The sequence below is a fragment of the Glycine max genome, chromosome 11 (genome assembly GCF_000004515.6).
Source record: "Glycine max cultivar Williams 82 chromosome 11, Glycine_max_v4.0, whole genome shotgun sequence".
In the NCBI taxonomy this organism is placed as follows: Eukaryota; Viridiplantae; Streptophyta; class Magnoliopsida; order Fabales; family Fabaceae; genus Glycine; species Glycine max.
In genome coordinates, this window is record NC_038247.2 from 2,480,484 (window position 1) to 2,550,169 (window position 69,686).

Below are 69,686 nucleotides of genomic sequence, written 5' to 3' on the forward strand. Positions count from 1 at the left end.
CATTTGGGTTGGTTTACACTGTGTATGCAACTGCAGCAGACCCAAAGAAGGGGTCATTGGGTATCATTGCACCCATTGCTATTGGGTTCGTTGTGGGTGCCAACATCTTAGCAGCAGGCCCATTCAGTGGCGGTTCAATGAACCCAGCTCGCTCATTCGGCCCAGCTGTGGTCAGTGGAGACTTCGCTGCTAACTGGATCTATTGGGTTGGCCCATTGATTGGAGGAGGTTTGGCTGGCTTGATTTATGGAGACGTCTTCATTGGTTCATATGCGGCTGTCCCAGCCTCTGAAACCTACCCTTGAGCTTCAACTTGAAAAATATGACTTCTTGTTCTATTCACTTGTGTGTCCTGTCCCTTCAAGTTTCATCTTTGTTCCCCGTTTGATGTCTCGAGCTTCATGGCTTTTTGCATTTTTAACTGTACCTTTATCTATTATTCACCGCTTGTAATAATTATGTAAATTATAATTCGAACTTGATGCATGGATTGTTGGAAGGTCCCCTTGTTTTTCGGTTTTCGTCCTACCAATAATGACATCGAGCTAGTGGTTTTTACGGATCAGTTATGCAGTTCATTTTTTAACTGTAATGAATCTCAGCCACTATTTAACAGAATAATATAATTAAAGAATGTATGTTAAAAGATGAAACTGTACTAAAAAAAAAATGAAACTGCATCTCGTGCAGTTATTTTCCTAACTGCCTTGCTTGGTATATCGCATCACATGAAGTGCTCACATCGCATCAGTTTGCAATTGCACTTAGTATGTACTAGTTACAACATTTGATCTATCTAAAATTTTCAAAATTCAATTTTAGTTCCTTTATAAAATTGTCCATTTTTCATCCCTCTAAATGCATCACTGTTGTTCTTCCTCAAGATACTTTAGATAGTACTTGATAAAAAGTTAAAAAATGTTTCAGATAGTGCTTGGGACTGAAAATAAACATTTCAAAGGAACTAAAAACATACAATATTTTGAAAAGGCTGAATTCAAACTTTAAAGATTTTAAAGGACCAAAAAGATATTTTATCCTAACATTTTTTTTAAAAAAATCTTTCGCTATTAATCCAAGTCCATGGACTGCAATTAAGTTGCATGTCAAAGTTAGGAAAGAAAGACTGAAATCCACATTTAAGTATGATTTAATATCATTCTAAAATAAAATAACTCATCATAAGAACATTAAGCTACAAAATGTAATTTTCCCAATTGTCAGAAAACTGACAGCTTGGCCAAGAAGACGTAGAGCAAACAATGAAGGAAACTTAAAGGAGTAATGAAATTAAAAGCTAAGAAGAGATCTCTTTCGGGGCACAAGAAAGTAGAATATCAGCAAACCAGAAATCTACATCAGCAATTTCCGACAAAATCTTCTGCTATCCACAAAAAATTTCAAGCTCCCCAACCACCTACAAAGCATGATTCAGATCAGGATAATCATACTACACGTTCCTCAGCGGAATGAAGTACTATTGCAACCTATAAATGACAATCACATGAATGAGCAATTTTACACCCAGTCACCCAGTTAATAATATTATTAAGAAGGCACTTTCCTTAAAATTTCTCAAACAGGAAACTAATGCAATATCAGTGAAGCAATTATATTTTCAGCTATAACGAGAATGCCGACTTTCTAAATTGCTGACAAATCGTCTCTAGCAGCTACATACTAAAGAGGGACTCTTGTGTGCATACATCATGAATAGATGTTTCCAAGTTAATTTACTCAACCGGATGAGGGTATGACCCATGAAACAAACAAGAGGGACAACAACAACAACAACAACAACGCCTTATCCCACTAGGTGGGGTCGGCTACATGGATCAACTTCCGTCATAAGAGGGACAATATAGAAAAAATATTTAAACCTCAAATCAAGCCAAAAAAAAATTTAACAACACTAAGGTTCAGTAACTCATCCATGTCTACATATATAACAAATAAAAATTTATCAAATAAAAATAAATTACATTCGTGTTTAGATAACCAAAAAATTAAGTAGGAATTGTGAACTAGGTTAAGAAGAAAAGTTTCCAGAAACTCACCCAGTAGCTACAGAGTTACAAAGATAGCAGTTGGCTTTCCAGGAGATGGAGGATTTTGATTTAGTAAAGAAGCTAGTGGTCCAGCTCTAGCCAAGGAATCAGCATCTGCTGCAGATAAAATTTCCACATCTTCTAGACCTATCTGTCTCTTGATCAATTCCAAGTTTTCCTTAAGAACCTCAATTTCACCAAATGGCAATCTCAAATCCAGGGCTTGAGCCCCAAGTGCAATTGCTTCCTCTTTCTTAAACCTCAAGAAAGGCATACAACGTTTTTGGACTTGTTTAAAATTAGAAGATTGACCTACAGAACTCTGTTGTAAAGCCTGCAATATCTCAGACTCTGGAGCAAAAGTTCGAGTATCTCTGCTAAATTTTTTCTGAAGAATACTCAGGCACTCGGCTTCCCAACTATCAAACTGTTCATTTACATATATCAAGCCTGTCACCTTGCTATCTGTCAGTGATGCAGCTGGAGGACCTTTCTTATTACCTTTCTTTGAGCCTGAAAGTTGCTTCTGAAGCAACTTCCTCATCAAAACAATTGAGTCCTGCAAATATTTATTGGCACTCTTCAGTGTGAGATCAGGAGCATCAGCTGTCGGCCAGCCTGCATTTACCACAAAACCATCCTTCTTCAAAAGCTCTCTCCAAATAAATTCTGCATAATGTGGGCAGATGGGTGCTATAAGACGTGTCTGCACATCCATAAAACGCCACACCAAGTCACGATTGCAACCTCCAGCCCCACATGAGAATCTATACTCATCCCTAGCAGCCTGAAGATCATAAAAGCCAGTCTTGAGAGCTTCTCGAAACATGTAGTTGGTGTAATTTTGCTCAGTTGTCTGGACAGCAATGTTAATCTCATTGGCAAACACGCGATCTGCATATGTAGATGGTGGGCCAGTTCTCATGGAAGATTCTGCTGCCAGATTATCTTCATACCATGCAATCTCTTTGGTGAGCCGGAGAATTGCAGCATTTGCAGTCTCAAAGACAAAATTTGCATCATCAACACCATCACCAGCATCAGCCAAAGAGAACCGAGTAGCATCAGCTGAAAACTCCTCAATTGCCTGACGCAACGTCCTGAAATTTCCAGTGGACTTGGACATTTTCTCAGAATTGAGCATAATGTGTCCGTTGCATCTAAACCCGCGAGGCCAGTGATGCTTGGCCATAATTGCAGTATGGTTGTAAATGCAGAAGGTAAGATGATTCTGGATGAGATCCTTACCAGAAACTCGAAGATCAAAGGGATACCAATATTCAAACTCCTGCTTCATTCTTTCTAAAAGGGATGATGATATATCGGTTGACTTCGGATATGGTCCACCACAGAAAATATAATCCCAGACATCATCAGTCAGTTGATGAGGTTTGATGGCAGACTCGCCGGATCCATACATGTCACCACTCTGCAAATGGTGTGCAACAGTGTAATACGCCATGTAAATGGTGGAATCCGATAAAGACTCAACTAGGAACTGTTCATCCCACGGTATGCGAGTCCCAAGACCAAATGATCGTGAGCAAGCCCACTGGTTCAACCAGCTTAAAGTGTGCTCAAATCCATGTCGTGTCTCATCAGAATACAGGTTCATGTTAGAAAGGCACTCGTCAGCTAGCTTCTTCCATTCTGATTCTCCATATGTAATGTACCACTGATCTGTGAGGGCTACCACACACTCATCGCCAGATCTTGACATCACCCGTTTCTCTGGTTCACTGTAGATAATAGCCTGGCCTGAAAGTGTGGAACCAAAAAATTTAGTAATAGTGGCAAGATGATTAAGGTCAATACAGGCACACAAAAAGTGTAAAAAATTTACAATTAGATATAAAAAAAATAAAAAATACAATAAAATAATGAGTTTAACTTTGATTCATTATTATTTCAAATTATTTCTACTATCATCTAATTACATGTTAATATATAGGGGAAATTGCTATAGCGATATAACCTCCTTTGAGGTCTTTCAAAATGCCAGTCACACTTACCTCCCTCATTTTATTCTGTAACTTAAACATACTACCCCTTTCATAACATCATTTAAATTACACATTAAAACTCATACTTCCTGAAAATTTCATGAGGCTATTATGCCATTTTGAGAGAAAAACAGGCTGTGCATGGGGGGGAGCCATAAATCTGTGAAACTTCATATTATTTTATTATCATGTTATATTACACACTTGGCAACAATACCACAATCTTATGATTTTCCAAAATCTATAAGGTGGATATTCAAGTTAAAAAAAATGAAAAAAATTAGTAAGGAAAAAATATTATCTGATTTTGAGGCAAACACCATTCCAAAGACATGCATTTCATTAGTCTCAGCAATGATTTCTAGATGATACAATGTTTGTAAATAATGTTTCAATACATGTTTTTCCAATACAGAACAAAGTAAAATATTTTTTCAACACCATCCAAATTTAATTATACTTTCAAATTTCATATACTACAAATTTAAGATATAAATCTATTAGTCATAAAACTCACTGTATTCAGTACTCTAAAAAAATGTAAAATACAACTCACTGTATTCAGCAAGTCAAAAGAATCTAGAGGACTGGATTGTATCATTTAGGAAAATCTCAGGGGATGCTAGTGCAATTTCCTCTAATATATAATACAGAAAGAGTTTAACCTCTTAACATTGTTGTATTAAACAGGAAAGAAGCAAGAGCCAATCTTTATAAATTTTGAGATATACAAGAACAATAATATTGCACATAATATTTTAAAAAGAAATAGAGAGAGTGAATGCTGACCTGTTTCTAAAAGCTTGTTCCTAATCAAGGGCTTAGCTTCCTGAACTCTTCTCCCAGCAAATTCCCCAACAATCATCGTCCCTTCAGTGAAACCCTTCAAGTACGTTTGCTTTTTGGCTTCTACAAGTTTTTCCTTATCATTCTGGCTTACGATTTTCATCTGCAAGCAAACTGTCTCGGCACATTTATTCCCAAACTGGGGAACCTCAATGATGGGCACAATCTCAAAAGGCAGCACCCACTCATCCTTAACCCCATACTTCTCCCTGAGCGCGGGTTTTGCCTTCAAATCATGCAATGCCATGTAGTCATCAGGAGCATCACTGGGCACACTGGTGACAACCCCAGTACCCTTATCCATCAGAATAGACAACATGGGTAGAGCATAAATGACCTCGTTGAATGAAAGTGGAGACTTCAATGGAAGACCAATCAAGTCACGGCCAGTGAGCTCAAGCAAGCAAGAGGGTTTCTCCGGAACCCGCGAGTGGTTCTGGTAGGCAAGGTTAAGCGCAGCTCGGTGAGCAAGAACAAACACCTCACTGTCATTGATTTCAAAAGCCCCATACTTCCCATCCGGCAACACCCAAGCATTGGTTTGACCATACATTGTCTCAGGTCTCAAAGTTGCAGCAGCAAGAAACACCTTCTTTCCCTCCAATGCCTTAAATTTTTCGGGAAAAGGAGCAACCAACTCCATCTTGATGATAGTGTATTCTTGAGGCTGAACTCCCTCACCACTAGCTCTATCATGATCAGCACAAGGTTGACCATCCAATGGAGAAAAAACAGTATACCTCACATCCTTCACAACCTTCCCCATGGACTTCAACTTCCTCATCTGCCACCTCACAAACGAATCAAAATAAGGGTTCATATCGGTTGTAACGAAAGACCTTCTCCAATCACAACCTAATCCAAAAGCCTTAAGGTCCTCAACAGCCAGAGGTGGAAAATACGAAAGCCACTTATAAGGATCCTGAAATTTGGATATCTCAGCATCGGAAATCCCTACACTACGCATAATCTCCCACTGGTAAACCTGCCCCGTTGACTTGGAAGCAGCCTTTGACTTTTTACCTTTGAATTTATCAGGAGGAGCACCGTCGCCAGAAGGTGGTTCTTCTTGTTCTTGCTGCTGCTGCTGTTGTTGTTGTTGTTGTTCTTCGACTTCGGAGGGGAAGACGGGCGGGTCGCCGAATCGCTGGATCTCGCGGGTGAGTTTGTCGGCGGAGGCCTTGATGGGCATGCCGGTGCAGTGGAAGGCGAAGGGGAGGAGGACGTTGGCGCCGCAGAGGCGGTGGTAGGCGGCGGCGAACTCGAGTTTGGAGAGGGAGAAGGCGTGGCCGAGGTGGAGGTAGCCGTTCATGTAAGGGAAAGGGAAGTTACCGAAGAATTTCTCGCCAGGCGAAGAAGGGGGCTTCTCGCCCGGTTCGGCTCTGAAGACATCTTTCTCTTCCCACCATTTCTGGACCTTCGATTCGATCTCGCGGAGACGATCACGCCGCGCGAAGCTCTTGTTGCCGCCCTCGCTCGCCATGTCCGAGTGGTGGCGGAAGCTGCAGTGTAATTAACACCGGTTTCAGATTGGAAAACCAATAAAAATGGAAAGAATCGCCTTTAATAGTAGAGGAACATGAATGGGTGATACCTGTGTCTGTGTGCTAATGAAGTTTGAAAACGGAGAAGAGACTGCGCGAGGCGAGACTGCGTGCGACAAAGCAACATGCAGAGGAAGAAACCAGGCGCGGGATAGAGATGAAGAGCAAGGGTTTTGCTTGCGTCCTCCCTTTTGGGTCGGGTTCATCAGCCCATTTCTTTGGGCTTACAGGCTTGTTTGGTTTCTATTCTTGGAAGTTGCTAGCTTATTCTCCTACCCCAACAAATTTTTTTAATATATATTTAATACATATATAATTCTTCATAATAAATTTTATAACAATTAATATATTTATATATATATATATATATTTATTAAATCTATATGTAAAATTATATTTAAAAATTATTATTAGATCAAAATTAATTATTACAAAATTTATTATGAAAAATTATATATGTATTAAATATACATTAAAAATTTTAGTAGTATATATATTGACGTTAATTATTTTTTAATATAATTGATTTATTATTTCAATTAGTTAGAATACTTAAGGAAGGTGAAAAAGAAAAATACATAATAGAAATACATTTCCCTTGTATAAATATTAAATACAACAACGTATTTCTATTTTATTAATTTTTTACCAAAGAAATATAATTAATTGTGGATATAAGTTATCTTTTTTAAACTAATCAAATTTATTGTGACATAAATTATATTTTGTACCTTCAAAAAAAATATTTTGTAAATTCAGATTAATTAATTAATATATTATTAATCCTTCTTTAATGATAGTCAGTATCATGTACATTATTTTTTTTATTGAAATTCAATTAATTTTAATCGAATTTACCATTTATAAAACCAATTGTTATATAAATTATCTTTATTAATAGTAATCATATTAATTTGCATCATATTGATTTGATTGATTTTAATTAAAAAATTAACTTGTACTATCGACATTAATTCAAATTTTAATTTCATTAAAAAATAATTTATTTATATTACTACTAAAAACAGTAACGTGTCACCATTAATTTGGTTGGTTTTTTAAAAAAAGTAACTAATACCTATAATTAATTACAATTTTTTCCATTAAAAAGGTGTTTTGGGATGGTAAAAAATTAAAAGCATATGGGATGAGAATAACAATTCCCTCTACTGTTTGCGTATAATATATGAGAGTACTAAGGATATGTGCATTCCCTCTACTTAGTATTTCGGTATTTCCTCTTTAATTAAGATAAGATTGTAATCCTTTTTGAGTTTTTGTTTAAATTTCTTACTGATTAAAAATAAATAAAAAATGTTTGACACGATATTTGAATTAGCTTCTAGGTTTTATTTTGTTGAGAGCTTCTACCCTAAAGAAGTTCAAGTCGACACACACAAGGAATAGAAAATAAATAAATAAACTGGGGTGTGTATATATACTCCCATTGTTTTAGACCGCACATGTATAGCTTTAGGTAAATAAGATTTCAATTGTTTTAGACCAATATATAGCCCCTATTGAAGTCCTTCTCCTTAGTTTCAGACCACGTATATCTTTTCCCATATTCTTTGATACAAAAACATGAGGAGTGTGAAGACAAGGAGAAATCCACCAAACCAAATAGATTAGCCAAATGAAAATGGGCATCGTCCGAAGACTGTGTTCTAGTTGGAATAACGTTGTCGGATTGGGCAACAGGAACAGTTACAGTTCCTTTAATAAATCTGTTGATCCCACAAACCCATCATGTTCCAGTTCCTTCCTCACGCATGGAATCCACGTGTTTCAATGCCCCGTAGGCCACATGTTTCTAATATTTCTACGTTATTTTTTATACTATTATATCCCCATACAATGCCAATTGAATTGGTTTTATCTTACGATAGGATGCGGTTGGAATTGTAACCAAGCTATCGGATCGCATTGCCTCTCGGGGTGGCAACATTCTCTCTGCTGATGTTTTTGTTCCTCAAAATAAATGAGTCTTCTACTCTAGAAAGTACTCTAAATATACTATTTTATATATGCATCTAGTGCATTATTGTACACACAATCCAATTTATTTATCTTGTTCAACATTTGCAGTGTTTTTGTTTTTGATCATGTTACGTGGCCTCGAATGCAAATGGAGGAGGATTTCCTAAGGATCTCTATTCAATGCCATGAGATCTGTTATAAGGGTGCCAGCTCTGGATCCTAAATATAAGATTGCTGTTCTCGCAGCAAAGCAGGTATACAATACATTAATTAATGTTCTTCTCTTGTTCTCTTTTTATATATATTTTATGTAATGTAATGTTTGAGTTTAAGTAAAGGTTTCTTTATGTCGTTGCAGGACCACTGTCTGATTGATTTGTTACATGGATGGCAGGATCGAAGACTCTCAGTAGATATTATCACTAGTGTAATTAGGTGGAATTTCTGAAACTATGTTGCTAAACTAACTTGTGTCTCTTTATATTTTTATTGATTTTTAATCTATTTCAATGTTTAGCAATTATTGGCTTATGCGATATATTTAACAGTAACCATTATCAAAGTCCAGAAAACGAGGTGATTCGTTTTCTTGAAATGCACGGTGTTCCTTATCATTACTTGAAAACAACAGCAGAGAATAAACGGGAAGAGGAGATCTTGGAGCTGGTTCAGAATACTGATTTTTTAGTACTTGCGAGGTATATGCGGGTATATAACTTGATGGCATTGTGTTTATTACTGTTCCAATATGTAACAGATTGTGGTAATTGGTTTTAACTCTTGAAGTTAGGAGGCTTTTTCTCAGAGCTCTTCTCTGCTCCTATAAGTTGGGAAAATATGAGTCTTACCTGTGATTATCTTCTATAGTATATGTTATGTTACTGTTTGATTGTATTGGTGCTGAGTATTATATTGAATAGGAACATCAGTTGTTTATGTTTCCTTGTCCTTGTTATTGATTTATTTGTGCAGATACTATCCAGCTTCTTTTTAAGGAGTTACGGGGAGGATATAATTAACATCCACCATGGCCTGTTACCATCATTTAGCAGTAGCAATCCATCTAAACAGGTGGCCTTTTATTGCTGATTCTATGTGCTCGTCATGCTTCCATCCTAATCGCGTTAAGTGTTTAATATGATTTGGTTTTCTTGGCAGGCCGTTGATGCGGGTGTGAAATTAATTGGCGCAACAAGTCACTTTGTAACTGAGAGACTTGCTGCTGGACCTATTATTGAACAAATGGTGAACATAAATGTTAACTACTTCTTTATCTTCTGCCTACATTTTAATCTATTATTTGCTTCCTCTATTGAATATTCAATGATTATGCTGAAGGTTGATCTCATTTGTTTACAAGGTGTTTTATTTACCTTTTAAGATCTGTTTGCCAAGTCTGTCTTAGCATAGATACAGTCGATCATGGTTAATTTAGTTTGATCATCATGTGACTAGAGTTAGTTTAGTTAGTTATAAGTTAGTTACTCTTGTAACCGACTATATAACCAGCTGTAATAACTAACTCTTGCAAGCTAATTCTCATTCTATGCTAATCAGTTTTTCCTCCATTTTCTTTTCTCTTTAGCTTCCTCTGCAAGTTTTCTTTTCATCCATGGCAGACATGGATTCTGTGAGTCTGCCTTCTGAATTCTGATACATGCCATTACCTAGAAATTACGACAGCCAATATGATGGAATGAGCAAATTATTTTCCGCCACTGGTGTGACATATGATGTGTGCCAGTTGAGTTTGATTCATGCACATTATGAGTCTCCTTTTGCAATTTTTTTTCTGTTGTGCGTTAACATTTTTCATGATCTTATTAGGTTGTGTTGTACTAGCTAAATCTCATGCAAATTTTAACTTATGCTCTTTGGGGATAAATTTCCTTACAGATGTTCATAGAATTTGGTGTTTTCTTATCCTAAAAATAGAAGACATTCACATTTACTATGCGTTAAGATTCTTAGGTATGCATTGACAACATAAATAAATACTGATGTACATGAATCTGTATACCATTAACTTTTTTGGCCTAAGTCACTGGCAAGATTTTACTTTAGTAAAATCTACCTATATCATTAGAGGCAGTAAAATAAACATTCATAAATTATGCCTTAGGTTTGACTTGGCCTCTTATTTTTTTATTTTTTTTTAAGTGACCTGGTTGAATCTGAATTGCAGGTTGAAAGAGTTTCCCATAGAGATAAGTTGCAGAGCTTTGTGCAGAAATCAGAGAACCTTGAGAAACAATGCCTCACAAGCGTTATCAGATCTTATTGTGAGCTTCGAGTGTTGCCAATTGAAGAAAAGAACACTGTCGTATTCTGAGGACAACCAACAACCAAATGGGGCATATCTCTATAAGTGCATATGATTATTTACTTTAAAAGCCCACATTATGGTTATGTTTGGATTAACTTATCAATAATTACATATAAGAAAATAAGAAGTTAAAATAAATTAACCTTTTCTCATGAGTTAAAATTAAATACGTTCCAGTTCCAGCTTAACCATTGGTTACACTCGGTCGTGGTTAATTTTTATAAAGATATTATTTTTTTCTTGTTTATTAGGTTTTCTTTTCTTTTGCTGAGATTTTTTTTAGTACAGAAACATGAAAGGAAAACTACAATACAGACAAGTGACTTGAATTCCATTTAATCGTGAAAGGATTGTCAACAAATCTGTGAAACTAATTCCGCAACTTCCGAAGTTCGTGACTCCGATTATTGGTCGTTGTGATGTACATCCGAACATGTTATCATTATCATTAAATAAAAAGAAGGTTTTAAAATAATAATAATAATAGAAATAGATAGACACTACTATTAGTATAGATTATTTTTTTGTTTTAAGTATAAAAACAATAAAAAAAAGTTTTTATATGATTTTTAAGGTGTTACGTAGTATTATAAAAAATAATAAATTTAAGGAAATTTAAACAATTTTCTTAAACTCTCTGAAATAAGAAATAAATGCTCTCTAAAATAAGAAATGAATGCAGAAGACACTGCTCCATAGGTTCCTCTCTCCCGATCGAAGCTATTTGGGAAGGGATTTGAGTAATGGTGATATGGAATTATATTTCTTTACTTTAATTTGCAACTTGTATTTTCTATTAACTGAATAGTTCTTGAGCTGTCACTTACTCATCTAATAAAATCTTTGACTTATAAAGAAAAAAGAAGAAAAAAACTCAATAGAGGCTACTCTTCCCTTTGGCACTTAATATGTGGTACTGGAAAACATTTGTCATTCTAGACATAATAAATCTGTATTTACATAAACTATGACCATATAATAATGATGATTGATTGATTTTACTTTCAGAGTTATACGGTGTGGTTTTGGACATAGTTTCTATTTTATCTTTTTAAAAAAATTATAATAAAAAAAGCTATTCTACTTGAATAGTTTTTATATCTTAAACGGGTTTTAACACTTATCAATTTGTATTACTATTAACAAGCATGGTCACAAGCAACCCCTGCGGTGAACAGTAATGTTTCTTTGCTTATAATGTAGAGGGTAGCATTTGTTTGACAAAATTTTTTATGTTTCACTCTTCTAAATCCTATAGGCATATACAATCCAAACAAATCATGTACTAGTACTAATACTTAAAAATTCTAGAGAATGCTCTGTTGCTTCAACAGAGTTAACCCTACGAAGCAAAAACTCTACTCCATCAACCCATTTTTGCTTGTGGAGTTTGTTCTGGCACTTAAATTCTAGAAGACCTTGTGCAGTTTTGAGGCCAAAATAAAGCTCTTCTGATGCTTCCCTTTCTTTTCTATATGGCCATGCATTATCTTTATCACAGACTCCATACACCACACCTGTTACAACATATGTTACCCGGAATTAGAGAATGACTATCAACAATTTAGAGCCAAGAGAAAAGTACGGAATAGAAGCTACTATAATAAAAATTCTTCCACTATCAACTAATTAAATAGCATCTTTTTTTATGGAAATTAAATAACATCTCAACTAGCACTTTTAAGGTAATTATCAAAATAATCAATAATTTTTCATAATTGAACAAATAATTAGATGATATTCCATCACATTGTTCTTATAATTGAAATAGATAACTGCAAAAGGATAGGTGCATGGGTTGCTAAGAGTTTTTAACGTTTAAAACGCCTACATTTGTTCTTTTTGGAGAAGGCTCCTCCAACGTGCTTGCTTTTGATCTTAACTTTAACCTGAAAAATAAAATAAATGAGATTGTTATCTAAAAGAAAGAACTCGCGACCCCATGAAAAAATACTACTGCCAGTCTACTAGTTTGTATTGTAGGTCAGGTTTTAATATGGCACCTGACATTTCTTGATATAAACATGGACATGTCTCCATCGTAAAGCACCTGAAGAAAAAAAAGTATTAATGACAACCAACTAAGTAATACACTGAATTACTCCTTAAAATTAGTATTAATTGACTATTCGAGGGATGGAAATCCTGTCACTCTGTCAGTTATCTGGAATGATCGTCTCTTGGTATTAAAAGCTAAGTTAACCAATGCTCATAATTTAAGAGACAAATTTAAAATACAGTCAAATCCAATGTTATGAACTAATGATATTAATTGAACTAAGCATGATGATCTTAAAAATCTACCTTTTTCTGTGAGCTGCAACAAATCCCCCAGGCACGGAGGATAACGTTCCAACACCTGACCGTCAAACGCACGAAGCCACTGCGTTTCCGCTATCACTTTATCATACGGACTTATTGACGCATTCTTCTTTGCTTCTTTTGGCATTCTCGCTGTCAAGGCTGCTTCTCCTCGCAAAGCTGGTATAATATTATAATATAGCAATGAATCATCAATATTCAATACATTAATTGTTCCATATTCCACAGCACACATATCTTTCAAATTCACAAACATTTTTTAAGCAAGAGAGAGTCATTACTATTTGATTGAGCAAAGTACCTGTTGCAGCCGCAGCGGTGAGAGTCATTAGATCCCCTGGCGTTTGAATATCAACCGCAGACCTGACGGTGGAAGCCACGCGCTCGCGATCCGCGCCAGCTACCTCCGCCATTTCAACGCAATAAGAGGCCAAGAGTTGCGTGGCCGAAGCGAGAGCAACGTCCAATTTAGAACGAGAGCCACCGCGAGGGTCCTCTGTTGCCGCCACAGCAGCCACCGCAGAGGCTAACCCCGCAATGGACAGCGCAGAATGTACACGCGCGTTTTCCACGCGCGCCCGGTCTTTCTTCTTAACGGAGACGTTCGTATTGCCGTACTGCTTCTGATGTAACCATTTCCCAATCGCACCCATCCTTCTACAATTTCCAGATACTATCATCTTCCCTCCCTGCAAAACACAACTTGTACAAATTATGCATCAAACATAACATTATCATTCATATAGGAAATAATTTTACTCGAGTCAGGTCAAATATCTATGGATGTAAATTAGTGGAACCATACTCATTACTTCATCTTAAAATCATTAGTCATGATTATAAATTACGGTTGTGGTGAGCCAAAATATCTTGACATCATGCCAATTGCGATCGTGATACAATTGCAAAAAAATTCCGGCTCACAATTTAAAACCATATCGATTACCACCGCAATTTAAAATCACGCCACTAGTGAAACTAAAACAAACCTTATATGAGTTGATTCCCGCATTCAATCATATATTGTTATAAAAGTTTATTTGGCTAATTAAAAAAGAAAATGTGAGACACAATAATACAGTGGTATCTTTGAATTTAAATTTGATTGGTGTTTTGTTGATAGTGTGTACTTACTGCTAATTGAGGTGCGGAAATAGGTTCTGGCAATGTGTCTGAGGTCTTATTATCGAGGAAAGTTTGTTTTTGTTTCTCTGAGAGAGCCTTTGAGATTTCGGAGGCAGAGAGACTCCATGACCTAGATAAGAACTCCATAGGTTCACGGGGTGTCGGTGGCTCAGCCAACGGTGGAAAAGATTTGAATTGCTCACTTTCCTGCACATCCTCTGAACCTAACTCCTGCCAAGACCCGTTTTTCCAAGGTGGAAAAAAACCACCTTCCATTTTTTGATTTTGATAATCTAAAACAATAAATGAGGCAATTAACTCGATTACAACCTCAACAGCGTACGTCAAAACTAGATAGATAATTTGATAAACCATTTTCTATTTTCTAGTCCCAAGAGAGAGAGAAGAAAGTAAGAAATTAACCTGTTTTGCCACTAGCTTGAGTCTCAAATATAAACGAGAAAGGACTTGGAAGCGATGAAGCAAAAAATAGATTATAATCGAAGTGTTGTGCTCTGAACCATGCCACCACAAATTCAGGTTGAAGTTAATTGAACAATTTCCAATATTTACTAAGCTCGAAAAAACACGTTTGCTGTAAATATTAAGAAAACAGAATCCTGGAGAAGCGGGTATTGGTAGGTGCACACTGCACAGCTAGCACTGTTGTCGATAACAGAAATATTATTGATAATTTAGGAAAAAGTACGGAGATAGAGGTAGTAGTAGTAATGGTGAAGAAAAATAGAATACATATAGATGTGTCATTTTACAACGTGGATTTAAATCATTTAATATAATTGACGCGCTAGCTACGTGTACGTACTTTAGGTTGTTAGAGATTGGAATATAAATGAGTGTTGTGAAAGACTAGCAGTAGTAGTGGCTAGTCAATGACGGTGCAGGTCGGTGATGCCTATCTCACTTGCTATCTTTGGCTACCAAGTGATCACTGTATTTGAGAATTTAAGATTAAGTTGCAATAATAAGGGAGGGGCAAAAATCACAACGCAATCTTCTTTAATTTCTTGTACGTCTTTATTATAATGGTACTAATTAATGCGCCAAAAAAAAAAGTCTAGTTTCAGCTTTCTACATTACAACACATGTTTTGTTTGGCATATGCATTGGTTAGGACTTAGGAGGCCATGCAAAACGAGCGTAGTATGACCCAACAATTTCATTTTCAAAGGAATGACCATATGTTTGAAGTTTTGAACTATTGATATGCGATAGGGATAACACTACTCCAATCAAATGGAGTTTTGGAAGTACTGATAAGGTTCGAATGCAAAAATAAGTGTGTCTCCAGAGTGTACGATCCAATACTAACAACATTTATACGTTTGCACACCAGTCCAATTTTGTGATAATTTGAATGAAAATAACAGCAATTTTTTTTAAGCACAATAGCAACACTTGGTTTTTGCTTCGACCTGTAGCTATCATTCAACTGGGTAATACTATTTAAAACCTAGGACTCCACACACGGATCTAATTAACGTGCGCAGAAACAAAAGAGACCACATAGAAGAAGTGTATTTGTATTTTGCAGGTCTCGAGAAAAGCACAGTTCAACTATATGATTATACTATCCAATATCCACGTGATGTCTATGTGTTATGTATAAACTTGGATTTCTGCGACAATCAAATGCTGTGTGCTAATTAGTCAGCCTCCCAATTGTAATATTAATATCATGAGTTGAAAAATCATTACTTAATTTCGAGTTACGCCAGTGTCGTATCGTATTATGAGTCAGAGAAATAAAGAGATGCTTAAATAATAGTTATATATATATATATATATATATATATATATATATATATATATATATATATATATATATATATATAAAATATTTTTTTTATAAACCCGTGTATCTTTGGTAGAGTCAAATCATTTCACATTTGTAAGTCATATTTTGGACAATAAAGCTCTTCTCTGCCCGAGTATTTAATAATGCATAGTACTTGAATTTGAGATTAATGGTAAAATTAATAATTTTACGTTAATTGATTAACATAGTAATAAATAATAGTTAATTATATATAATATACAACATTAATTGTGTGAAATATTTTTAACTCTTCCTTTGATGTAATTTAAAGTCTCAAGAAGTGTATGCAAATAATACTATATTGTTTAAACCTTGTTTAATAAGATAACCTATCAATATAAATATGGATTTTAGAGTTTAGATTTATAGTTCTTACATATTTTAAAAAAATAAGAACTATGTTAAATATATATGTCTCCTGTTTATACCAGTATATATGAATGAAAGGTTATATAAACTTGAATTTAATTTGTATACTATTTATATAAATATTTGTATATTTTTAATTAATTAAAAATATCCTTTCTGCATGTAATTTTTTTAAAAAATATCTTAAATATAAGTTTGAAAATAATTGTTATAAAAATTTATCAATTTTATTATACACAACTAAAGAGAAAAATATTATACAGTGTAAAAATTTTACATTATTATTTAGTTACAATTCATTATGTATAATAAATTTATTGATTTTTATGAAAATTATTTTAAAAATTATATTAATTAACGGTAAATTATTATTAGACGATAATATAAGAGTATTTTATAGCACAATCTTTAAACTCTTAATTAAATTCCAAAAACTTTTACTTTTATCTTAACATGAGAATGGGAGAATAGTCTGGTTTAGCGAGAATTAGCTCAAGTGTCTTTTACTTATTTTCAGTTCCTGAATTATTACTCGGAATAGGCAAGTTGATTGGTTATCTTTCATGATCCTGATATTTCATGTTCACCTGATTATTTTTTAAATTCCTACAATAAAGCATACTATTTTATTTTTATTTGGTAACTGTGAAGGAATCTTAGTAAATGTTACCTAAAATTTTGTATTAATTTTTTAGTGTATAGTATTATCCTCCATCGATCTTATCCAAACATTACTTGTACCGTACCGTAATACTAAATATCAATATTCTCAGGTAAGGTAAAGAGTTTCTTCAAACATTTTTTTTTTCCTGAAATAAGGTATTACTTCAAATTAGGCGTCTTTTCATTTTTTTTCCTTTAATAAAGCAAAGGGTGACTTTGAAGGAAGTGTTTTGGTGGCAACAGCAGGCACTCGCTTTCAATGGGCCATTGTGAAAGGTAGTGATCACAAGGTGGTGTTGAAGCATTGGTAGAACAAGAATGTGTCATGTTATTAGAGAGGCACACAAATACATAATTCACGTGACAATGTCTTAAAGCACAACTGGATGCACGACTTACATCTTCAACCCAAATATCTGAAAATTACATCTCTCCTACTACATATATATATATTCACGTTCGTCAACAAATTTCAACTGCATAATACAACATATAAGGCATCTCACTTACTATAAAGGGGTGAAGATGGATTAATTAGATTAATATTGTGGCAAGTCTTATCTCATCTAATTCTCAAATTAAAAGAATTGAGTTTGATCTATTTATTTGTTGATATACAAACCACTATTTCAAATTTGTTTGTCTATCCTGAAAACTTATTTAAAATTCTAATTTATAAAAAAAATTACCAAATAAAGTTTCAAACAATTTTAAACATAGATTAATGAATCTGTACTTGTATATAGACTAATAAATTTAAGTCTTTAAATAGACTAGCAAATATATAATATCAAAATATTGTAATAAAAATTAATATAGTCATAATAATATTACTATGTTATTTATATTTATTCAAATGAGTTGATTTGTTAGGTCTAAAAGTTTTTTTTATAAATTGACCAAAATCTAACTTTTAATTAAATATATAACTTTTAAAAAAAATTGATTTAATTCATTTAACAAATAACTCTAACTTATCTGAGTCTTATTAATGTAAGTTAACTTATAGGATTTTCACAAGCGGTCCAAAATATCCCCATCCTATTTTCTATTCCAGATAGAATTAAATAGTTTTAGGTGGCCATATATTCTTCAGGAAAGTTCTATTTCAACAACTTTATTTTCTGTAACTATTTTTATAATGAAGAGAAATAAAGGATAAAATATGTAAAATAAAATGAGCAATGTGATAAAAAAAAAGAGATTAAAAAATTATACAAATAGTTTAAAAAATATGAAAATAATATAATTGTAATTTTTATGGTAGGATTATATGATACATTCCATTACAATAAAACGAATTGGCCACACAGTTTGGCGAATTATATAAAAAAATTAAAACTAAAAACCTTGTCAGATTAATTCTGCAAAAAAAAAATGAAATCATGCGAATCAAAAATAGGTAAAATCGTGAAATCGATTCGTTTTTATACGAGTATAATCTCATTTATCTATTTGTTTATACGAGTATAAATAAAAAATTTAAATGTATTAAAATAGTAATAAAGTTGGAATATTTGCAAAAAAATTACTTTCAAGCTTTTAATTGATTATATTTAATTATATGCTCTATGGTCACTTTTGAATTATTCGATCTTATGAAATGAGTGATGGAATCTTTTGAATCTTAAAATTCTTTTTGGATAAGACAGGTCAAGTTAAATGGATAAGGATACAACTTTTATTGTGTAGAGATCAATCATAATTAAGTGAAGGGTTAATTCTTATGTTGTAAAAACATCTTTTTATTAACTAAAACACCAAATTTCATTACTGAAAACATGAAAAGGATTCAAATTCATAAATAAATATCAATGAGTTGCTATATGTTCGAAAGTAGAATTTTATTACCAATAATCTTATTTGAAGGAAATAGATTTGGTTCATACATGTTGGTCTGTATCCAAAAAACCATGTCAATTATTTTAAACTATACATATTTAATTTTTTTAAAAGCGAAATCTCGTTTTAGATAAAGAATTAGTACTATCATATTTTGGATATTGTCAATTTAAATAGGGTTATTTCTGATATAAAAACATTATTCCCTATGAAAAATGCTTGTAATCCTGAATAAAGATTATAAATAAATTATCATTAAAAAATATTTTATAAACTTCAATTTTTTTTTGTCAAACTTACGTTTTTAGATGTAGCTTTTGTAAGTTTATTTTTTTTATTAATTTTTCAAATTTATGTAAATTTTATTTTTAATATCTACATTAAACTCAGCCATTAATTTTGTATATAACAATTTTTTTTATATTCTTTATTTTATGCTCGTGACGGTAACATTGTTTTTGCTGTTTTTTCTTTATTTGTTTCTTTACAATAGGCAGCAATGACAATTGAACATATATTATTAGGTACTGTTATTGGGCGAACAATTCCTTATAGCGACGGAGCTTGATAATAATCTTGGAAGTTAACTATGACCTTGAAATCATGTTACGTACTCCTAAAGTGCAAACGGAAGGCTCTAGCTAGGTTAGTGTTGAACCACCATATAATATAAGAAGTAAGCTACGAAAATTTAAGACCACTAATTTAAATTAGAAGGAAGAGGTATTATACATATATGGGTACATTAAAAAATAATTGAATTTGGTGCAGGGCTGAGATGTATTGTTGATTGTCCTTGGAATATAGTAATGTAGGAATGTATTGACATTGATGAAATCCAAATTAGAGGGAGGGAGGAGCGTCAAGGGGTTTTGAGCAGTTAGAAATGTATGCTATCAAATGACAACATTCAACAGATAGGCGGTGAAAAGAAATTCTGTCGCCACCAGGCCCAGCTTGCCCAATCATTAGAGTTAGTCAAGTTGGTGACACCATTGCTGTTCCCAATTTAATACGTTTTCACTTATGGTCGTACGTCACCAAGTTACTCATCCAAAAAAATTATGTATATCAAGACAATAAATTACAGATTCCTCCGTTAAATAAAATGTTTTTCAATATTACATAAGTGTGTCAATCTTATGAGGTAAATGTGTTTAATTATTACTAATATTTGAGTATAAGCATTATACAAAATGATTTTTTTTTTGAAAAATTGAGGAATAAAATTCAAAGATTTTCATTAATGGATTACGAATACATCATGTAAATTTAATATTACACTTTAACTTAAAATTTTAAGGTATTAAATTTGCTGTATGCTTATCCATTTTTATTAGATATTCATCTTCACACATAAATTCCAACATACCGAATAAATTTAAATTTTTCATGACTCAGCAAAGAGGAACTAGATGCTAATGTCGTGTCTCCTTTCTGCGATAGCGAAGCAGTGCACGACACTGGAGAGTCATTGGGAAGTTGCGATGGTTAAAATTTTAATTAAAGGTTAGTTTTTTTTTTTAACTAATAATAGTTTTATCTTGATAATTAGTGCAGTAAAGTTTGCATGCAAATTATTGAGAAAAAAAATTCCAAATCTGGTAGGAAAATAACATAAAAAAACACTTATAAAATAGTATCTAAATTTTGTCCTAAATTTTATTCTGTATACTCTGCACATATTAGAGGCAAATATGTTTTCTGTTTCCTGCTTCCTGTATAGATATTGCGTCTAAGTCCTTTTTCGCGGTCTAGTCCCTATCTCGTTGCAAAGTAGATCAAATAAAGATAAAATTATTTAGTGTTTTCAATTCATCACCACGAATTTTGCTGTCAACATTTTGTGATCAATTTCGAAGTCATGAGTTGCGATGCAGATTAGGACGTTCATAAATGTGGGCCCCACCAAGCCCACTCAGATGCTTAGTCGAAGCCACCATATTGATGATCAGAATCGTATTAGCCGTCAGAACACGATTAATCACTTTTATGCTGACTTTTTTGCTTTTGGACAAAGGAATGAAAAGGCAGGAAAGAAAAAATAGAAATCGTAATCTCTTTCATTTTCCTCGTTGGATTTTAGAGACAATAGGTCCAAAATTAGGAATCTTTTACGTATTAGAAGATATTGAAGGATGCAGAGTGTGGCCCAGGGACTAATCTTGATACTGTGTTGCTATTCCAGGAACAAGGTTTTGATATACTAAAACGTCGTATGACAAAAAGAGGGTCAGAATTTGTGGATTTGGAATTATTGAATTTTTCATTTAGTTTATAGTGACAAATCTAAAATTACTTCAATTGAAAATTACTTTAGTGAACCACAATGAGCGTGAATCAACTAGTAACGATCTTGAAATTTAGTTTTGGATATAAAATTGTGTTAAATATTTATGATATGAGGGTTATAATATTTTTTCTATCAATATTTATGTGTTAATCTTAAAACATTTTAATTTAACCCAAGCATTATGATAGTGTCTATATTGTATTATTTATTTTGAAATTTATAGTATAAGATAGATCTTAATTTTATGTTTGTAAATATACATTGCTAGCTGCTTGCCATAAATTTCTGTAACACTGCACTAGAATTGATTAACGGAGGATCTGCACAAAGGTTCTATGCTTTCTGGATGAGCAATAAAACATCTACACCGTCAAAAACTCAAAATATCCAATGTACCATTAATATCAATTACTAATCACGGTTTCCAGTAAGAGGTACTAAAGATTCTCCATATAAAATATCGAAAATATTTTGAAGTTTCAACACAAACAGTCAGGGGCAGCGATATTCATAAGCTGCACACAGAAATAGCTCTGTCACGAACTATGCCACCTCCCTAGAGCCTCGCCAACACGAATTCTATCCCCTCGTCCAACACAGAACCTGAACTCTTGAAATGAATCGCCCTCATGGAGTTTTGAAATTGGAGCTTGGAAAACGAGAACAACTGTTGATCCCATGTTGAAAGCACCTAACTGGGATCAACAACAACAAAAAAAAAACGGAACTACATTAGGCCAAACCTATCTTGTTAGCACATAGTTCAGAAGTAATTCAAGTGCAATGAACAAAACAGAACCCATATTCAACCGCACCTCTCTACAGTCTATCTACTAATTCTTAAAAGGAAAAAAAAAAATGACGCATTTTCCAAGTATGCTAATTCAAATATTATGTTCCTCTTAGATAGTTATGTATATTTTCTACTTGGTGTTTACTTTAATTTCTAACAGTGAATTGACCACAGAAGTTCCAACAAGAAAAAACAACACTTCTAAGTTCTAACCTCATCCCCTTTCTTGAGCATTCTACCTAAACCTTCACATTCATAAATCCGTTCTTCAGGAGGCTCTGAATGTAGAAACTTCTTCCTTGGCCTGTTTGTATGAAGTTCGGGCTCAATGAAAAGCTGCCATGTTAGAGTTTAAACTAGAGCCATTAATGAAACTTCCAGTCAATGACAGGACATTAGAAACTGTAAAGTGTAAAATGTAAATACGAAGAAGTCATCCCAAGCCAATGGGTTATCTTTAAATATTGGGTCTGATAGCTTTAATTTTTCAATTCTGGTAACCTTCCTTTCAAAAACAAAACCTGCTTGTTTAGTGAACTTATTGGGAAAGAAACGTAAGATTTGCAAAATTAACAAATATTTTAGTCTTTTCCTAGAGTTGCTAACACTTTATATCCCTTGTTTTTACAATGGACATTAGAGTACTATAATAACATCCTTAAGAACAATGGACAAACCTCAATTGACCCAATATTTGTGTCACCAATTGCAGCAAGTGCCATAAACCCTTCCAGCCATAGACCTTCAAGAATAACCTGAACAATTTATAGAGTCAATAGTTGTAAGCAATAATAAATTGAAGAGTGAAAGAATTTAATCAGAATGTCATAAATCAAATCCATTGAGAATTGTAAAAGTAACATCCAAGGCGAAATAAAGGCTATAATTCTAAAAAACATTTGTGATGAACTTATTTATGAATTATGAAGAAGGAACCATTGACTACTTGAGATATCAATCCAGTTATAAAGTGGTGAATGATAATGGTTTTATGATGGGATTCACCACTAGGATAATGGGTTCATCCTAAATAAGTTCATCAACAAATAGAAATTCTCTCCAAAATAAGAGCAAGACTGGCAGAAGAGAAGATTAGGACATTTCCGAGTTTATATGGAGTACTGAGTACACCTAGATAAAATGCCACTCCAACCAAGAACTAAAAAATCATAATAATTTAATTATTTCCCTAGAAAAATATTCAAATGAGAAGAATAGGTAAATTCAGAGAAAGAGTCCTTTACACTTAGACAATCAGTAGAACAGCTTCTAGTTTATTTGAAGAAATAAATTTATTTTCAATCTTAAGTATAGATCAATGTGCCAGTTAGCATAACTCAAGCAGTGAAAGTTGGGTAGAATTAAGGTCTTGATGGTGCCCGTTAGCATAACTACAGCAGTGCCAGTTAGCAATTCTCAATGGTCTTGATGTTCACTCTTTATTTAAATTGCCAAAAATAAATAGATAAATTGAAACATGAGGCATTGAAAGGAAAGCTAAATGAAAGGCACAACACAATGACATTGACCATGACAATCAGATATAAATTACCCTCTCGTTCTCAATATAGAGGTTTCTAATTGTTCTTATAGCACGTTCATTCAAGGGATAAAGACGACCTGCAATATAAACAATAAACCAAACAGATAGTAATATAGTAAAACTAATTATAAATTAATTAATGTGCTGCATGATAACCAATATATGCAAAACATGAAAATCTACACTTCTACTTAATTATTTTCTCCAACCCAATTGAACAACTATTTACATGATTATATGTATAATGAAGAGGTAGATATGCAGAGCTTTATAAAGCTTTATAAAACAATTATCCATCCTAAATCTAAAAGCTGCACCTGTACCCTGCTGCAATCAAATGTAAAAGTTGCCCAAGAAGAGGAAAAGTAAAAGGAAGAAAGAAGGTAAAACAATTTGAAATGAAGAAGCTACATAAGCAAGTTATGGTAAAGTTTTTCATTGTTTCCTTGCAATGTATATTCCTTATGAACACTAGTAGAAATTAGTTGGCCCTTTTGGATAAACAGAAGAGAGCACAACAAATAATGAATTAGATTTTTCTTTTTTTAACTCAAGTACTAACAAACACAGACAATATCATATATGATGAACTAATACGGAAAGGAATTTTCACTAATGTTCCTTCAGGAAAGGGTTTCTTTTATGATTCTCTTAGATAGTTCTTAGTTGTCAATCTGTTAGTAATTAGAGAGTTAATTTGTTACTTAATTGTTGGTATTTGTTAGTTTGCTGGACTAAGATAGAAAAAAATTAAGGCTGATTGCTATAAATAAGAGGAGGGGGTGGAAAGAGAGGAGTATCTTGTCATTTGTGAGAGAATTGGGACCTTTGGGCATTGCCGCATTGGGAGGTGCTAACCCTTGAAGTACTACAAGTTAAGCATCCATTTAGGGTGGCTTCCACTCCTTCCCATGTTGCTCCCTTTGTACAGGCTAGCTCTAAATGAAAGCACCAATTAGAATAATTCAAGCCCATCCCCCAAAAAATTGTGTATTTGCGTGAGAGCCTCAAGGCTCAAGTTTGCTCAACAATGAACATAACAATTTTTATTTGCTCATAACAATAAATCACGGGTTAAGTGATATAGTTATACACACAGTTAAAACAGACTAACCCAAGGTTAACCTCTCAATTTGTTAGACTGTTAAGACCTGCATGAGATGGTTTACCAGAAAAATGCCTGCGTACAAGAATGTTCCAATCAGCTGGGGAGTGTATTCGATGGTAATCTCCAGGATTCAAGTAAACCACACAGTAAAAAAGGCCTTTCTTTGGGCTGAAATGAAAATTTTCAAAGCATGGATTGTCAGGCATTACATTCAGCTTTGGTGGGCCAGAGATCAATATAAAAAAATCATTTGCATTTATAGTGAAAAGGTTACAATTTTGGTAATAAACATAAAATATATCAATATTGATCTGTATCTTAACAAAACTCATCCTAAAGTTTTGATAAAAATCCGAAATCTGCTCCACATCTATTTATGATGAGATCAAAATTTAAAACACCTTTACCTTGTATTTGGATCAGAAATTTCAAATTTTTAAGGAATTTGAAATGTCTAAAATTTGAATTGTTTTTGAATTGTTTTGATTTTAATTTCCTTCATTTTTTTAAATGTTTTATTTGGATAAATCAATTTAAATTTTTTCCATTTTAAATTCTTTGTTTGGATAGGACAATTCAATTTTCTCCATATGCAAAATTTCAATTTTATATTTTAAATAGATGAAATTTTAATATTAAACTTTATAGAAAATAAACACAATCTAATTTTGAAATATTAATTAAAAAATATTTTAAATTTTTAATAATTTATAAATGCAAAATATTGATAATTTTAAGTAGAGTTGTTTTGCTTGATCACAACCAATGATGTTTTTAAATCGACATCAACCAAGGTTATTTTTTGGTTGACATCAAATAGGTTTTTTTTTTGTCAAAGTATGCTTGAAATATTTGTCAGCTGACGTCAATTGGGACTATTTTTTTGCTAATGTTGGTTGAGTCTACTTTTCAATCGATGTTGGCTAGATTTTTTTATCAACGTCAATTAGGGTTTGTTTGGCCGACATCGGCTAGGGTATTTTCGAATGATATTGACCAAGACTATTTTTAGCCAACATTGGCCTAAAAAATTCTAGCAGGCGTTGACAAAAAAATTCACCCAATATCGACTAAAAAATAGTTTGGTCGATGCCGACTAATAAAACCTACCTGATGTTAGCTGAAAAACATTATTGGTCAACGTTGGCCGAAAAATCCCTAGTTGAAGTTGGCTAACAAATAGTCCTTATCAATGTCGGACAAAAAACCCTATCCAACATCGGCTATAAAATAGCCTTGACTGATGTTGGCTAGAAAATAGCTCTGACTGATGCGACCGAAAAAATTCTAATGGATGTCAATTGTAAGAACCTAACCGACGTCAACTAAAAATAGTCATGCCTGATGTCGGTAAAAAAAATCCTAGCCAACATCAACCAAAAAACTTAGCTAATGTGGTTAAGAAATAGCTCTGGCTGATGTCAGCTAGAAAATTCTAGTCGATGTTAGCAAAAAAATCCTAACCAACGTCGGCTAAGAAAATCTAATTGACATCAGCCAAAACACCCTAGTTAACATCGGCTAAAAAATAACCATAATCGATATTGGCTAAAAAATAGCTTTGGCTGATGTTGGCTGGAAAAACCTAGCTGACGTCGGCTGAAAAACCCTAATAGGTGTTTACTCAAAAGCCAGTCATGACTAATGTCAGTAGAAAAAATCTAGTCAACGTCGGCTAAAAAAATCATCGGTCAACATCAACTGAAAAAACCTGGATGACAACAACAACAAAAATCTTTAACCGGCGTTAGCAAAAATTTCCCATGACTGACATCAGTGAGAAAATAACCCTAACCAACATCATCTAAAAAAAATCTTAACTGATATCAACAAAAAATAGCTTTGGTAGACATCATACAAAAAAATTATGACAAAAAAGCCCTCACCCAACGTCAATGAAAAACAACTTATGTTGATATCGGTCGTAAAAACTTTGATCACCTGTAGTTGTGAGTGTTGAGCGAGAAAGAGTCTCGAGCAAAAACATGAGTTAGAGTGAATATCTTTGAAAAAAGAATTTCAAATTTTATATTTTTTGAGAGAATTTGAAATCCTACTGTTTTAGTCAATCAAAATGATTCATAAAAATATCAAAAATTAAATTTTCTTTCAAATATTATATCCAAACAAGTTATTATTTTATCATGAATAATTTTAAATTCCTTAAAAAAATAAATTCTCTTGTTAAATTACTCCATCTAAATACACTATTAGAGCATTTTTTGTAAGTGTCGGAAACCATTTTGCAAATGAGTTAAAAAATGACATTGTGTAAATTGAATTGTCGTATCCAGTGTATGGCTTTGGATAGTGCCCATGCCTCGGCTTCTTTTAAAATTTGGAGATGGAAGTCCTGTTGCAGTTATTGTTTTGGCCATGATGAAGTTTCCATGTGATGTATCCTTGATGAGGAGGGGACCATGTGGTGTCGCTAAGATGATAGCTGGGAGCTTGACGTGTTGTTGTTGATGTGCGTGCTTGCACCCATTGAGAGTGGTGCTACATGGCCACGGATAGAGCTACTCGTGGAGGCATTATGTTTCCTTCCCAAAGTTTGGAATTTCTGTTCTTCCACATGCACCATAGAATGACTCCTATTTTTGCTCCAACATGTGGGGAGGAGTCCTGCATAAGATAAAAAAAGAAAGAATGGAAGTCTATAGTATTTGACCATTTTTGTTCAACAAAGTTCCATAAGTCAGCTTCCACCCAAATGCTCTGTGCAAATTCACACGATAAGAACAAGTGCCATTCATTTTCAATATTTCCTTCGCAACAAACACAGGGAATATGTTTTGTTCTAAGATTAGAACGAGTTGGTAGGCAGCCCCTTAGTAACCTCCATAGATAGTGTTATCTTTGGTGGTCTTGTAGTTTCCAAATCTCCTTCACATCTTAGAAGACTACTGTCAATGATATTCTCCATAATTGTGGTAAGGACTTCGAACAGTGTAATCACCAGAAGAAGAGAATTTCCAAAGAACTTTCTCATTCTCAAACACGTTTAAAAGAGGGATATTTAGGATTTTTGCTGCATCGATAGAATTAAAATTTTCCTCCACCATATCCCTTTTCCAAACGCACTTGTCATGGTGAATTAGATCACTCACTTTCACATCATAATTATCATGAGAATGAGTAGATGAGACATAGAGATCATTACCACTCCTAAGCCAAGGTTGGGTCCAAACATGAATAGAATTATCACTTTCAATCCTCCATTGCAAACTTTTTTTCTCCACTGATACTATGCCATATAAAATTTAAATTTACTTAAATCTCAAAACCTTACTTAATTAAGCAATAACCTTTTATATAAAAGAATGGATTTGAAAATGTTCCATGAAAGCAACACAATAATAAACAAGGCAACAAACATGGAATGAGACAAATTTAAAAATCAGTAAATTTGAAAAATTATTGATCCTAATAATATTGATAAAATAGTTATAAATAAATAATTTAAGTATTATTTTTTTTAGCCAACAAAGTTTTATTTATTTATTTTAATAATTGATAAATTAGTTTTAAATTATTTCATATGTATATGCCCAATTTTTTTTTGTACTAAAAAAAATTAACGACAATCGTAAATTTGCTTTAAGAAAAAAAAAATTGTATTAAAAACAATACTAGAATTAATTTTTCTATGGTAGGAACCAAACGGAGACTTGAGTAGAAGTTCCCACTATATTCCGCCGAGCTAATTGCAGAGCCTAGTGTCCAAGTGCAACGTAGCATCATAAACTGACGCTCCTATAAATAGGTCATTCTGGCGCGAAAAGCAAAATTTTATGAAAATTGAACGCAGGCAACAATGGAAGACGACGGTGGAGAGAGTTCGAGCTTCGTGGTCGGTATCATCGAAAACAGAGCCAAAGAGGTTTTGCAACTTCCATTCTCTGATAAACATCCTTTCCATTTTCCATATAATGAAGGAAATTTCAATTCCACGTTTTCCTTTTTGCTCCAGCTACTCTTTTCTCGTTTACTTGTGCTTCAATTTTCTGTTAGATCTTGTAAGCTGTCGAGGCATTTCTCCTAGTCGCTTATTGTTTCGTTTTCAATTATGTATACTTCTAGTTCTGGTAGCTAAGTTGATTGCTCGAAACTCATATAATGATATAACTTCAACGACTATACGTTTTAAACTTTTAATTGTGCTTATTAACCTATACGCGTTAGGAATTTCAATCGAGCTTACGAAACACAAGAATATATATGATCTTCAAATTACAATGCCGCCGAGTACTGCATAGGAGCTGAAAATTAGTTTCATATCCGCGTATTTATTTGTTTCGTAATGGAGAGATGTATACGGAGGTTAGTTTTAATTGTATCAAAATGTGTAAGTTGCGTTTTAAGCTTATATATTCTGAAACTGTTTAATTTTTAATCCCTAATTCTTACTTGTTGTTCTGGACTATCTGTAAACAGCCAAGATTGTATGCAGCATTTGGTGTTCAATTTTTTTTGTAACTAAAGCTATTAAGCTAAGTGCTATTTTAATTCTATCATGAATCTAACGCTATTTTTGTAAGGGGTAAAGAATAGATTAAAACAATTCCGAGAGAGTTTAAATGCATTTTTTTTAATGATCTTTTCTAATAGATTAAGGAATGGGTTTCGGATAAATAAATGAAATTTATAATGCCTAACTGAAATCAAATCAATCAATTATCTAACAGGTTGGATTAGCTGCTTTTGATTTGAGGTCAGCTTCACTGCATCTTTCTCAATATATTGAAACTAGCAGCTCATATCAAAACACAAAGACGCTACTGCATTTCTACGATCCCATTGTGATCATTATTCCTCCAAACAAGTTAGCATCCAATTCCACGGCTGGAGTTACAGAATTGGTTGATAGATTTTATGGTTCAGTGAAGCAGGTAATATCACCATCTCTCTTTGCCCCTACATCCTTTCCCATATGCTTTAATTGAAAAAATTTCGTGCATGATGTCTGTCTGCAAAGTTCATTTTACTTGGAGTCCTTATTTATGCAGGTAATGCTGGCCCGGGGTTGTTTTGATGACACAAAGGTTTCATTACATACCTTTTCAGTTGATTTCAGGTTTTAAGAAGTTGTAACAATTTTCCCCCTCATGCATAGTTTTGTGCTTTAGGGTGCTATCTTAATAAAAAACCTTGCTGCCAAGGAACCTTCAGCACTTGGTTTGGACACTTACTATAAGCAGTATTATCTCTGCCTGGCTGCTGCTGCTGCCACTTTAAAGTGGTATTTCCGCTACTCAAATATTCATAAAGATTATCTTGAATGTAAAATTTTGATAGTTTGATTTATTGCTTTACAGTATTTGATACAATTAATAGTTGAGTGTATCTCTTTGATTATCACTCAACACAACAAGGAGAAATAAATTCTTCTCTAAGGCTTGCTATGGTATTATTCTTTAAGTATTAATATTATATATAAACCTGTCTCTTTTTGTGATAATGTGAAGTAATTCTCAACTTTTGGCATCAGACTTAGTTCACTTGAGGGCCAAAGTGAAAAAATACATTTTTGGCAAATCCCTTACTAGATATTAATGTAACATGGTAAAATTGCATACTATATTGAATTATCAGGGATTCTGAACTTTGACTATGACTTCGACTACACACATATATTCTTCTGTTTTTCATATTGTGCTAGAGGAGGAACTTCTAGTGCTAAAATGTTTATGCTCCGCTCATTCTCGCTTTCCAAGTTTTTACTGCTCCATATCCTTATATTAGATTTTAGGTATGAAGACTAACATAGTAACATGTGTTATGTGTGTGTATATATACTTTTTTGGAGAGTGCTTACATGTATATATGTATGTAAAAAATCCTTCTTTTACTTGCCTCCAATTAAGTTTTGATTGTGCTTGCTCAGGACGGAAGCAGAAAAAGGGGTTGTTGTTACCAATCACTCATTGTCGGTATGTGTTGTGCTAGGCACAATTGTTTCTGGATTGGTTTTTTAAAAAGTTTAATTAATTATTTACTAATTTAAATCCATATTGCTTTGTTTATCTTATCCCTGGTATTCCCCGTACCTTAATGGAAATAAGGTTGTATATACATGAATGCTACCTGCACAACTTCTTTATTTACAACTCTTCACAACTTTACATGTGGCTTCATTTATGCATATTTTCACATATTTGCACATCCACTAACAGTTTTAAAATGGTAAAAAAAGCCAAGATGCAAGATATAAAAGTTCAATTTTTTTTTCTCAGGTAAATAAATCTCAAATTGAAAAGGGAGTTAAGAATCCACCATTTGTTTAATTCATCATGACAAATTAATAAGCTTTAGGTGCTAAATAGTATACAAACAATATTCACATGATAGAATCCTCTGTTATTCCTGTGTTAGGTATTTCAAATTTAAATTTTCCATTACAGTGCTTCATATATATTTAGTTTTCATGCACAATCATTCCTTGTGATATTTTTACACACGTGAAGACATGGGGCCCTGCCACAAGATTTTGCATCGCAAACTCCCAACCATTATCTGCCATTCTTCTTCTTTTGGACTGTGGTCAATCTCGGAACTCTTATACTTTAAGTCTTTAGCTGCAAAAATCCCATATCTGTTTATATATGAATTTTAATCAGCACTTAGTGTATGGAAGATTATTTTATATCCTTTTTTTGTGCCTTTCAATATTTTAGGTCACCTTCAATGGATCATTTGATCACATGAATATTGATTCAACAAGGTTAGACTGCTTGCTTTTTTGTGCAAATAGCTGTCCTTTACTAATGAATAATGATGCATTAAAATTCAGATTCATAGATAGAAGTCACAACCTCAAATGGAGAAGAAAGTAAAAATCAAAAAGGAGTCTGGGTGGCATGTGAATACAAATTGCATTGGCTTTCCCTAAGAAGGGAGTGACGTAAAACTTTTATGGCCTTTTATGAAATATCTTGGTCTTGTAGATCTTATAAAAGATTAGATCATCAATTTAATGTGTTTTGGTCTCTACTGTCAATTGTTTTCTAACTCCGTTAACTTTGGCTATACTATAACATTGCTACAAAAAATTTGTAATGGTTTTACATTGCTGTAAAAAATTTGTAGTGGTCTTGATAGCAACACCATTTAACGATATTAATGGTAGGGATCAAAATACATTAAATTTGCCTGTCTAGGGACTAAAACATACAATTTTTACATGTCGGGTCAAAACAGTAAAACTTAGACAGGTATATGGACTAAATGAGTATCTGTTTAGTCTATGCTTATGATTTTTGTGATTAAAATTTAATGGCAGCATCCAAAATTTGGAAATTATTGAGCCATTTCATTCTACCCTACTTGGAACAAGCAACAAAAAGAGAAGTTTGTTTCACATGCTCAAGACAACAAAAACTATTGGAGGGTATGTGATGATTCACACAAGTTTCTTGATGCAGCTTTAATTGTTTGACATTGTATTTGTTTCCTTCAGGAGTAGACTACTCCGTGCCAATCTGTTGCAGCCTCTAAAGGACATTGAGACAATCAATGCTCGTCTTGATTGCCTAGTCAGTCTCAATCATATTTTTCAATTTTCTCTTTTTGTGCTATACCATATGCTCCTTATTAGTTAAGAAGTAGATGTGTTCCTTTATTTTCTAGCCTTACAATTCTCTTTATATTTTCTACCATTTTTACAAGTCTACCCAATAGATTTCAGTCCAGATGTTATTCTTCTTTAACCTTAAGTGCTCTAGTCTGAAACTTGCTCAGGTGTTTATAATCATAGATGCTGTATTTTCACTCATGTTTATATTCTGATTTTAATTTTAAAGCTTGAAAATCAGCTGACAGAGATTTTTGACTGCATTCCTTTGTATTTTTTATTTAAAACATGTTCTCTAATATTTCATTTTAGGATGAATTGATGAGCAACGAACAACTATTTTTTGGCCTCTGTCAGATTTTGCGTAAATTTCCGAAAGAGACTGGTAATTAAGAGCAGTTGTTGAACAGATATCGGTTTTTAAGAAGTTTATACATCATTATTAGTGATTCAGAACTGTATGTTTTCAGATAGAGTATTATGTCACTTCTGCTTTAAGGCAAAGAAAGTTACAGCTGAGGCCTTGGCAGTTGATCGAGCTAAAAAGAGTCAAGTGCTAGTTTCTAGTGTAATCCTCCTTAAGACTGCCTTGGATGCCCTTCCTTTACTATCTAAGGTTCCTCTCTCTCATACACACACAAGAATCAGGCAGGTATTCCTGAAGTAATCGAATAAAAAGAGGTTACAAATGATCCTTTCTTCTGCTAAAAATATCAGGTTCTTAAGGACGTGAAAAGTTCCCTTCTTTCAAATATCTACAAGTCAGTTTGTGAAAATGAGAAATATGATCTTATTAGGAAAAGGTATGCTTAGATTTTCTTCTGCATGAGTATGTGCAATGGTTACATGTTAGATGATGAATATGTTGCCTGTAAATCCATTTAGTACTTTGTATAATCTCAAGCTATAATGATGGGTAAAAATGACCAGAATATTCAGAGTAAAATATTATGTAATCAAGTAATCAACAATTATTTGTTTTCCATATCACAAAGGCAGTGGCAGTTTATATTAACCTAAATTTGCTTCCGCTGTGGTATATTTTTTTACTAATACAAATTGCTCCATCATATTCATTGTACGTACACATTACTTTTGAATCAAGAATATTTTGATAGAAAAGCTTTATACTCTATGGTCACATCCCAGTGGCAAAAATATTTGCTTAGTAATATTCTAATTGATTAAAAAAAAGTTATAGGTTGTATACTTGTAATTGCATTTAATTCCAACCAAGACACGAGGACCAATCAAGTCATGACTTGAGGAGTTATTTTTGTTACAGGATAGGGGAGGTTATTGATGAAGATGTACTTCATGCACGCGTTCCTTTTGTTGCCTGCACTCAACAATGCTTTGCTGTTAAGGCTGGAATTGATGGCCTCTTGGATATTTCACGAAGAGCATTTTGTGAAACCAGTGAAGGTTTTATAATCCGTTTGCTTGAGTTTACTTTTCTGTCAACAGTGTAATCTTTCTTGGAATGCAGCATATCATATCTGTGTTCTCAAAGCATTTGGTGTTACTTTCACAGCCATCCACAATCTTGCAAACAATTATCGAGAGGATTTTAAGTTGCCCAATTTAAAGCTTACCTATAAAAACAGGCAGGGATTCCACTTTGTTATACCACAGAAGAATATTCAAGGAAAGCTTCCAAGCAAGTTCATTCAGGTTAAGGATTGGATTTTTGTTGCTATATTTATAAGAATGTCCTTTTAAAAGCTCGGTTTTCCCTGAACCTACTGTTCTTTTGGTTTATATTAGGTTGTAAAACATGGGAACAACATTCGTTGCTCAAGTTTAGAACTAGCATCTGTGAGTAGTTTGATCATTTGGATTTCATGAACATATGAACTCTATTCACCTTGCAATATATTTATATACATGAACTGAAATTGACAAATTGTGCTTGTTGACTATATATATGTATTACTTACGTAATGCCTTTACTGTGTGTGCATTAAGTTTGATGAGATCATGGTCAAGCTAACTCCATTATCCCATGAAGAAAATGATTACTCTGATCAAGAATGGATTATCTCATGTGATATTTTCTCATGACAAGGTCATCTTAAAAGTTTGCGTGTATCTCTCCATAAATTAAATAGGTGGAATCAAAAAATGTCTGAAGAGAGAGCTATTCACAAGTTTTTCACTATTTTACATGAGAAACCATTTCTGTTCCATTTGCCTCCTACTAGTTTATGGAGATTCTTTTATTATATAAGATGGCTTATATGCTAAGGACACTTGTAAGTTGTCACATTGATTAGGCATTTTGACTTTTCATTGGTGAAAGTATCTTCATATGTTTTTTTGGTTGGCCCCAAAATGCTTTTTGATTCTCAAACTTAAAAACATTATTCAAGCTTCTGACTATAAGTACGACACATGAAATGCAGTTGCATATATGTTACCACACTATAAGATGTTACTTTGTTCAGATGCTTGTTTAGGCTCTTGAAAAGTCTCCGTTTTTCATTTATTTTAATGGAATTTTCAGTTGAACGCTAGGAATAAATCTGCAGCCGCAGAATGCTATACAAGAACAGAGGTTTGTCTGGAAGGTAGTACTTGATGCACTGCTATTTGCCAGTACAAACTCTCACAGGGGCAATATATTTAACTTCTTATTTTCCTGGGAAGGATTATATTATGGATTTAGCTCTAGTGTTTGCTATAAGTATTTTAGAAAGAGAATTGGCATAATTTAAAGGAATATTGGTTGTGTGAACTGGCATTAATTTCAATAAAAAACATTTGCAAGAGAAAATACTAAAATTCGATCCACCATTTTCTTTTCTTCTCCTTCCCTTTTCTACTTGGTTCTTTTTTTTTTTTGTCATTGTTTGTAAACTAAATATTTTTTCAGCATTTATTTGGTAAAACTAGAGTGTGAACTTGTCCATGCATGGTTATTTTTTGGGGGAGGGTGGAGTAATTTTTTGTTTGCATGTAAAAGCATATAAACATGCGCAAAATGTATTATTTTTGGTAAAATTACAGTAGGATGAGTTATCACAATGTTCTGTTAGCATTATCTTAAAATAATTTTCAATGGAACTACTTAATGCGAGCTTTACATGATTAAATTGATCTAGTTTAGCATGTAACTATTGTTATTCAATTGGATTGGATTGTCTTTAGCAAATGTTAAAAACGTAAAACTAATTGGAACAAATTGATATCTAGATAAAGGTCCTATCTACTTAGTTCCTTGGACTTGCACTATCTCATATTTTCAGCTATTGCATTTATATTTATTGTAATAGAAAAAAATTACAGAACTTATGGATGACATTCGTGAGAATGTCTCTGTGTTGACACTGCTTGCTGAGGTCTTGTGTTTGCTGGATATGATTGTAAATTCATTTGCTCATATGATATCAACTAAGCCTGTTGATCGATATACAAGACCAGAATTTACAGGTAAGGAAATTGATCATTTCTATAAAAAAATTGTATATCAGTAAGAAATTTCTTTATTGGTATTTTTTATTTGATAGAGAATGGGCCGTTGGCAATTGATTCTGGTAGACACCCAATCCTGGAGAGCATACACAATGACTTCGTTGTAAGTAATGAGTATATCCAATAGTCATTATACCATACCCCCACCTGATGACACTCTTCTCACCTAGAAGGATTAGGCACTTATTTTTGGCAGTAATTAATCTTATGCATTGCAGGCCAATAATATATTTCTGACTGAAGCCTCGAATATGGCGATTGTGATGGGCCCCAATATGTAAGGAATTTCTGTTACATGTCTTAGGTGTACTGTTAAATAAAGGAAGATAGAGGACAATAAAATTCCTTAAGAGCTTACCTAGCCTATAAAACGACCTATTCATGAATCATGACCAAATGCTTCTAGCAAGAATAAGGAAACAATTATAGACATACTAGTGATGTGCAAATGTAAATCTCACAATTATGAACCAAAAGCAAAACGGATTCCAAACGGTTTTACTTAATGAGTTTGTCACTTTGAAAAATCTGGCGAACTTTAAAAGCTGAAGCTAGACTGACTTATGTGACAAAGCATGTCAGGTGTATTTTCCTTTAAACAATGCCGTAAGTAGCTGGCATGGCATCAATATTATAATTATTAGGTCTTTCTCACATAAAGTTTATAGAGGTGAATTATTTATGAACTATAGCAAAGCTTACTTTCTTTTTGGATGGATATCTGTTTAAATGAAGAATATCAAATTTGATATTTATTTTCCATATTCCGTTCCCCCAGGAGTGGAAAGAGTACTTACCTTCAACAAGTGTGTCTCATAGTTATTCTTGCTCAAGTTGGGTGTTATGTTCCTGCTCGTTTCTCAACTGTGAGGGTAGTTGATCGTATGTTTACAAGGATGGGTGCAGTTGATAATCTTGAATCCAACTCTAGCACGGTAAAATTTCTAAACACCTGCATTGAGACTATTTGATCCTGATTTAGTGGTTTAGAATTATAGATGAAGTTATCTGGATGTGTAGTTCATGACGGAGATGAAAGAAACAGCTTTTATCATGCAGAATGTTTCACAAAGGTAATGCTGCACCTTATGATCTTCACTCTAGGTACACACGACAGTGTTTTTTTTTTCTATAAATATTTTGTTGGATGCAGGAGTCTGATTGTTATGGATGAACTTGGGAGGGCTACTTCATCATCTGATGGATTTGCAATTGCGTGGAGTTGCTGCGAGCATCTTTTGTCACTTAAAACGTAATTGTTTCTTGATTATCGATTATCAGTAAGCATTTATAGCAACTTTTTTTGCATGGATTTCTGCTAAATAATAAATTGAAAGTCTTAGGTAGCTCTTCGGATTCCTAATAATTAAGTGGAAAATAAATTTCCTTTCCTAATGATTTGGTGTTGAATCGTTTACTGTAGGAAAACTGATAGTTTTCATCAACCATCAAAGGAACATATTGTTGTAATTGATCCAAGGATCTCTCTCCCCTGAGCCATATTCTTTTATCCTTCTTCAGGTATACCGTATTTGCCACTCATATGGAGAACATATCGGAATTAGTAACAATGTATCCCAACGTGAAAATTCTTCACTTTGATGTCGAGTTAAAAAACAACCACTTGGACTTCAAGGTGGTATCTCTACACTTTTTTTTTCTTGTGTTGGGATGACTATCTGCTAGCTGAAATTCTGCTTTATTTAGTTTCAACTTAAGGAAGGATCGAAACGCATCCCCCATTATGGCCTTCTCTTAGCAGAAGTGGCAGGATTACCAAGTTCGGTTGTTGAGACAGCCAGAATGATCACATCTAGGATTTCAGAAAAGGTGTTCACACAACTTATTAAAAAAAGGGTTTTAATTTTTTAATTTTTTCCATCTCAACTCTCAATACTAAGGAAGATAATCAAGCTTGATTCGGAAAATTAGAAATACTCTTGGTGGAAATTTCAAATATCACTTCATTTTAAGGGGTTTGATTATTCAATACCTGTTTTTTTTTACATAATTATACATAATGTAAATACTTCGTCAACCGCACTGGAAAAAGTCATTCCTAAGTATCGTGCCCACTTCTAGTTCATTATGAACAGTTGCCCGAACGAGTTGATTAGCTCTGAATTTTTATTAAGCTGTGAACAGTAAGATTACCATCTATACGTACCGATATTGTGAAATCCATCTCAGGACGTTAGAGTTTGTTTGATGCGTGTTATTTTATATCCATTGATAATAATAGTGTTTTTGTAGACAAATTTGTCAAACACAAACCAGTACTAACATCTTATGTGCACTTGCTGGTGACATTAGGAAGTTAAGAGGATGGAAGTCAACTGTTTACAGCATCATTCAATACAAAAGGCATATCATGTTGCACAGCGCTTGCTATGCCTGAAATACTGCAATCAAGATGAGGATACGATTCGGCAAGCTTTGCGTAATCTTAAGGAAAGCTGCATCAAGGAAAAGCTTTTAAGTTGACAAAAGCACGAAACGATCATTTGAAATTTTCATTCTACAAAATTCACAATTCTTAGTGTAATCTTAAGGAATACTATTTTTAATATGCACGAAATGATGGTATTCATTACACTATTTCCAAAAAAAAAACCATCACTATTTAACAAGGTATCAAACACTTAAAAACATACAAATTTGAACTGCAAATTAAAAATCTATCTGAACATGATAAAAAAAATTCAAGGCATCATTCAAATTATATATACTAAGAATTTAACTGAGAAATATATGATTTTATTCAATCTTGAGTTATTATTTTTATAAAAAAATATTTTGGAAGTAATATTTTAGAAAAATTACAATGAAAGAGCAATCAAGAACAAACTCAACTATCTCAACTTTTTCATTAAGAACCTTTATATTAATAGATGTTAATTCAAAACGTGTAATTTAATCAAATTGCCAAAGTTGAAACAAAGTTTTCGACCAGTGAAATAAAATGGCAGGCCCAGCTATTAAATTCCATGGGGTAGATAACAAATATCAAGTATAAACTTTCAATTTAACAATAACAAAACTCAAATTATATAGAAAAAGATATGATTAAAGCGTTCAAAACTCGAATTTCGAAGTCAAAACACCAAATACCTATGTCCTCAAAATAGTATTCCAGAAAATGAAGCAAAAATAAGATGATAACAGCAGAAATTAGCGGTAACGGCGGAGAGACAGGGTGTTGTTTCTCTTCCAGGTTGCCCTGCGAGATGGACGTGCTTTGTGGTACAGATGTCCTCTGCCACGTAAACCCCTGTTGCTTTTCCCAGCAGAGGTGAGCCCACGCAGCTCTCTGTGCTTGTGCACTGGATTGGCGAGCCAATTGATTCTGGGATCATTTCTAATAGCAGCATGAGCCACATCCACCAGAATCACCTCAAAGTATTTATAAGTAGAGTCCTGAAACACAATAACAAGTTTTTACTAAACCAACACATGATTCACAACCAAATTTCAATTTTCAACAAAAGTAATACAATAACAAACCTCATTCACCCAGTAAGAATTGAGGACCCTAAGTCCACCCAGCTTCCGTCCAGCTCGCTCCTCAGCAACTGACCTCTTGCTACGCTGAAATTTCAGTTGGGTAACACCCTGGTTTGTGGGCTTCCCATAAACAATACCTTTGGGAACTGGCCTCTTTCGGCCACCCCTCCTAACACGAACACGGTATATCACATAGCCCTGCATTGTCATAATCATAACCATCAATTAACTGAAACAAACAAGGGAATGTGCAACAGCTTTACAAGGACATGCACACTTGGCACAGTAATCCAATACTGAGTAAATGAAGTAATATATTAATGCATTTACCAAATGGAATTATGTGGATGAAATGAAACAATTAATGCAGCATTTTCACAAGTCACAAAGTATACAGCAATTTTTCCCCAAAAAAAAGCATACAGTAATTTGGAAAAAAATCATTAACCTGCTTAGCCTTGAAGCCCAAGCGACGAGCCTTGTCAGGGCGGGTCGACCTTGTCAAGCGAACAATGGAAGGTTGCTGCCTATACTCCCAGCACCTCACCCGCTGCAAGAAGCGCATGACATCAGACTGCTTCTTGCGCCATAGCTCTGAAACATACTTGTAGGCACCTATTGCCAATCACAACAACAAAAAAACAACACATTTTATCAATTACACTTCCAACACAGGTAACACAAATAATTCCACCAGAACGACCAAAAGCCATATATATCAAATTGCACAACCTAATGACTAATCATTTGATATTAATTGACATCAATGAGTTGTTAGACCTAATTTGATGATAAACACCAAGAGGCTAAGACTGTACAATATTTAATTTAATTAATATCTTGCTGATGCAAGTGAGAGAACACAATTGGATTACACTAAAAAAACCAATTATGAAATCAAATGCACGCAGCTTGCCAAAACAAGTCACTTTCTTTCAAAAAGACCAACTATATTTAAATCACTTGGATCTGACCATCAACTTCAAAAATCATATGGGATCAAAGTAAGAATGCTCTCAGATCCTACAAAACTAACTAAACAAGCAAAAAATATATAGCCAAAAACATTTACGGGCAGCAAACCATATACAAGACTCAGAACGAATAAGGTAAATATTGATAAGAAACAAAGGCCAAATTTTAAAAGACAAATGGCAAGCAAAGAAACAAGATCATGGGCCAGGTAAAAGTGTCCGCTGAAGAAATAAAGCCATGATTCCAATCTATGGAGCCATCAATTAAAAAGCAAACAAAAAAAGGGGCACAGTAGCACAAACATCCAAGCTGGCTCAAGTTAGCAAAGAGATGACGATGCTCTTTCTCTTGTTTTAGCTTTTGCATTAAAACCCTAAACCCTCTTAAGAAAGCTCCAGCAAAACAATTAAAACAAAGAGTCGTTCACATTCAGGTATCAGATCCAACCAAAACAAAAACATTAGCAAACGAACACAAATCTTAAGCCGAATAGCAGAGGAGATAGAGACAGTACCCATCGCGCAGTCACCACCGTGGAAGGGTTCTACCTCACCCGCGCCAACAGAAAACTAGGGTTTCTCAATGAGTTAAAATATTTTATAGAGGCATCGCTTCTATTATGGGCCTCCCAGTTTCACATTTGGGCTTTTATTCTTAACTGTTTTGGGTCAGGCCTGTTACGCTGATTAAGTAGTCGTTTGGTTAAAACCTTTTGGGCAATTGTTATTTTCACCCTCCCTCTTTACTAATACACTTCTCTTTTACAATTGCATGTTTAATATGGTTCAAAGTCTCCAACTCTATTAGGGGTCTAGAAAATAAGTCTCCTATTCAATATGTGACCAATTAAAATCAACAAGATTCAACATAGTTTTTTTTCCTTATTATGATATTGATACGAAGTAGTCTTTAGTGGAAATGGTGACTAATCTTCGTCGAAAATTGTGAGTATACACAAGGTGTGTATTATCACGATTTATTTTGTACACATGAAACAATCAGGATTCGAAGGTTAGACTACTTGGTTAAGAGAAGTCAATATTATTTTGTATTAATGATTGTTAATAACATGGGCTAAATTTGATGCTTATCATAGTTAGTACATGATTGATTTTTTAAGCATATTATCACGATTCAATTAATAACCATGTGTATAAAAAAAATTCTTGGGAGAAATAAAAGCACACTTAAGTGATCTCTTTACCTTAAAAGAAATTAGTCATTGACTATCAATTTAGAGATTTTTATCTGCAAAAAAAATTAACTGAATTAAAGATGCATTACATGTATAAAAATCAAATTAAAAATATCTTACGTGTATAGAGATTAAATTAAGAAAATAATGGTTAATGTATAATGGCAAGAATCAAGTTAGTAATATTTGTACATATAAGGATTAATTTAATAAGTTTTACATATAAGGATGAAATTAAAAATTCTCAAGACATATAGGGATTAATTATATATTTAACCAATTTAAAAAATACTTGTAGCTTACACCCCTATATATATATATCTATATATATATATATATATATAAAAGTATATTTGGTGTAACACAATTTGCGCATGGACTTGGAGATAGTATATAGTCCCTACTATCTCAATGAAAAGAACATAATGGTATAATAGCATCTGCATATTTGTAGGATTTGAATTGATTTCAAGGCAAGATAGCGAACAAGATAAACATATGTACTTTTTTGCCATGATGCAGTTTCTGCAGCAATTCAGAGATTAAGTTACGGATTTTCACCTGAGGGTCATAAGTTATCCCTAGAACCCCATGACTAGAAGTAACCATGTCTTTCCAAAGTAAGAATTAGACTTAAAATTTAAATGATGAATATTGTAGCTACATGCATTCGTTGCAGAAGAAGCCTTTGGATCAATGTTTGTTGGTGCAGCATCTTATATCACGTCACTGCCACAAAGAGCAGAGGAGCTGAGGCCGTAGATCACAAACAGAGTGTGTTGATAGCCAGGAACCCTTCTATTCCTTTTAAAGCAAAGTTTATTTGTAAAGAAAAAGTGAAAGTTATAATTTTATGCTTGCACGCGACGCGACAGAATGTACCACCAAAATCAAAATGCACTTACTAGCTAGTTCGGCTTCAAGGATGTTGCCTCTTCATTCAATGTTGCCAAAGAAAATGCTTCTTTAAGAATTCAAAAATGAAAGATCTTGATTAAAAAATAAAGCTTAATGAAAAGGAGAATCATATAACCTATTTCTTCACGGAGGGTTGTATCTAATAAAAGGGGTTAACTCTTCCCAATGAAAATTAAGGTTTGAACTTTTAGTTGGAGAACTGTTTACATATTTGATAATATTACGTGTAAGAAATCCGTTCAAGATAATTGATCACGTTTGCTAAATTCTTTAATAACGTCACAAGTCGACTGAAAAAAATAAAACAAAAAGCATTAAATTTTATCAAGACTATAATTAAAGAAAAAAATTAAAAGATCAAAATTAAAATGGTCCTATTTTTTAGAGACCAACATCATACTTAAGCTTTAAAAAATATATTAGAGAAAAAAAGATATTTTAATTTTATAAAATAACATTTTTAAGTTTTCATTCATTTTGCATTAAATACTTAACGATCATAAACATAAAACAGTGGCTACATTTTACAACACCATGTATATATGCAATCTCCATGATTGTGTTTGATTGTTTTCCACCTTTTGCCCAGAAAAAGCAAATAACAGATTGCAAGTTGAAACTCAATCCACACACACACACATTATCTGGCAAAAAACAATGCAGCTTCTCATGACTTGTGCTGTGGCACCCACGATGATATGATATGGAATATAGATTCGAGACAAAGACAACCCGCGCAATACAACAACTTAACAGTATAACGAATGCCGAAATAATAGGTTCGAGACAGTAAATCTGTCTGTCAGATATTTGTGAAATTAAAGCTTCGAGAAGGGTATTCTTATATCCAGTCACAAATCGCAATAGCTAGTAAACGAGGCAATCCTGGAATCCAAAGACTCATCATATGTACATTGCAACGCTTCTTCACATGCATACTCTGATTTTCCAAAGGAAAATTAATGTGTCTTGAACGTTAAATTTCGGGAAACAAATAATTATCTATTTGATTTTTAGTACTACCATGCATTTTTTTTAGATGTATATATACAAAAAAATAGTAAAAAATAAAGATAATTGAATATGTTGTTGCTGTCAAATTTTCTTTATTCAAATAATAGAATTATTTCGGAAATTCCTAACTAAACAATGCAATGATATTACTCATGAAACCAAATATGTCAAGTTACTAGAAATTATGGTTGAGAGGCGACACTCCAGTCCACTAATTCCGGTAGAAATTATTAGTAATGAACAAACTAATCAATAGTTCATACTTATGGTGATAAAAGAAAATATTTTTTTTAAGAGAAAGCGGATTAAAAAAGGTATTGATTTCAGTTTAATTGATGAGTCATGGTTTTTCCCTCTTGAAACTTGAAAGCACAAGATAAAATGAACCCAAGCATTCAAGGACAACAGTCAGAGCGCAATGATCACATTTGAAATTCACATATCTAAAGCCTTTAAAAAAGAAGGATGAATCAGTCAAAAAGTTGATCGAGTTTGGTGAGCTTTCAGATTTCATAATTAATATATATATATATATATATGTGTGTGTGTGTGTGTGTATGTGTGATGTCTTATACCAAGTTTACCCATGTCGTTTATTTCTACATCTTCCTAGTTTTTCTTGAATAGGTACAACGTAGGACTTCATTTTTAGGCACATCTCATATATACTTGTAAAATATAAATTAAAAAAACAAATAGAATTCCAAATATTTTAGGTAAAAAAATTCCTGTTGATCCAGACAGTATTTTGTGATTCATCTTCTTCTTTTCTTCCAACGCTAAACTCGACATGTATTATCTAACTCTTCTATTATATACCGTTTTTTGAACTCAAACATTCCTCATCCTCTTATCGCAAGCAATAACATTCAACTTAATTTAGTTTATGGAAATTTCTCAATTTTGTTAAATCGTAGAGATGTTGGCTGAAAAGAGACTGGAACAACGAGAGAGATCATTTTACCTAAAATAATTGAGAAATCACATGTCTTATTTTTCCGCAATAATAATAATAATAATATAGATGTATACCTACAAATAAGATGTTAATAACTCGTGTCTTCTTTCATTTGATGCACTTCCCAATTAATCGTATTTTAGTTTGTGCAATGTTTATTTTATATAACTAAAATATATAATAATTAAATAAATTATATTATAATTAAAATTTAGAATAAATAAATATTTTGAACATATAAATTATATTTTTTAATTATTTATAATTTTTAAAAAAGAATATTAGAATTTAGAAATCATAGATTAAAAGAAAAAAGAGGTTAAAAATTTCTTTAAAATGATGTCATTGGATACATGTTAGGAGCATATTTGAATTTTGAATGCAAATTAAAAGAATAATAAAATTCATTACTTGAAAGAAAAATATTCAAATGATAATAAATTAACTACTAACACACTTTATTCAGTACTCTCATGAACACATTATTATTGTTACACTTAATTATATATATGTAAGTTCCACTAAATACAATGATGAGAGTTCAAATTATTTAATGGAACTCACACATGTATTGCTATTGCTAGGACTCCACTTAACAATGACCACATAACAAGTATATAAAAACAAGCTCACACTAATAAATTAAGAGAGACACGTAATTATCAATTCCTCATCAAGTTTTAGATCATCCAATCCAACGCAAAGGGTCCAGATTCAATGGAGAAGTTGAAGAATTCGTTCACATCAAAGTTAACTTCTGAGTCCCCACTCCCATCATCAGTGCCCTCTTTATTCTCTACCGCTGCTCTTTCCTCGGTATTCTGAGTCGTATGCGTTGTTTGTGCCGTTGAAGTTTCAGGTTTCACCTTTTTGTGATTAACTTTTTTGCACAAACAAGTATTCCAGTAGTTCTTAATTTCATTGTCTGTTCGTCCTGGAAGTCTCTTAGCTATCAATGACCACCTTAATTAATTAACACAAAAATATGGACATTATATGTATAGTAATATTCACAACACATGTTCATAAACTATATATAAATATTTTCTTCGTTCCAAAAAAAAAATAATCGTCTTAAATTATTTTATCCATATAATAAATAAATAAATAAATAAAATAAAATAAAGTAAAAAAATATAATTAATATTACATTAAAAAATTAAAATAAAACTTATTTTAAAAATAATTTATCTTTCTTACACGATAATTATAATATGAAAGAGGAAGTAATATTCTTATCTTAGTTTTGAATGCAACAAATTAAAACCTGTTTCCCAGCAGTTTGTGAAGCCTAATAATCAAATCCTCTTCCTCAACTGATATGTTGCCCCTCTTGATATTTGGTCTCAAATAGTTTAACCATCTCAGCCTGCAACTTTTTCCACATCTGTTTAGACCTATCAAACCATATAGAAATTAAACACGCATGTCAAGAAGAATTAATGCATATGTATATTGGAAATTAGCATTACAAGCTAATTATATATAACCTGATTTAATTGCAACAGTTTTCCATTTCTTTGCACCGTGAATTTCAATGCACTGGGCTAGCTTCTGATCTTCCTCCGCGGTCCATGCTCCTCTGTTGTTTGTTTTCTTAGCAGTTTCAACATTCCTCGGGGGTGCCATGCATATACGAGAGGGATAGAGACACTTCAACTATGATGTTGATAAAGAGTTTGGTTATGGCATTATTTATGGGGGAGTCAGCACGTGTAGTACTATAACATGGTGACTTGGCGGGAACAGTCATTCATTGTAGTTGTAGGGCTTGAAAGGTCAATGAGCACATCATTGCTGGTCATTCATTCAGGGGTAATTTAAAATGGAAGAGTGCTTCAAGGACCAGGTACACCACTTACTACTGTTAGAATGGAAAGTACAATAATGTCTTTTGATTCGATCTCCACTTGAAACTATAGTCTTCTCAGCAAATCAATTGTGTTTTTTCATTCCTTTCTTTTGTTTGTGGTCTACTGGTCTCACATTAACAAACCCTTTTCATGAGTCAGTGTATTGTATTGAAACTTAAATTTTAAGATAGTACCTACTAAACTTTATCCTAATAAGTATTGTATTGGATATATCATGCATGACTTGTTATTGCACCATTATGGAATTATTCGCAAATGTTCAGTACTATTAAGTTGGAAATCTCACGTTCATTAGGAATATGACTAGAATATAAATAAGGAAAAAACTTTATTTTTTAAAGTAATGGGTGTACGGGATTAGAAATTTCAAAGAATTTTAAAAGTTTTTTTTATAAAAAAAAAAGAGTAAGTGTTATTCAATCCAATTTTTAAATAGTATAAATCTTGTAATATTTAATTAAGACCTTATGGAATGTTTTGTAATTATCATCTTTAATTTCATCATTCACATAACTCAATAATTCCCTATCAATTTTTCACTCTCATTATTCCCTTTTAGTTAACATATATTTATTATTACACTACATTTAAACATGTCAATAAATTTATCATGAAATAATTGTACTAACTAAAAAAATCAGACAACTAACGTATAATTTTAAATTTATTGTTCAAATTCAAAAGTGAGAATAAAAAAATATTATTATAAGAAAAGATAGTATAAGAGGACATAAAGCTACAACTAATATAATTATTAAAAAAATTATATTGATTTTTTTTATCCAAATCTTATCATTTGTTATTATTTTTTTCTAACTCTTGTAATTTTAAATGTGTTTTTAAAAATTCACATAATTTTTTCAAATTTTATAAATTATAAAATATTTTCAAATTCTTTAAATTCTTATAATATAAATCCATTAAAATTTAAACTATTATAAGAATTTTGTAAAAAAATCTAATAAGTTATAAATTTTTTATGTAATCTTAAAAATTCACAAAAAAAATCTATTAAAATAATCTTTTAAAATATTATTCCAATACATCTCTCAAGGTTTGTTTGAGATCGAGTTAACTCAAATTCAAATTGTAAGTGTTTTTTTTACTGTGGTTATAAGTTCGATGAAAAATAACTTTGACGGGGCTGACACGTTTTTAATTTTTCATCATCCCTATTTTGATCTTCTCTTCTGTTCATAGACTATATTGTCAATACATTTTGAATGTTTTCTCATATTCTTCCCACATAACAATAATTCGTGACTTTGTCTACAATGGAGGAGTGGGAATCCAGCAACATGCATAACAGCAGCTTTAAACAAACTTTGAATAGTTAGAACACAATTTTCTATATGAAAAAAGGAAGCGTACTTTCCAGGTTCTATTGGCTTCGAATGCCCTGTTCAGGCAGGTCTCGTTTGAATTCTTCTCTCCCACGACTTCCTCCTCTCTCTTCAAGACATTTTAAAAGCAATAATAAAAACTAATGTTTAAGTTAATCTTTTGATAATATTCTTTAAACATTCATGATATCTTTTTTTTCTTTTCTTTGCACGGATAATCCTAAAACTAGTATTAGGCTTGTAACAACTTTTTTCTATTAATAAAAAATAATTATTTAATACTTTATGTATCACGTTAATTCTCACTTGAAATTTGAAATCTAAACATAAAAGGTAAAATCCCTACACCTTTTTAACGCTTGAAATTTTTCTCTTTGTTTATATAACTTTCTACTTTCTATTCATTCAATTAAAAAATGACTAATAAAAAGATATAATAGTATCTTTTAAATAAGAAAATTTTCTCTTTCTTATTGTTTTTTTAACTAAACTTTCGTTGTTTCAATTACTTATAGAAAATGTTTAAAAAGAGATTAGTGATTTCCATTCACTTTAAAAAAAAGGAATTTCATATTTTCATGTGTCTCCCCGATACCACAATATTAAATATCCTTTATAATTATTAACTGATTTTTTCTGTTAGCCTGTGTTTCACAAAATTAAAACCTTTATGGGAATAGTTGAATGAATAACTTAATACCATTCAACCCATTTCTGATTTCTGTATTTGTAATCCTTCACTATGCTCAACATGAATATGTCTTGGCTTTCTTGATGGGTTTGAATGAGTCTTTAGCAAAATCAAGGCTCAGATTATTTTAATAAACCCTATCCGTCCCATTAAAAAAGTTTTTTCATTGATTGTTCCAGAGAAAAAAAACAAGGTGCAATCGAATTACTTACTACACCATCTGAAATGCAGTTGGATTTTACAGCTCTAAGTGGTGCCAAGAAAGTTGATTAGAAGCCTAAAATTGCTAAGAAAGATAGCCTCTTGTGTGCCTATCGTGTATTATTAAGGCATACGAAAGATCAGTGCCACAAACTCCACGATTTTCAACACCATTGCTAATGCTAAAAAGTAAAAAGCTTCCATTAATCAAGTTTCTGATCCTTGTATTCCTTCTTAATTAACTGTTCAACAATATCAGCAGTTAATGTCTCTATTGCAGAATCAATTAAGTTCCTAGTGCTTCTATGCCTGCACAATCCCCTAGCTAGTGATCATTTTAGGATCCTTTGGTATGGTCCTATATCCATCAATAGTTCCCATAGTTGGTTATTGGATTCAGTTTCTTCTTCTTATATCAGTCTCTTTAAATATTTTTTCTTTCTTACACACCTGTCTGTCACAAACAAATTTGTTTCATTACCCAATAACAGTTATTGGTACTATCCAGCTTAATAACTCCTTGTTGCTTCAAGATGTTCTTTTTGTGCCTCAATTTTAATTCAACATATTATCTACCAGTGAAATATAACTCTTCTTGCATTGTTCTTTTTCATGATCATTTTGTTATTCATGAGCTATCCACATCCAAGTTGCTGATATGCATATATAGGTTTGAATAATCCCACAGAAATATCATAAATACAATAACATTAGGGTTTTGCAATTAGTTCATGACAGAAAACCACCTAATTGGATAATAACCTCAACAAACCACAGGTTTGGTTTAACCAGTTACCAGTGTTCTAGAGGAAAATATTGAGTTTGGTAAAGCTTGATCAAGGGAAACCTTCTGGTGTTCTGGTGGTGGCAAACGCCATGTGACATCATCAAGATTGAAATGGGCACCAGAGAAGTGGCTAACACAGCAAGCAAATATATGAAGGAATATGTGCCCACTATCTCAGCTACCAACTGTATCCATTAGAAAACAAAATCATGTTGTCATTTCTAACAAATTTTTCAAGTTCAGAAAAAGACAACAGTTTACTATACAGTATTCCATAACAACAACAAATTTAAATTCTTGCAGAGATAAAAATTCATTTCATCAAATCAAATCCCATGTGTTTAACAGAGCATTTGATGCAGTGTCTAAATTAGAAGGAAAAATAAAAGGTAAAAGACAGACTATACCACATCGCAGCATTATCTTTCTCCATTAGCATTTACTCAATATATGTCGCGGTACTCTACACCATTTACTCATCACTAAGTATCAAGTTTTCAACTATGAAAGAATAAATATCTATATTGAAAAATAAGACAAAAAAAATGCCAATAAACACTAAATCATAAATAAAAGCAGGAACAATCAAGTAATTCCGGACATTGAATGCATCCCAATCTGGTCATTTTCCCATCCTTTTGGCAATGAATTTATGCAATCCACTCAATAAGGATAAGAATCCACCCTGTGTGCTTCCTTTTTTCTATTTATCAACCGAGACTCTATATTATTTCATACTTACATTTTTCATCAGGCGTTTTAGCAGTACTTTAGAAATCTCCAATTAAACATATTAGAATGCTTATGTTTAAAAGGTCTGTTTAGCAAATAAAAACAAATTTAAAGTAAATGTATTATCATTCTGTTCTGTTTCTATACTATACTCTTACCTGCAGAAATCCAAGAGAATTTTTTTTTCTGATAATTTCGAGAAAAAGGTAACTGTGCACCATTTTATGCAAGTACACCTTCCCTGATTGAAACTTAAAAAATTTATATTATACAGTGGCTTTAGGATACACCAACTTGTCATAAACTCTTGACAGTTCACTAAATTTGATAGGTTAACTTTTAAATGGAAGTACACCATCATTCCAATCCAAATTGAACACATTATAGATTTTTTACAAACATAAAATTGAACCTATATCAGTTAGCATGAACAATCCAAAGTGGTTCGAAACAGATGTACCATCCATGGACAACTATTTATGTAGTCAACTTGAAGTTTGAAACGCAAATTTGTTCTCTTGGGAGTGCAAGAAATAAAAATAAAAATGTTATAACATTAACATCATACTTTTTCAAAATAATTTAAGCCTTTATTTATTTATCTTTAGATGACTCTTATTCATGCAACAACTCATATTATCACTTTTTCATTTATCTGGATAGCTGGAATGTGAGCAATCCTAGACCAATATCTCCCATTCTGAATTTGATATCTTGCTTCCAGCAAAGGACATTCTCGCATACAGAGTATTTCAAGAGAGGATGACAGATGATCTTCGGGTAAGGACTCAAAGCTTCAACTTATCTCAAGCAATTGCAATGATGTGGACAAACCATCAGCTGGGAAGGAAATCAAAGATGGGATGTTGGTAAGAGTCAACTCTTGAAGACAATTTGCACCGAGTATAATCCTAGGCAAAGACTGCAAGCTGTCACACTTTTCAGTCAATAATTTACCATAAGAGAAGTTTTCAAGCAAAGACAACAGTCCTTCTTGTCCTTCTCTCATATGTATTATTTCGATTGACATGTTCCAGTGCAGATCAGATGATTTTGTTACTAAACGGTTGCACTCCGAGAAACTAACATCTGTCAATGAAGGTAGACGATTGGGCAATGTTCCTCTCAGCTTGGGGCACTTGTACAAATGCAAACGCTTAAGACAAGGAAAAGGGAAGTTTCTGCCTTCACCTTCAAATGGTAGCCACTCCTGCCATTCTGACATATCTTCAAACTCCAGAATCTTCAATGATGGAAATGGCTGAAATGATGGGGAGCTTGCATTGCTGCAGTAGAACTCCTAACCAACCCTTCACCATTTTCATCCTTTTGATGGCAAGCTCCTTGAGGGAAGGTAGTTGTCCAAATGGAGGAAGCGACAAGCAATGGTTGCAATCACTGATACTAAGGACTATGATGTTTGAAAATGAAGAATCTCCTGTCCAATTTGGAAAGCTAGTGCCACCATAACATCTGATGTTGAGTTTCTTTAAAATTGTTGATGGTTGCAGGTTCTCAAGTACATTATTTCCAATCTGTGGATCTTGTGGATCACTGCCCCATTCCAGCATAAGCTCCTCAATCTGCTCTTTCTTCTTTAAGTCAGCCTGAAATGCATCTGCAGGGTTAATAACATTTTGCAGATTCAAAATGGAAAGTTTACCATGCAGATAAGGAAGTTTTCTTAAATCTTTGATCCTTAGTTGTCTTCCAAGAATAAAAACTGTCAAAGTACGAAGATCTTGTAGTCTGCAGATTTGTGCAGGCATCTCTTGCAAATTAGTGTCACTGATGTCAAGGTGGCGCAAATTAACCAAATTTCCTATCTGTGGTGGCAATTGAATAAGAAATTCACAATCTGATAATATCAAAGTTTGCAAATTGTAAAGCATAAATGTTTCATCTGGTAAGCTTTCGATGGAAGTGTAGGAAAGATCCAGATACCGCAAGTGCAACAAATTGCCAATTGAATCAGACAACTCAGGTATATTTCTGTACTTAGAGAATGACAATGCTCGCATTATCTTAGTTTTGGCAACCAACCATGTGATACCTTTTTGGTTAAGTAACATTCTTCAAATGGATATCCTAATCGTGGTAGAAAGCTCCACAAACTCCTTAGCTCATACAATCCCTCAAATTTTTTTGAGACATCAACTTCTCTCTAAGAAATGATAAAAGGCGCATAGTTTTTGGGATTTCACTGCCCTCAAAGTAGCGAGAAATTCTTCCAGATACAAGTCTAGCTAAATCATATATTAGGTCATGCATACGAAAATTTTCCTCTACAATATCTTGATCTTTTTGAATTAAGGACCTAGATAGTAATTCATTAAAACAATCATCACCTACTGATTCCAATGCTTTCTCTCTATCGATTTGTTGAAGGAAGCCTTCAGCCATCCATAACAAAGTCAATTCCTTCCTATCCAAAATCCAACAAACATTGTTTTGGAAAAATAGAACAGTAAGCAAAACATCTTTTCAAATGTGTTGGAAGATGGAAATAACTTATCTGCGAAGCTGGAAAAACATCATCATGTGCCCATAAGTTGCTGTTTAGAAGTCTATTCCATTTCCCAGCATCATCATTTAATCGCAGAAGACCTCCCAATGTTTTAGCCGCTAATGGGAGGCCATTGCATTTTCTTGCAATTTTCCTACCAATTTCTTCTAGGCTTGAATATTTGTCATGACCCTCATTTCCAAATGCATGTCTGGCTAGTATGCGCCAACAATTTTCATCTTTAAGAGGTTTCAGCTCATAAATGGGAAATGTATCTGTGACTTGCGCAACTCTCTGTCGTCGGGTTGTCACAACGATCTTACTTCCATTTTTTCCACTATTAAGAGGTGCTATTAGGTGATGCCTATCATTATACTTTTCATTCCAAAGGTCATCAAGAACAAGCAAAAATTTCTTATCTTTTAAGCTATTCTTTAATTCAACACAAAGAACATCAAGATTAGTAATATGACAATCTTTCGATGTGAGAGACTCAACAATTTTCTTCGTTACCTTGGGAATGTCAAAATCGTCTGACACCCATGCTCAAGCTGTCAAATCAAAATGATTCTGTACTTCACCATCATTATAAAGGGATTGAGCAAGGGTTGTTTTTCCCAAACCTCCCATGTCCAATATTGTGATCACATCTATATCATTAGACATGGAATCATCATCAGATAGAAGCATGTTAAGTAGCTTCTCCTTGTCATCCTCTCTAGCAACCACCACAGAATCAACTAGTGAATCTGTTACTATTTTATAAGAGACTCTCCTAGTAACACTTTGCAAGCCAAGAATATCTGTCTCAAAATGTTCTAGCCTTCTAGATATTGCTTCAAGCTGGGAATTCATGCTCCTATAGAATTTTTTAAAGCGAGAAAAAACCAATGATCTGACCTTTGTAGAAAACTTATTAGATTCTCCCTCCACCTTGCATCTCAGAGCATTTGTGTTGATTTCGTCCAACAAATCTTCTGCGTCTAAGACAACACCTTTCAACTCACCAAGCCATTCCTTTAATGCAACATTGTCTATCTGCTTCTCTTCAGCATCATTGAGCACAGTGTTAAGTGTCAACAACTTTGTCTTCAACTCATCCAACACAGAAACATCAAGCTTTCTGCTCGAGAAGAAATCTCAAAACTCTCTAGAAGTTATCCTTTTTACTAAGATCTCCACAGAAGCAGATATAAGTGCCTCTCCCACCATAGCTAAGGACATTTCTTATCTTGTTTTTGAAAATTGGAACAGAACACTGAACAAGTGAAGAAGGTCTTGTTGAATGCTGAACAAGATACAATGAGAAGTGAAGTTTAAGAAATTGAGTTAAGGCTTAAGTCAACGTTGCAATTTCACATACATTGTTGTAAACGCGTACGTGTGAACATTTTTTTTTCCATAAGCTGGTAAGCATTTGCTGCAGAAAAGTTTCGTTGTTGTATTAATTTGTAGTCGAAGTCCTTGTCGGTTCTCGTACCTGGTTATATAGTTTATTATTATTATTAACCATCATATCAACTCAACTGTGGTATATTCTTCACCAGGATAGCAAGTTATATATTGATTTGATTAATTATGGTTAAATGACTGACTGACTATATGATGTAGCGAATTTAGTTTCCAAATTATGGAAGTTACGTTGTGTTTTAGATATCTTTGGTAGTACAATTATAGATGCCTAAAGCTAGATAAAGTCGTTGTCAATGCACATAGAGAGTTGCTATGCTTACAAGTTACAATAAATCCACTCACGACTCACCCAGCAACTGCTGCTAGTCATGAGTCGTCGCTAAGGGTGGATTCTAACCGAGTCTTTGATTCTCTTTGGATAAACTCTAAAAATACTTTCAGGAAAACAAACCTTTTTAAAGCTTCAATAGCCTTTTTAAGTGGGCTGCTACAACTTTTATCTTTCGCTCATTAGGCTTGCAAGGGCATTTGAATTTTGCACCTCCTAACTTGTATCCTGCACCTCTCATTTTATGTGCATGGACAAAAATAGTCCTTTCACCAGGAACTCTGATTTTGATATGGTGGTAAAAAATATCTTCTGGAATGACCATTCTGAAATAGGGTGATACAAAACTATTCTGGAAAGTAAAAATTATCTTCCAGAATAACTATTCTGAAATAAAAATAAGTATTTCAAAACTATTTCGAAAAAGTTATTCTAAAAGACAAAAATTATGGTCATTCCAAATTTATTGTTCCACAACAAATGTCCCTCCTCATACCAAAAACCCAAAACCCATCCAAACCCATAAATGATGATGCACAAAGGGAGGGTGAAGGAGGTGGCGTGATGTGAAGTTCAAGGTTGCAGCCGTCGCGGGTGAAAGAGGTGTCGTCATGATGCAGGTATGCTTGTGAGGGAGGTATCATCGTATGTCTTAAAGCAATGATTAGTTTGAGGGAGGTATTAAGATATTTTAATCTTTTCAAACGTTTCTAGGAGGTGCAAGATACAATATGGGAGATGTAAGATTTTAGTGTCAATAGCTACTATTTTAAATGTCCAAACTAAAATTAACAATGATTCTACTATTCACACCCTCTAATTACTATTAAGACTCCCTATTTTAATGAAAGGATTAAAATACTCTTCTTTTTTATTCCTATTAAACCCTACCTATTTAAGACACCCCACCCCTACCTATTTCCATCTTTGTCGCATCCCTTCCCCTCCTCCTAGACTGTCGAGCCCCAAGCTCTAATATAAAAATTAGGTTAAGAGAAGAAGATTACAAGAATTAATGAATCAAAACCTTATCTTTAGAAATCAGGTTCGTTAATCATTCTACTTTAGATCTGGATTAAATCATGTTTTCTAACACAAAACAATCCATAAAATCATGGTTGATCAAGCCATGAAAGAAGTTAAAGCATCGAAGTATAATAAAGAATGCATTGAAAGTAGAAAGTAAATATGAAAAATCACAAAGAATACATGCTTTGAAGATTTGACGAAAACTTATTTATATTATACATAAATTCACAACAGAAATTGTTTACATGTTTCAAGTACGCAAGTACCCAATGAAAACTTGTTTTCCCTTGTGACCTGAATTGAAATCCGTGCATTTTTTTATATGCTAATTAAACTTATATGAATTTTGATCTTCATTGTGTATCGTACACGATATACCAAACATGCATGTGTAGTGGGCTTTAGGGAGGATGAGACAGGTCCATTTTGAGCTAAACGATTACCATCGACAACTTCTACCTGTGGGCAAAGAGCTATGACAATGCAACATGAGCGATAAACTGCTATAATTGATAATGCAAAGTCAAACTGCATTGCTGAAATTGAGATTATTGTTGAGAAAATCTTCAAAATGTTGAAATCGTTTTTGAACATATTAACTTACAATATGTTTAGAAGGAATAAAAGTGGGAGGAAAAAAACACAAAAGAACAATATCTTTTTCTTTGTTTGATATGAGAAGAAAAAATTGACTTTTAGATCATAAGAATGTATTGTTTTTTTTGCATTTCTTTGCAATTTTGAGTAAAGATTTATAAAGTGAGTTTCATGCATTTATCAAATATTTTCTTAACACTTTTACTCTATCAAATGAAACAAGTTTGTATAATTCTTTATAATCCTCTTCAGTTTTGTTTTTTTTCTTGTCCAAACGGAATATTGTCCAGAGTCGTGACAAAAATGATAAAATATTGCAGAATATCTACAGTATTAGTCATACTAGAATGGGTGACAAGAATAAAAGCATGTGTGATTCACGTTTATGCAGCCCTTGGTTAGGAACAAAAATGTATAATGAATGATAATGATGGGACTAACTTTTCTCCTAGAGTTGTCAAGTTTGGGATGAAGAGTACGAACATGACAGGTGGCTACATTGCAGCGGTTAACTACTGCCACTGCCATGTAAAACAAAATATGGACGTCCCCATAACCTTTCTCGTTAAAACTGTCTCTATAATCTTTCTCAATAAAGTTAAGCTCGCAATTTGTCATGGATATATAACGAGGACACAAATATGGAACGATGCATTCAACTTAGTATTTTTTAAATATAACTATTTTCACGACAATTGATTTCAAAAAGCTTTTTGAGTATATGCGAAATCGTATTTTTTAATATTTAAAATTAAAAGTATAATTAAAGAATTATATTAATATTAAAAGGATTTTGAAATTTTGTAAGCATTATGATATTAACAATCATAATATTAGAATGATAAAAAAACACGTATTGTTTGTTAATCATGTCTGCATAAAAAAATTCAAGGACATGTAATAAATCCTTATTTAATCAATGAAAATATAACATTAGTAGTAATATTTAAATTAGTAAATAGAGAAAATCGTAAAAAAAATTAACTTCTTCATTCAATTATTGTTCAAAAAATCAATTTTTGTGATAAAAGAAGTACTAAAGTGCGCAAACATTAATTGGTGGCATACCATATGCCTTCTAGCCAGTAGCGAGTGAAAACAAAAGTATAAAATTTAACTGGAACTTTTTGTTAAAATGATCTATAATGTTTTTTTATCAACATACTATATTATATAATAATACAGAGAGATGAATAAATCTAATTTATTCAATGAAGGAGCCTACTCCACAAATAGATGAAGATTATAACCCAATGATAAATGATAATTACAAAAATTAAAATTAAGAAATTATTAACTGTTAAACTAACAATAATAATTATCTACTATTAAACTAACAATAATAATAATTTACTGTTAACAATTTATTACTATATAATAATAGAAAAATAACAACTTATATTATTGATATAAAGTATTTATTAATTCTAACTCTGATGAATAATTAATTTATGTTGTTAATAGAGTAAATTATTATTTGTTATATACAAAAAAAAGTATAAATATATCTGTAAACAAAGTGACAAGTAGCATTTACATGGAATATAGGTTATTTTTACGAAACTTAGTAAGACCCCCAAGCAGGGAAAGGAGGGTCATCGAGCCGAAAAGCCAAGTCTAGATGTTCAGCTTCGGCTACTAGCCACGGCGCCGAGTAATCAAACTCACCTGCACTGTGACTTGAGTCCAGTAAAAGATCAGGGAACTCAACCTCAGAGGAGGAACTTGGTATGCTCAGCTGGGCCTGGGCCTGGGCTTCGACTTGGGCCTCAAAGTTGAGTGCAGCAGCTTTGGCGGCGGCGGCTTGGATGTCCTTAGGGGAAGTGGTGAGTGGGCGCGGAAGGTGTGAGGCTAATTCGGGGAAATTAAGGAACGCAGAAGTGCCTTTGATAGTGAGAGCCGCGACATCATGGGCTCGAGCCGCCATTTCTGGCGTGGAAAAAGAGCCGAGCCAGATTCTGGACTTTTTTTTGGGCTCTCTTATTTCTGATACCCATTTCCCCCACTTACGCATGCGCACACCGCGATACGTTGGGTGCTTCCCATCACTGCTTCTCTTCTTCTTCTTCTTATCGTTACTCTCAACACTCACTTCTTCGTTTTCACTTTTTTTCTTCTCTTCTGTCAAGTTATGGACTTGGTTATCTTCCTCTTCCATTATGTGTTTGGTGTGTGAGAAACAGTGGAGATTTTTAAAGAGATAAACAGTTCCAATGTTGGCATTTTCCTTTTCCTTTTCCTTTATTTCCCTACCAATCCTCCTTCTCCCATCTCTTTTCTCTTTTTGTTATTTTCTGTACCAAACGAAAATCCTTACACATCAGTAACATCATATAAGTTTTGAATATGAATAATATGATATAAATTTAAGTATTAGAAAATGTGATATCATACCATGAGTATTAGTTAAAAATCTTAAATAATAGATAATAATTAACAAAATATGTTATAGGTGTTTAATATTATTTTCCTTTTGATATATGTTTGAAATGCATTTATTTATAAAATTAAATATTTTTAGAAAGACAACTATTTGTAGTTAATCAATTCTCCAAAATAGTATAAAGATTGAGAGAGTATTGAAGCAGAAAAATATATTTAGAGTCTCATATACATTTTTAATTTTATTTAAAATATTTATAAAAGTGTATGAAAATGTATTAAGTATAAAAACCTAAAAAGAATTTTAACTTTTGTTTAGATTATTTTTTTATTTTAAAATATGAAATGATAAATAATTTTATTATTCTATTACTATGTTGTATATATAAAATTATTAATTTTATAAACTTTATAAAGTTTATAATTTTATTAAGACTAAAGAAAGAGTGAAAGAGAATGTTTAAATAGAGATCATATATTTAATTATAGTGTCATAAATATTTCTCGTTTAATTTACCATAGTTAGTTTAGTACTAAAATGATTAATAAAATAAATATATTTAAAATGATCAATGCACTAAATAACAAATTTAGTTAGGATAATTAAGTAATTTAAATGTATTTTTATTAAAATATATAATAAATTAATTTAAATATTTACTAATCATATAAAACACTTTAACATTATTATATAAATATTAATCTAACAAAAATTTAGTGTAAGAAGTTTTTAAAACCTCCCAGAAAAATACTCGACCTTGAAATGCTTTTGTGTGAGATACTCACAAAAAAGTTTACGTTCATAATGGTATTGAGTAGGATTTTCAATTAGTTAGTTACCAGTCGGTCGCATTTTTAAATAGCTTATTATTTACTTAAAATTAAGCAATAAAATATGAGATCAATGAATTATTTGTTTTATTTTTAAAAAAAATAGACTAATGAAATGACCCAAGTTTTTTTGTCTATTACTTTTAAAACATAAAAAATTATATGAAAAACTTAAATAAAATTGAAAAGAATAAATATATTTGTATCTTTTAAAACACCTTTTTTTATATAATATTTAATTTGTTTTTCACTCGTAAAATTATAACACATACTATTTAGGAAAGGATAAATAAACAGTAAGATTATATATATATTAAATACTTCAAAAAAGGAAATAACACGTTGATGATTTAATTTATAAATAAATTTAAAAATAGTATGTGATATAAATATATAATAAACAGATAGTAGATTAACAGTCACCGAAAAAAAAAAGTAGATTAACAGACATTAACAGATATAGACATCGTGCTTTGAGTAGAAGTAGCTCGGATAACTTTTAATGTTGATTGTTGAAAGGCCTGTGATTTGTATAATTTATTAATTTACAATTTTTTAGAAGATTAATTAATTTACAAATTACTAAACTGTTTGTCTTATAAATTAATTTACACAAAAGGCAAAATTGAAGAGAACGGCAATATTAATGCATCGTGTGACTTGGACTATAAAGTGGAATCTCTTTGTATTTTTATGTTTACGTCAAAGATTATTTGTCGCACGGTGCATGTCAGTGTCTTCAATTAATCCCCAATAATTAAAAGTGGAGAACAAAAAAATAATGAGAAAGGGAAAAAATACAGACAGCTAAGGTTATTTTTATTCATCTTCAGTTTCGCGTGTGTTTTTGTCACAAGAGAATGACTTCTTTTTTTTTTTGGCAAGAACATAAATTGGTGGGCCTATATAAGATACTAAAATTGTATATGTATCCCCAAATAATTGCCTAATTGTTGTTTACCTGGACGGAAGACAAGTTCAAATAAGATTAAGAAATTTTGTGATACGTAAGCAACATCTATCCATGAATATTTTGCATCTATAACACGTTAAACAAATTAATAGAAATATAATATATTAATTTTAAAAATAATTTGACAAAAAAAAAATAGTTTCCAAAATAACATCTAAAACTCACTAAAATAAACCAGAGAGTAAAAATTTAAAATTCAAACTTCACTGCCACTATCACACAAAAATATAATAACACCAATTGAACATAATACTTTTTTCCTATCTTTGTTTTTCTTCATAAATAAAGTCTCTCTTCCGAGTAAAATAACTTGTTTGTTTCATATTTGAATCAATTTGAATGAACAGGTGAAGGTTCAGTCAGGGGCCGCAATCGTGGTCCTTACTGATTCATATTTTCCGATTGCCATTTTGCAACAGCTAGAACTTTTTTTTTTTTATGCCTTTCATATTGTTGACTTAACATTGTTTGTGTCAAATTATAGGTTGTAATTGTTAAGCAATACGGTACATGATAAAGAGAATAATACAAAATAAATATTTGAGTTATAAGACAATTTTTTTATTATGTAAATTGTTTGATTAACAATAAACAACATAACGCACGAGAATAATAATATAAAATTTATTAAAATATCTTTTTTATATTAATTATCTTAATACAATTTACATTATTATTATTATTATTATATTTTACCAGAATTTAAAATACAAAATACATAAAAGTAAATTAATAATTAGTCGATAATAAAATAATAGTATATTCTTTAAAATTCCACACGTCAAGGGAAGAAGATATGGGCGGAAAATAAAATAACAGTATATTCTTTAAAATTTCCATTTTATTATTATTAAATAAATTACGTGAATCTCAAAATAAAATATTTTCTATCGTTTAAATTATTTTAAAAAATTTATTTTTTTCATGTCATTTTATTTGAACAAGTATTATTATTATTATCCATTTTTTTGCCCATTTATCTGATTTTTATGAGGGACAAATATATAACTAAATCATCACTAAATTAAAACAAACATATTTTAAGTATTTAATGAAAAAAATTAAGTATCTTTTTTCAAATGATTATCATTTAAGTTTAAATTATAAAATTAATAAAACAATTAATATTTATAATTTTAAAATATTATATTTAATTGAATTTTTTGTTAATGTTCTTTCTTATTTTACTTAATATCCAAAAATGATTTTTTTAGAACCCAAAAATGAAATTGAAAAAAAAATATTAAATTTTTGAATTTTTAAATGATAATTATTTAAAACAAGCTAAACTGATAATTATCTTAAAATAGAAAGAAAGGATCAGTTTGTTTAAGATTAAAAAAATACCTATAAAAAAGTGACTTATTTTTAAGTGAATTTTATATAAGCAGAAATGTTTGATGCTTGGTTATTATTACAAAAAGCGCTTTTTTAATTAAAAGTGATTTTTAACTTGTTTGTGTATGATAATTACGTCAATGATTTTTTCATCACAAATTTTCATAAAAATTATATCAATAACGATTTTTTATTAATTAGTTATGCAAATTTCTCTACATTAATATTATATAGAAATTAAATTCAAACATTTTTACTTATATTTTAAATAATATGTAACTTGTCCAAAGAAAGTAGTGTGATAAAGTAATAATTAATTTTTACTTTATGTGAAATTTTATAAATTTGATATACTTTATAAAAAAATTAATTCAACAATTAAATTAGTTAATTTTATATTTTTTTTAAAAATTTATTTTCTTATGGATTTTTAAAATAGTCATTAAATAATGTAAGTATAAAAACTTAACATTTAATATAATTATCATGTTCTGACAAAAGTATTCCTACAATGTATTATTTTTGTTTGAATTAGTTATGACATTACCCAAATTAGTTGGCTAGGTGGATTATTTGTTGGGGGTTGCCCCATTTAGTCATTCCCCTACATCGCAACATCTCTATCCTAATTAGATATAATTGTTCTTCTACAGGCGTTGATATGACGGGTGACCAGTGATTGGGTATGGTCAAATTTTATTATGCGGAGCCACTATAACAACCTTTCTTGTTGTCTGCTCAGAAACATCTAAAAAGTCACAAAATAAAAACAGAAAGTTTATATATAAAAAAGAACTTGATCAGATTAAATGAGAGAGATGTTTTTTTTATACAGAAAATTGTTTTTTGAGGTAAAGTATGTAAATAAATAAATAAAAATGCATTAATAATCATTGATGAGGACAACTGATCAGATTTTGGATATTTAAGCGTAGTTCATCAATGTATTAGCAGTTTTTTTTTTTTCCACTTAAACTAGTAATTTCAATAAAATAATCTTAAAACTAGAAGTCACGGAATTTTCATAGCAGCATGTTGGAAAATTGGAAATAAGAGTTAGTGTGAAGAAAATCCACATTAAAGATTAGTAATGCCTAGAAATGCACGTCGCAAGAAAAAGGATAGACACGAAATTAGACATCAAGGATCGTTAATGTAATAAATAAATGAGTTTTTCCGGTTCCAGATACACCTAATTGCGATGGAAATTAGCTGGGTAACAAATTCCCATTCGTATGTACTCAAGCAATTTTATTTATCGTTCCACACAACTTTATTAACAGTTGCATACTTGCATTAGAATAGTGGATAAGTTTCTTGGATGCAAAGAGAGCATCATAGCCACAAAATGAACTAGAGCCTAGCATTACGTAGTTGTTGCTTAAGCATCGGTTGAATATACTCTTTAAAGCCATCAGGAACAACTGAATCATTCAAAGGATCCTTCCATGCCTCCTCGTACAACTTCGGATACACATTTCCATCGTAACGTCCAAGAATTGAACCAAGGTAGTGATCAGTGTAGTTAAATGCATCAACAAGCGCAATTGCATTAGGACGGACCTAACCACACATAAAATCATTAGCCTTCATATTAATGGACTAAAATATAAACACCAGAAGATGCTATTGACTTGGAATCGTTTAGGACAAACCTGTGAATATAAGTTTCTCAGCTGCTCACTTGCAAGTGATCCTTGTTTTGGGTTAATGCAGCCAGTGGAAAGAAAATCACCCAGATGTTTATGAAGTAGAAACAAAGCATAAATGCTGCAAAGAACTTCTAATTGCTTTTTCACTCCCTTTCCAGGTATATCTTGCTGCAACTTCTCAATAAATCTAAAAAACAAAGAGTTTGATCAACTTAAGTGTAGAATATTCAAGCAAATCCTAGTTTCAAGTAAAGAATTCTAATCTTTTAAAATAACAAAAAGTTGTATATTTTGTTTGGACTCCTTTCAGTCTCTTCACCTGAAAGAAAGTCCATCACACTATATTTCCAGTATAAACATTAACATAAAAAAATATTGGAGGAAGGCGGACTACTATTATCTTATTATTTATGTGTATCTCTAGGATATATTCAACTCACTCTTTCCTGGGACAATGCAATATTATAGTAAATCTAGATAAGCAATTAATAATGAAATTTATAAGAAAACAACCAACATGTAAAATATGGAAGAAGCTCACTTGGAAACAACAATTAACTGGCAATGAGCAACCGCGGCATCAACTAAATCAGCAGCTAGTTCTTGAAAACCTGCTGCCAGAAAAGCCATTAGCAAATTTCAAAATAATATCCAACCATGTTACACAAATTACAATAATAAATCAACATTCAGTTATATGAATTTTTTACATCTTGAGGTGATCTATGTATATTTTTTATGATAACAACTTCATTTTTTAAAAATTTTTTAGCCTTTAAAATAGCTTGTAAGTTTAAAATGTGTCATTTTATTATCAGTGTTGGTATAACTTCTAGATTCGCCTATCATCTATACAAACAAAATGAACAAAAAAGATGCAATTTAAAATAAAACTGCATCTTCAATCTATTCTTCTAACATGTAAGAAACCAGCATCATATCTGTAGTCAGGTGATTTCTAACAAAAACATCATATAGATCAGTCAACACAAACCACTCCCCACCTCCGCTCTCCACCATCACATGCCAAGTAAACAAAATCAACCACAAAGGACAATTGCATATAGCTTGTGACCTAAAGAAGATTGAAGCATTTACCCTCTTCAGGGTTAGCAAACTTGCTAAGATTTTGAGCACAAGCAACTGACATCCTAGAAGCCCTAGCTTCAAATGCTTCCAACACTACATTAGGCTTCAACCAATCCTCAGCTGCAGGGAATAAAAACAAGTATAGTATTACAACTCATAAAGGACACAGGCATGGTTAGTACTAGCAGTATTAACTGACACCATATTTGATTTGGATATCGTGAAACTTATGTGGTTAGAGTTGGCATAGTCTCCAATTTCACTATACCCTTTTCAACATCAGAGTGATATTGCATCAGTTGTTCCACTCGAGCCATATAAGCTGTAGTACCAACGGGCTTATTTCCAGAGCCCAGCTGAGAAACAGTCTTCATGAGATGCCTTGCCACCTACATCAGTTTTTCTCTAAGTTGTCAAAACAACCTAATTATTCCTAAAAAAGGCCTCCTAAAGCAGAATTCACAGGGATGTAATATGAGACACATAAAATGTAGAAAGAACATGAGTAGACGTATGTTATGCATGACGTTAAGACACAGCCACATAGAGGTGGATATGAAAATTAAGAATCAGAATTTTCAAGTATTTCATCCTTTTAGAACATTCTTACTTTTCTAACATGCTACAAATTTGACAATTCCAAAATCTTTTTTTTTTTTTTTGTTTGAGAATAAAAAAAGTACCACTTCGTATTTTAAAGCTTCCAAAACCAACAAGCATGAGGGCTTTACCCCAAAAAGTAGGTGTTTTAAAAAAATGTATGAAAGCATGTCAAATACCAGCAAAAATCTAGCTCTGAACAAAAAAAGGTAGGTTAGTTGTCATGCTGCACATTAAATCCTGTTAACAGCTGTGGAAGGACTTAGTAAAGACTTAATTAAATAATGATTAACAAAATGATTGTATAAGATTTTTATCTTTTAACAAACCTGTAACAGAAGCACAACATTGTCTCCTTCATACGTGCAGGCAGGAACATAAACAGCAAATAACTCAGGGAGACCACTGCTACAAAGGTAACCATGACCACCACATAGTTTACGGCATTCTTCAATTCCATCCTGGAAATTGAAGTTAATTTAAACTTAATTGAACATCAAAATTCAGAGTTACAAAGGATAATAGCACAACGACAGCAGAAACACTTCATCCATTTAAATGCAAGGATTACTCATCCAGTCAATTATCCCCATGGCAATATATTACAGTACTGCAATTCAGGAATTTTAAGCTCTTTTTTCGATCTGAAGCCAGAAATTTAAAATAAATATGATGTATAATTGTGCTTGCAAAATATGTAAACCTTAACGTGCTGCTCTAGTGTTATTTTTCATTTTAAACTGACAACTAGCAGGATGCAGGATTGTAATGCTTGAAGAATCACAATTGTGATGACCTGTTTGTTTGTGTTTTTATAAAGCACTTTTTAAAAATTAAAAAAATGTTTTTTTTACAACAATTAGATTTTTTTTTTAAAAAAAATTCTAGTACTTTTAACTAAAAATATAGTTTTAAGGAAAACAAGCTCTCTTTTCAAAACTTAATGCAAATGCACTCTAAAATCTGCACCCAGTTCATTGCAAAGGTTTTAGCATTGATGTTCAGTCACACCCATCAATGTCTTCATAATAATGACATATTTCAAACAACAAAATGAAATGTATAAGGCGTACACCAAAGAAATGAGAGAAAATGAGTTTCAACACACGGAGAGAATATAAAGATTGAAAAAATCCCCCAGATGAAACCATAGCAAAAACCATATTTTAAATGCTATCTTAAGCAGCTAAATAATTAATTAAATTAAACTAAATCTAAGACCAATCAGTAGAGAAATGAACAGAAGTAATAACATACAGCAGTTGCTGTAGTAGTCAAGGATTTCAATCCAGCAGTGCATGCATGAGCCTCAGGCAATGTTGAAAAATCATTAGCTTGCAATCTTTCCGTCACATCCATATAAAGCCATTTCAGCCACCCACCCACAAATCTGAAAGCATAAGCAGAAGCCAGCAAAGGGAAGAGCCTAGCCTGCTGTGTTTTGTAATCAATCACCTAAATGGAAAAGCAAAACCGCACAATAAGCACACTACACTTAGAATGAAACTAATTCAAACCACATTTTTTATTTTGACCAGTCAATAGATCTAATTACAGAATTCAACATCATACAATTATATTTAATACACCAGATGAGGAGGAATCTTATCACACCTCCCATTACCTGTGTTTCTAGACCTCCATTATGTGATCCAAACTGTCTTCTAACAGCACTATATCTTGTAGCAATGCAAACTGCTCGAGACAAAGCAACTGATGCATCAGCTACGATTTTCTGTCTCACATTTACCATAGTACCATAAACTAATTGTCTTGGAACATTTGAGCTTACATATTTTCCTTCTCTGGTAACCTGTGAAACCCTGGTAGATTAAAAGAACAGAGCAGTTACCCCATGAATCTATTGGCAAAAGAGCAATGCTAGAAACACTCCCTTTGACACATTCACTTCAACACATTCTTTATCTCTATTATGGGATAAATTTCATGTGAGTCGCACCAAAAGCCTAGGCCCACTCTCTTTAGTGGGGCTAAAATGAAATTCACCCAATTAATGCAGTGCTGGAAAAAAAAAAGTGTGTCAAAGGGTTAGTAGCTAGTATTTTCCATTGGGAAAAACTAACAAGCTCATCGTGACATTTAAAAATTATTATAAAAAGTCATGATACTATATGCTCATTTTGTCACAGATCCTCCTCTTTCCCTCACCCTCAAAAAGTACTGATGAGTTCAACACAGGATGAACACAACCCTTTATTCCTGTTTCTATTTTGTTGATGGCAGTTAGCTATTCTTAACCATCTTTTCTATCTAGTTACCTATGTAAACAATCTGAAAGGAAACATTTAACAGGAAATATGGCAAACAAAGATGTTGCACTTTCAAGATTTGATTGTTAAGGTTTTTTTTATTTTTGAGCATTTAGAAGTTTGTTTCTGCTTAAAAGTAAAATGCTCTCAATTCATGGAGAAAATAACTTTAAAAATTCACTAATAAATTCACTGAAGATAATGATACTAAAGATTTTTTTGTTCAGTTTTTATTATTATTAGAGTTAGATTGAGTTTACCCCTATGAATTCACCTCACCCAATTTTAATGTGCTGCCCTGTGCTCTAATTTTTTGTCATTTTACCCCCACAGATCATTCGAGTATTATGAATTATTAGAACCATAAAATCCGTTATGGTGAGGCTAGAGAAGGGACAATATGTAAAATAGAAATACCTCATTAACATTTGATTCCTTGGAATTCGTACATGGTCAAATCTTAGAACTCCATTGTCCATGGTGTTATAAGCTGCATTTCCAAATTTCATCCCAATATCACCAATAGTTATGCCTGGAAGAGGCAAGTGATCATCCAAGCTCCGCAGCTGGACGATGAAACCTTCAAATTGTACAAATAATTAGTTAATTTGCCTCTGAATCTAACACCAGAAACTTCGATGACTAAATTTGGCAATTACCATGCACTCCATGGTCTTCACCACCAATAATTAGACGGGCATAAGCAACAGCATGGGTGGATATTTTACCCAATCCACCAGGCCACCACTGTTTAAATCAATGTCAGAAGCATGATGTAAATCCAAAATTATTTTATAACAAGTAGAAGCAGTGAATGCATAAGAAAGGTACAACTCTTTTCCCTAAATGTTACTTGTTAAAGCACTTGGTAACATTGTAAGATGTAGAATCTTAAACGGTTAAAAATAGTAAAAGACCAGTAAAGGCTCACAGGAGTGATAACCCATTTCACTCACTTTGCTGGAAGTCAATGTGGGGCTATGGATAACAAATTCGTCTGTTTTGGGATCAAACGTTGCAGTTGTTTCTAGCCCTTGAACATTGGACCCATGACCCAGTTCAGTTTGGGCATAGCAACCAATTATTTGCATCCTATAAGCTAGAGGCAACCACTTCTGCTGCTGTTCGTCAGTGCCTTGTCCTTGGATAGCAGGCACAAACATTCCCTGCAAAAGAATATAAACAACTAAAATTTAGTACACAAAGCAATGCTACCCAAAATATATATATTCCACGGAAAGTGAAAACACCCGCTCAATATTATATTTCTTTGATCTAACACACACATACACACATTCATCCATTTTTTTTTATGTTATCAATATATTTCTTCTGTATAGATAAGTTAAGACATGGAAGATAAGAATGCAATCAGGACAAGTAATTGAATTATACCCAATGAAGATCCGTAAATGCAGGTTGATCCACAAAAGATCTGAGCTTATAAGCTTCCTGTTCTGTAAGAACAATAGAGAACAATAAATATTAATGTAATAGACAACTAAATGCGTCCATAGGAAAAAAAAAGATCTGAAAACAAATGCAAAGTATACCAAGAGCAACAGAAAACTCACCATTAAGACGGAGCTCGTTGATCCTTTTCCATGCATAAGCTGCTTTTCTCAAGGTGTTTTTAAACAACTCCTTCCTATCAAGCGTGGTTCTATCATCCTTTCTGAACGCCTACAAATGATAGTCAACAAACCAGTCAAGGTTTCAGATTTTCAAAGAAGCTAATAATCCTCATGTATCACCAAACTAATAGAAAAGGTGAAGGAAACGGAAAGCGAGCTACTTCACATGCTAGAGTTGAAGTGTAGAACAGTTATTTGTGAAACATTTACTACCTGCTGACAGACCCTACGTAAAAAAATCATTTTTTTAACTTATTGGAGAAGGTTAATTCACTTTTTTTCTTCTTCTTCTATTAGTGTTTATTGATAAATTTATTCAAACAGAGCCTACGTAAAAAATCATGTTTTTTTTTATAGATAAATTCAGATTCAGAGAAACATAAGACTAAGATCACTTCAACAAAGTTGAGAAAAGGGATTGTAAAATTGAAGAAGGAAAGAGGAGAATTCACCGGATCGCTGGCAACAAGGCGAGAAATTCGATCCGAAAGCTCAAAGTCTTGACGAGAACCGGCCCAAATGATTTTCATGTCCTCAACATCGAACTGCGCCTTGTTCCTCTCGAAAGCCAAGTGGTCAACACCGTCTTCCATTCTTCTGATGTCGCAGCTTGTGGCTTTGGTTTCAGTGATTTGATGAATGATGATTGTATTGTGTTACAGACAGAAGCAGCAACTAGAATAGCGGATATTCCCGTTGGTCTATGTTTATGTTTTCAAAGTGGCAAAAGAAGAAAAAGCAAAGAAGAAAAGAAAACGTGATAACGTTGACTCTTTTACCAGCGCTTTCTATTGGCCGACACGCACATTGGAACTGGATATTTCCTTCTTTCTTATTTTCTTTTCATCCTCTCATTTTCCCCACGTGATTCATTTGTCACTACTTTTCCTTTCACGTTCATTTATATAATTTTTCTTTTCTCATTTTTTTCTTCATATGCTATTTGAATTAAGAGTGAAATAAAGAAAAAACTAGAAATAAAAATGATAAAATAAAAAAATAAATGAATTGAAAAAATGTTATTATATGAATAAAAAAGTATAAAAGAAAAAAAAATCTCTCCATTTATTAAAGTGAGTAAAAAAGGTGGAAATATAAATATAAATTATATAAAAATATTTTTATACTAATTAAAAAATAATTTTTACTCTATTATTTTT

General features: G+C 32.5%; 10 protein-coding genes and 1 pseudogene across 19 annotated transcripts in view; 3 read left to right on the top strand and 8 right to left on the bottom strand.

The window, feature by feature from the left end:
• Positions 1–565, top strand: part of LOC100527333 (aquaporin TIP2-2) — a 2,721-nt gene extending 2,156 nt beyond the window's left edge. Inside the window, exon 3 of the mRNA NM_001251409.3 lies at positions 1–565. This exon is cut by the window's left edge and continues 70 nt beyond it. Within this exon, the coding sequence (NP_001238338.2) occupies positions 1–305 (305 nt within the window). The 3' untranslated portion in view covers positions 306–565.
• A 573-nt stretch (positions 566–1,138) lies between these two features.
• On the bottom strand, positions 1,139–6,652 carry LOC100777060 (leucine--tRNA ligase, cytoplasmic). 2 transcript variants are annotated; one of them, XM_003538859.5, is made up of 4 exons: positions 6,492–6,652; positions 4,841–6,399; positions 2,058–3,806; positions 1,139–1,417 (listed from the first exon to the last, which is right to left on the bottom strand). In XM_003538859.5, the coding sequence occupies exons 1-3, from the start codon at positions 6,566–6,568 to the stop codon at positions 2,065–2,067; spliced, it is 3,378 nt and encodes a 1,125-aa protein (XP_003538907.2). In that variant the 5' UTR covers positions 6,569–6,652; the 3' UTR covers positions 1,139–1,417; positions 2,058–2,064. The 2 variants fall into 2 exon arrangements, with proteins under 2 accessions (XP_003538907.2, XP_006590571.1); XM_006590508.4 differs by having other exon boundaries at positions 1,139–1,487.
• A 1,420-nt stretch (positions 6,653–8,072) lies between these two features.
• Positions 8,073–10,894, top strand: LOC100780793 (formyltetrahydrofolate deformylase 2, mitochondrial). The gene is given in 9 exon segments (XM_014763800.3): positions 8,073–8,239; positions 8,331–8,443; positions 8,530–8,595; positions 8,597–8,675; positions 8,780–8,856; positions 8,970–9,129; positions 9,394–9,492; positions 9,580–9,666; positions 10,607–10,894. Coding segments are annotated over 9 exon segments (990 nt in total). The 5' UTR covers positions 8,073–8,077; the 3' UTR covers positions 10,754–10,894.
• Positions 10,895–11,858: 964 nt separating this feature from the next.
• Positions 11,859–14,955, bottom strand: LOC100814851 (VAN3-binding protein). The gene is made up of 7 exons (XM_003538696.5): positions 14,618–14,955; positions 14,204–14,487; positions 13,371–13,758; positions 13,052–13,228; positions 12,751–12,797; positions 12,579–12,636; positions 11,859–12,264 (listed from the first exon to the last, which is right to left on the bottom strand). Exons 2-7 carry the CDS (start codon positions 14,468–14,470, stop codon positions 12,026–12,028), a joined length of 1,176 nt encoding a protein of 391 aa, XP_003538744.1. The 5' UTR covers positions 14,471–14,487; positions 14,618–14,955; the 3' UTR covers positions 11,859–12,025.
• Positions 14,956–21,519: 6,564 nt separating this feature from the next.
• On the bottom strand, positions 21,520–24,582 carry LOC100815381 (phosphatidylserine decarboxylase proenzyme 1, mitochondrial). The gene is made up of 5 exons (XM_041006578.1): positions 24,364–24,582; positions 23,547–23,614; positions 22,672–22,749; positions 22,208–22,330; positions 21,520–21,896 (listed from the first exon to the last, which is right to left on the bottom strand). Exons 1-5 carry the CDS (start codon positions 24,371–24,373, stop codon positions 21,738–21,740), a joined length of 438 nt encoding a protein of 145 aa, XP_040862512.1. The 5' UTR covers positions 24,374–24,582; the 3' UTR covers positions 21,520–21,737.
• Positions 24,583–28,294: 3,712 nt separating this feature from the next.
• On the top strand, positions 28,295–38,285 carry LOC100815919 (DNA mismatch repair protein MSH4). Of its 7 annotated transcripts, none has more exons than XM_003538698.4 (24): positions 28,295–28,528; positions 29,334–29,537; positions 29,655–29,690; positions 29,775–29,887; positions 30,533–30,578; positions 31,323–31,369; positions 31,928–32,035; positions 32,105–32,180; positions 32,531–32,603; positions 32,689–32,834; positions 32,936–33,021; positions 33,504–33,643; positions 33,753–33,892; positions 33,986–34,036; positions 34,725–34,788; positions 35,507–35,650; positions 35,728–35,795; positions 35,911–35,969; positions 36,471–36,627; positions 36,713–36,765; positions 36,846–36,944; positions 37,214–37,328; positions 37,400–37,522; positions 38,006–38,285. In XM_003538698.4, the coding sequence occupies exons 1-24, from the start codon at positions 28,463–28,465 to the stop codon at positions 38,174–38,176; spliced, it is 2,385 nt and encodes a 794-aa protein (XP_003538746.1). In that variant the 5' UTR covers positions 28,295–28,462; the 3' UTR covers positions 38,177–38,285. The 7 variants fall into 7 exon arrangements, with proteins under 7 accessions (XP_003538746.1, XP_014619287.1, XP_006590573.1 ...); XM_014763801.2 differs by having other exon boundaries at positions 36,752–36,765; XM_006590510.3 differs by lacking the exon at positions 37,400–37,522.
• Positions 37,893–40,792, bottom strand: LOC100798324 (60S ribosomal protein L15-1). Of its 2 annotated transcripts, XR_005887073.1 has the most exons (5): positions 40,686–40,749; positions 39,645–39,811; positions 39,197–39,394; positions 38,804–39,109; positions 37,893–38,148 (listed from the first exon to the last, which is right to left on the bottom strand). XR_005887073.1 is itself a non-coding variant. In XM_003538894.5 (4 exons), the coding sequence occupies exons 1-4, from the start codon at positions 40,687–40,689 to the stop codon at positions 38,864–38,866; spliced, it is 615 nt and encodes a 204-aa protein (XP_003538942.1). In that variant the 5' UTR covers positions 40,690–40,792; the 3' UTR covers positions 38,717–38,863. The 2 variants fall into 2 exon arrangements, 1 of the variants encoding a protein (XP_003538942.1); XM_003538894.5 differs by lacking the exon at positions 37,893–38,148 and having other exon boundaries at positions 38,717–39,109; positions 40,686–40,792.
• A 3,921-nt stretch (positions 40,793–44,713) lies between these two features.
• Positions 44,714–45,931, bottom strand: LOC100816449 (transcription factor MYB114). The gene is made up of 3 exons (XM_003538699.5): positions 45,747–45,931; positions 45,524–45,653; positions 44,714–45,219 (listed from the first exon to the last, which is right to left on the bottom strand). Exons 1-3 carry the CDS (start codon positions 45,883–45,885, stop codon positions 44,937–44,939), a joined length of 552 nt encoding a protein of 183 aa, XP_003538747.1. The 5' UTR covers positions 45,886–45,931; the 3' UTR covers positions 44,714–44,936.
• On the bottom strand, positions 50,681–53,621 carry LOC112998401 (putative disease resistance RPP13-like; annotated as a pseudogene).
• Positions 56,957–58,132, bottom strand: LOC100817503 (dehydration-responsive element-binding protein 3). The gene has a single exon (XM_003538700.5). It carries the CDS (start codon positions 57,913–57,915, stop codon positions 57,322–57,324), a length of 594 nt encoding a protein of 197 aa, XP_003538748.1. The 5' UTR covers positions 57,916–58,132; the 3' UTR covers positions 56,957–57,321.
• Positions 58,133–62,414: 4,282 nt separating this feature from the next.
• ACX1;1 (acyl-CoA oxidase) lies at positions 62,415–69,336 on the bottom strand. 2 transcript variants are annotated; one of them, XM_026124288.2, is made up of 14 exons: positions 68,979–69,336; positions 68,467–68,575; positions 68,288–68,349; positions 67,849–68,058; positions 67,552–67,639; positions 67,310–67,472; positions 66,247–66,445; positions 65,880–66,077; positions 64,952–65,083; positions 64,291–64,411; positions 64,032–64,142; positions 63,475–63,547; positions 62,937–63,120; positions 62,415–62,844 (listed from the first exon to the last, which is right to left on the bottom strand). In XM_026124288.2, exons 1-14 carry the CDS (start codon positions 69,117–69,119, stop codon positions 62,635–62,637), a joined length of 2,001 nt encoding a protein of 666 aa, XP_025980073.1. In that variant the 5' UTR covers positions 69,120–69,336; the 3' UTR covers positions 62,415–62,634. The 2 variants fall into 2 exon arrangements, with proteins under 2 accessions (XP_025980073.1, NP_001235548.2); NM_001248619.2 differs by having other exon boundaries at positions 63,475–63,544; positions 68,979–69,222.
• Between the last annotated feature and the right edge of the window lie 350 nt (positions 69,337–69,686).

What these genes read in the sequence shown, in the direction of transcription:
- LOC100814851 (XM_003538696.5), bottom strand. Translation starts at nt 14,470, where the DNA reads ATGGAAGGTGGTTTTTTTCCACCTTGGAAAAACGGGTCTTGGCAGGAG. An exon ending in GTTGCAGCTCACAGAAAAAG is followed by an intron (nt 12,798 to 13,051) that starts GTAGATTTTTAA and finishes TTTTTTCTTCAG; the next exon opens with GTGCTTTACGATGGAGACAT. An exon ending in CTTCTCCAAAAAGAACAAAT is followed by an intron (nt 12,265 to 12,578) that starts GTAGGCGTTTTA and finishes ATGTTGTAACAG; the next exon opens with GTGTGGTGTATGGAGTCTGT.
- LOC100798324 (XM_003538894.5), bottom strand. An exon ending in TGGGCTTCAAGGCTAAGCAG is followed by an intron (nt 39,395 to 39,644) that starts GTTAATGATTTT and finishes ATGACAATGCAG; the next exon opens with GGCTATGTGATATACCGTGT. An exon ending in ATTCTTACTGGGTGAATGAG is followed by an intron (nt 39,110 to 39,196) that starts GTTTGTTATTGT and finishes ATTGTGTTTCAG; the next exon opens with GACTCTACTTATAAATACTT.
- LOC100817503 (XM_003538700.5), bottom strand. Translation starts at nt 57,915, where the DNA reads ATGGAAGAGGAAGATAACCAAGTCCATAACTTGACAGAAGAGAAGAAA.
- LOC100816449 (XM_003538699.5), bottom strand. Translation starts at nt 45,885, where the DNA reads ATGGCACCCCCGAGGAATGTTGAAACTGCTAAGAAAACAAACAACAGA. An exon ending in AACTGTTGCAATTAAATCAG is followed by an intron (nt 45,654 to 45,746) that starts GTTATATATAAT and finishes ATGGTTTGATAG; the next exon opens with GTCTAAACAGATGTGGAAAA. An exon ending in CACAAACTGCTGGGAAACAG is followed by an intron (nt 45,220 to 45,523) that starts GTTTTAATTTGT and finishes TAATTAATTAAG; the next exon opens with GTGGTCATTGATAGCTAAGA.
- LOC100815381 (XM_041006578.1), bottom strand. An exon ending in TCTATATTGAGAACGAGAGG is followed by an intron (nt 22,750 to 23,546) that starts GTAATTTATATC and finishes TAAATTGTTCAG; the next exon opens with GTTATTCTTGAAGGTCTATG. An exon ending in TGCTCAAGAAAGGGGATGAG is followed by an intron (nt 21,897 to 22,207) that starts GTTAGAACTTAG and finishes TGTTGATCCCAG; the next exon opens with TTAGGTGCTTTCAACATGGG.
- LOC100815919 (XM_003538698.4), top strand. Translation starts at nt 28,463, where the DNA reads ATGGAAGACGACGGTGGAGAGAGTTCGAGCTTCGTGGTCGGTATCATC. An exon ending in TAAATTTCCGAAAGAGACTG is followed by an intron (nt 32,604 to 32,688) that starts GTAATTAAGAGC and finishes GTATGTTTTCAG; the next exon opens with ATAGAGTATTATGTCACTTC. An exon ending in GCATACACAATGACTTCGTT is followed by an intron (nt 35,796 to 35,910) that starts GTAAGTAATGAG and finishes TATGCATTGCAG; the next exon opens with GCCAATAATATATTTCTGAC.
- LOC100777060 (XM_003538859.5), bottom strand. Translation starts at nt 6,568, where the DNA reads ATGTTGCTTTGTCGCACGCAGTCTCGCCTCGCGCAGTCTCTTCTCCGT. An exon ending in TCATTAGCACACAGACACAG is followed by an intron (nt 6,400 to 6,491) that starts GTATCACCCATT and finishes ATTACACTGCAG; the next exon opens with CTTCCGCCACCACTCGGACA. An exon ending in GAACAAGCTTTTAGAAACAG is followed by an intron (nt 3,807 to 4,840) that starts GTCAGCATTCAC and finishes CCACACTTTCAG; the next exon opens with GCCAGGCTATTATCTACAGT.